Here is a 72089-nt window from a genome sequence, read left to right on the forward strand (position 1 = left end):
GCGGAGTTTTGGCGCTGAAGTGTATGAGAGCATGGTCCTGGGTAGTGTGTGGAGACATGCCTTCGCTTCCTGTAAAGGGAGATATTTGGCAGTCTGCAGGGACGCGGCGGCTTGAATGACCGTCTGGGATGGGTGGTAATTATCTTCCTCCTCCTCCTCCTCCTCCTCCTCCTCCTCCTCCTCCTCCTCCTCCTCCTATAGTTCTTCCTTTTCTTACACCCCAAGTTGCTATCTCTATCTTTCCTTATCGTATTTGGCCTCAGTATCCAATTTCTTCCTCTTCCTCCTTCGTTTCCAAGTCTTCCTTCACTCCCTCCTCTCCTTCATTTTCTTACAGTCCTATAAGTTGCCTTCTTGTTTTTTTTTTCTCTCTTTATATACGCTTTAACAGTCACTCTCCTCCTCCTCCTCCTCCTCCTCCTCCTCCTCCTCCTCCTCCTCAGTTTATCTTGCCTCTCCCACTAATAGTCAGAGTACAATGTAGTTCCCCAAACCGCCTCGTAAGGACCTCAGAGTCTGTTGCTCTTTGAACTTCCTTTGTATTTCTTTGTTTGTTTAAGTAATTTCTGTCCCGCTCCTTCTCAGAAACGACCACATCCGGTTGGTCCCCCTCCTCCTCTTCTCCCTCTAGTCCTTTTGCGATTTCTTTCCCGTTCCTTCGTAGACACAACCACATTGTCCTCCTCCTCCTCCTCCTCCTGAAGAACGCCACGTGGTTTGTTACTGCGCCTACTATACGTACCACAGATATGTCTTTTCATGCACTGGCCTCCTCCTCCTCCTCCTCCTCCTCCTCCTCCTCCTCCTCCTCCTCCTCCTCCTCCTCCTCCTCCTCAAAAGCTACACTGGTCTTCTGCATACTAATGAAGATAAAGGAAGAATATACATAAAACTTTCGATTATAGAATGAAAAGTGTGTGTGTGTGTGTGTGTCGAGAGAGAGAGAGAGAGAGAGAGAGAGAGAGAGAGAGAGAGAGAGAGAGAGAGAGAGAGAGAGAGAGAGAGCATATGTTTGTGCTCAAAGTGGGTGAGAGTACAAGCGCAGACACACACACACACACACACACACACACACACACACACACACACACACACACACACACACACACACACACACACACACACACCTGTTGTTATTTAAGTAATGATAAAAAATAATACGTAGAGAAGATGAACAGCTGTAGATATGAGAGAGAGAGAGAGAGAGAGAGAGAGAGAGAGAGAGAGAGAGAGAGAGAGAGAGAGAGAGAGAGAGAGAGAGAGACTTTAAGAGAAAAATGTATTGAAAAGATGAGTAAATTTAAGAACCTTACATAAGATTATATTTCATGTCTCCTTTCTTTGCTAATATTCTTCCTCCTTTCCTTCATTCTTTCTTTCTTTCTCCTTCCCTTTCTTTCCTTACCTTTCCTTTCCTTCTCTTCCTTTTTTTCCTTGCTTCCTTTTCTTCCCTTCCCTTCCCTTCCCTTCCCTTCCCTTCCCTTCCCTTCCTTTCCTTTCCTTTAATTTCTTTCCCTTTCTTCTTCCCTTTCTTCTTTCCTTTCCTTTCCTTTCCTTTAATTTCTTTCCCCTCCCCTGCCCTCCCCTCTCCTCCCCTTCCCTTCCCTTCCCTTCCCTTCCCTTCCCCTCCCCTTCCCCTCCTTCCTTCCTTCGTTCCCATCCACCCTCCACTCTCTCTCTCTCTCTCTCTCTCTCTCTCTCTCTCTCTCTCTCTCTCTCTCTCTCTCTCTCTCTCTCTCTCTCTCTCTCTCTCTCTCTCTCTCTCTCTCTCCCCCGCCTTCCTTCCCTCCTTTCTTATCACTATTATATAAAACTAAGACTGGAGACGTTTACCAAGCAATACTTTATCGATGCAAACCAGTCGCGTCTCTCTCTCTCTCTCTCTCTCTCTCTCTCTCTCTCTCTCTCTCTCTCTCTCTCTCTCTCTCTCTCACACACACAGGGGGGGAGGAGGCGGAAGATGGTAGTGGAGGTGGTCTGAGGCGCCAAGTCGGTCGCTGTGTCAAGGTTATCACCGGTCTGACTGACTGATTTGGTGGCTGATTGGCTGACTGGCTGACTGGCTGACTGGCTGACTGGCAACTCGATATACAAACTTCTTAGCGTATGATCGACAGTTGGTTGAAATTGTTTACTTTTGAAATTGTTTACTTTATTTATTCTGATGTTGACTGAGTGACTGGCAGATCGAATGGACTGATTTAGGTTAGGTTAGGTTAGGTTAGGTTAGGTTAGGTTAGGTTGACTGAAGGACTGACTCACAAGGGAACAAACTGATTGGCTAATTGACTGGTGTTTGATTGACTGGCTTTTAATGGACCTGTTGTTAAAAGAAATGATTAAATGTCTGACTGACTGACTGACTGAGTGAATGAGGAAATGACTGACTGAATGAAAGGCCGATAGACTGACTGGAATTCCTGCACACAAGACAGACTGACCTTTCAATAGCAACGAGAGAGAGAGAGAGAGAGAGAGAGAGAGAGAGAGAGAGAGAGAGAGAGAGAGAGAGAGAGAGAGAGAGAGAGAGAGAGATGAATACAACAATGCAAGCTCCTAACAATAGACTATTAATATGGACTGAAGAACGACGTACAATCTCTCTCTCTCTCTCTCTCTCTCTCTCTCTCTCTCTCTCTCTCTCTCTCTCTCTCTCTCTCTCTCTCTCTCTCTCTCTCTCTCTCTAAGCTGAAGCCTGGCAAATGCAGGAAGTAATGTCCTAATCTCCTTCCTCCTCCTCCTCCTCCTCCTCCTCCTCCTCCTCCTCCTCCTCCTCCTCCTCCACGGAATAGACGAACAAATAACTTAACTGTGGTGGTGGTGGTGGTGGTGGTGGTGGTGGTGGTGGTGGAGACGGTGAGGGTGGGGTCGTGGAAGAGTTAAGGCCAGGTAAAGGTTTGCTGATGTGGAGGAAGAGCAGGAAAAGCGAGAGGCAGGGAGTGGATGTGAGTAAGCAGTACATGTCATTTGCTCCAGATACTGACGTTACTACTGCTGGTGCTGGTGTTACTACTACTACTACTACTGCTACTGCTACTACTACTACTACTACTACTACTACGACTGCTGCTCCTGTACTGCGTTTGATGCTTCTAATGCTACTATAGTTGTAGCTAATATTACAACGATAACTGCCACCACCACCACCACCACCACCACCACCACCACCCACCTCCTCCTTAAATTGTAGCCGGGTCAGCAGAAACACAACGATCAACTGCTCTGAGTAATGACGTGCTGAGAGAGAGAGAGAGAGAGAGAGAGAGAGAGAGAGAGAGAGAGAGAGAGAGAGAGAGTGTGTGTGTGTGTGTGTGTGTGTGTGGCAGAGGCGAGACACGCTTGGTGGGCAAAATTTAAACCTGTGACAGCCGTGTTTTAGAATGCCAGGTGAGTCAAAGCTAGGGTGGTGCTGCTTTAGTTACCTCGTGATTAATTTAGAGGGTCTTTATCCTTTATTTTATTTTTTTCCCCTTTTTTTCCCTCCTTTTACATTTTTTTCTTAAGTTTTCATTTTTTTTCAGTGTTTAAAATATGAATTCAAACTGTACATGAAGAAGGAGAATGTTTTTTGTAGGCTCATGAATGCCCCGATTGATATAATATAAATTTAAAAGTGAATTTGGAAAACGGGGAGGCTATTTATTGGCTTGTAACTGCCCTAAGAGATGTACTTGTTGTTTTATTATTATTATTATTATTATTATTATTATTATTATTCATGTTTCGTTTTTTTCCTAATTTCTGTCCTTGTTTCTTTTTTTTCATTGTTATTCTCGCTTTATTTTTCTTTCTTGGTGCTTTTTATCATTCTTCACTTTTTTTCTTCTTTTTCATTGTTTTTTCATTGTTGTTGTTGTTGTTGTTGTTGTTGTTGTTGTATTGTAATACTGTTCTTTAATTTCCCTCTTTTTATCTTCGTTGTTCGTATGTGAATGATTTTCCATTTTAGAGAGAGAGAGAGAGAGAGAGAGAGAGAGAGAGAGAGAGAGAGAGAGAGAGAGAGAGAGAGAGAGAGAGAGAGAGAGCACTATTCGGGGAAGAGGAAGAGGGACAGCTGGACATCATCCCTTTGAACAACCTAATCAGCCTTCATTAAGCCTCCACGTTTGCTGAATCTGACAGGATGTGGCGTCAGTGGTGGTGTGATGCTGGCAGAGAGAGAGAGAGAGAGAGAGAGAGAGAGAGAGAGAGAGAGAGAGAGAGAGAGAGAGAGAGAGAGAGAGAGAGAAAAGATACAAGTCCAGGAATATTTATACTAATGGTTTCAGTTTGACGACCAAGGTCTTAAGATTCCAATTAACTGACACCAAATTTTCAACTTCTCAGACAACCAACCATTTCGTGATGTACTGAAGTATTTAGATCTTGATGGCTCGCATGGTAGCTATTAACTTACTTCCGCCCGCATCTCGACTACATTCAAAAGGTTTTAATCGAAGCTACACGTGTTTTTAAGGTGTTTTTTTATTGATTTTAATGACATATTTACAAGCTTTCTACGTTATTAATAGGAGTAACAGTCTTGAGAACCAGGCTGATCATCTCTGGCCTCTGGAAGTAGTCGTGGTGAGAGAGCAGAGCGTTTCAGAATATCAGTCTGTTGTGGCGTTTGGTAGGGAAGGCTGGGAGAATGTTGCTTTGGAAGTTACGGTGCTAGGTATGCTTACGGGAGTGTTGGTAGAGAGATTTGAATGAAGTAGCGTAAGGGATGTAAGAAGGGTGGTATAATTAAATTCTTTTGGTTTATTACTCAGGGTAGGACGACAAGTAACGTGTTAACGGTTAATAAAAGCTCCAATAGAGAGAAATATGAGAAGAAATTTGTGTGAAATCGAACTGTAAATGAGTAGTGAAGAATGAGGTTGTTAGTGCTGAGTCAGTATGGAGCTTTGAAAGATTAAATTGATTACTGGATAAGGATGGTGGGTGGATATGTGTATGTAGATATTTCTTATAAAGGCCCGTACACTTGTCTTACTTGCTTCTTGCTAATTCCCTCAATTATTTATTTATTTACTTATTAGTTTGTTTATTTGTTTATCTACTTACTTATTTGCTTATCTGTTCATTAATTTATTTGTTTAGTTATCATTTTCACAAGCGTTACCTCCTACCGCCCTAAAAAAAAAAAAAAAAAAAAGACGCCGTAATCTGTTATCGAACTCTTAACTTTACTGAAGAGCGAGGCACCACTGTGTGAGCTGAGGGCGGCGCAGTGATGGAGCGGCGCCTCGTAATGCCACACGGACACCCCACGGCGGACTCAGGCTGGTCAGAACATCGCTATAGAGGACAAAAAACAGATCTTAGGACGTCCTTGCGTGTCTGTTTCCGATCTATCTCCTCTTGTTGTTGCTACGTAACGCTGAGAGAGAGAGAGAGAGAGAGAGAGAGAGAGAGAGAGAGAGAGAGAGAGAGAGAGAGAGAGAGAGAGAGAGAGAGAGAGTTGGGGGGGCACCATATGCTGAAGTAACTCTGCGTCGCATCTCCACTACTTTCAAAAAAGCTCTACTTCAAGGTACGCCGGCTTTTGTGGGTGTTTTTACAGTTCTAGTGACCGATGAACAAGATTCCTACTTTATTAACAGGAGAAGCATTCGTGAGAACCCGGCTATTCATTCGTGGTGAGAGAGTATAGCGCTTTTTTGTTAATTCGAGGAAGAAAACCACATTGGCGGCTTCAGGTTAGGGAGAATGAGAAACGCATGGATACCTTAACTCCGTGTGTGGAGGAGGTGCGGCTGTGTTATTCGCTATAATTACTGATGTCTTTTTCTTATTTGATTTCTCCGTCTTATTTTTCTATTTATTCGTGTGTAACTCAGTGGCATTCATATCGGTCTTATTGCTATGGGGAGTGCCGAAGTATAGACTTGGCGCCGTCAGACCGTTAGGGGACAGTGCCAAGGGCCGCATGTGGTGGTGTAGTCGGACGCCTGATGGTGGTGTGGTGGATGTGGGTGTGTGTGTGTGTGTGTGTGTGTGTGTGTGTGTGTGTGTGTGTGTGTGTGTGTGTGTGTGTGTGTGTGTGTGAAGGAAGAATAAATTTAAGTAGTAGTGGTGGTAATAATAGTAGTAGTAATTGTTGTTGTTGTAGCAGAAATACGTAGCATTTATTGTTGTTGTATTGTTTTTGTAGTTTTTATCGTTGCTATTATTATTATTATTATTATAGTAGTAGTAGTAGTAGTAGTAGTAGTAGTAGTAGTAGTAGTAGTAGTCGTAATATTAATAACAACAACAACAACAACAACAACAACAATAATAATAATAATAATAATAATAATAATAATAATAATAATAATGATTAATATTCTCTTCACTGACAAAACAACAAAATTAACTGAATTACTTATAAATAGCTCCTTTGACATTTCTCTCTCTCTCTCTCTCTCTCTCTCTCTCTCTCTCTCTCTCTCTCTCTCTCTCTCTCTCTCTCTCTCTCTCTCTCTCTCTCTCTCTCTCTCTCTCTCTCTCTCTCTCTCTCTCTCTCTCTCTCTCTCTCTCTCTCTCTCTCTCTCTCTCTCTCTCTCCTCCTTCAAGACACTGCCACCACCAATCACATGCAGTACAGCTGACACCTTCCCCTCGCAGCCTCCTCCCCGCCACTGTCTGCCCCACATTTTCCACGTGGCCAGAGACGTAATTTTTTTTCACTCACTTTTTTCTCTCATTTTTTTTGCCCAGTTAGGCTAGGTCAGGTTATATTGGGCTGAATGTAGGCCGGATGGGGACAATTTGGGCCCTGCTCCCTCTCACCCTGCAGGCACGGTTCATAGGGTAGATTTAGAGAATGGAGAGGATTTAAACTAAGGTGTTGTGGTTTTTCTACTAAGGACCGTACTCTGAAACTCTTCTGCGCCACACCGCTACTTTCGGAGGCTGTAGTTGAAGTGACACTGGTTTTGAAGGGTGTTTTTACGGTTCCAGTGACAGATGAACAAGATTTCTACGTTATCAACAAGAGAAACACTTTTGAGAATCCAGCTGATCATCTCTGTGAATTTTTTAAAATAGTCGTGGTGAGAAAGTGGTTCCAAATACAGGCATAGCTCGGGAGATTTGTTAATATGTACGAAGCCGGTGACACACACACACACACACACACACACACACACACACACACACACACACACACACACACACACACACACACACACACACACACACACACACACACACACACACACACACACACACACACACACTTCAGTTAAGTCATGTAGGCTGATGAAAATGTTAGATTGCATTGTGTAAGTTAAGTTAGGTCGAGTTAGGTCAGGTATACGCTAGGTAGGTTGGCGTAGGTCTGGTTGAGTTAGTTGAGGTGTAGGGCATGTTAGGGTAGGTTAGGTCAAGTAGGTTTACAGTATATAAGGTTTAGTTAGTTTGAGTGCAAGCCGGGTTAGGTTAGGTTTAGAGCATGTAAGATTTAGTTTATTTAGATGTAAGCCAAGTTAGGTTAGGTAAGGTTAGGTTAGTCTGGGTTTAGAACATGTTAGGTTTAGTTAGTTTAGATGTAAGGTAGGTTAGGTTAGTTTTGGTTTAGAACATGTTAAGTTAGTTCACGTGTAAGCTAGGTTAGGTTAGGTTAGGTTGAATTACTAGTATACTAGATGAAGTTAGGTAAAGTGTATGCTAGACTATAACAGGTAAGGTTAGGTAAGTGCGAAGGCAAACACAGGAAGAACAAGCAGTAATGGATCTGTTGACTCCACACTTAGAGGCTGCATGCAGGCTAGAGCAAGTGTCCTGTCTGGCATCTGTGGAGCCATTATGTGTGTGTGTGTGTGTGTGTGTGTGTGTGTGTGTGTGTGTGTGTGTGTGTGTGTGTGTGTGTGTGTGTGTGAAGAAAAGTCTACGGTTGATAACTCCGCGTCTTGCACATTAATTGATTGGTGTTTTGGTGTTATGGCGCTGCAGCATCAGGGTCATAAGGCGCTCTTCGCTTCTCGTATATATATATTTTGAAACGCTTTGCTCTCTCATAGCGAACATTTCTAAAGGGAGAGATAGCTACTCAAGTCCTCATGGCTGTTCTTCACATTGATGATGTAGAATATTTATTAAGCATTCACCAGAATCATGAAAATGCCCTTGATAATTCTGAGGATTTCCTATAGTGCTTGTAAAACTGTCGCTAGAATCAAGAAAACACCTTGAAAACTTCGAAAAAAAATTTCATAAGAACTTATTAATGAAACTCTCACCTCAATAAGGAACACATGAAAATTCCAGTACGTAACTTCCGTCAGCGTCTGTTAAATTATCGCCGTATAATCATGAAAACACCTTTGAAATCCTCAATAGCTTTTACTGACTCCTGTTAATTAAAGTTACAAGGGTTTATATCGTTTTTATGGTTCTAGAGACAGATTAACAAGATTTCTACATTATTAACACCAGAAACACTCTTGCTAACCTGGCTGGTCGTCAGTCAGCCTTTTTCTTGCCCTTTGCTGGAGCCTTTCTCATAAAGATATAATGAAATGGCCAACAGAATGCAAGTTTTCACGTACAGGTGATAAGAAAGACGAAAAGTAAATGTAGGATAAGATTAACAATACTATTTTCGGTAACACTGAGTATTATAACTGCCTGCGTTCATAAGCTTTTTGTCTTCAGTGTTACTTTAATGATAACCTCAGTGGACCACCTGTCGCTTCTCTTCTCTGGTACTTGATAAACACCACACCACCAACAGATGTTATAGTGGTACTAGTAGTAGTAGTAGTAGTAGTAGTAGTAGTAGTAGTAGTAGTAGTATAATTCATCAAAAAAACAACAACAATGACAAGGACAATAGTGAATGCAGTAATAACCCGGCTGATCCCCACTGACTGACAGCTCACCACCCTGTCCCTCCCTCACCCTTCACCTCGCATCGCACCACCTCCCCACAACGTGCGTCAAGCTTCTATAATTACACCCACCATTACCTTGCCCCTTCACGCACGCTCCCCATTGGCCCAGCGCTACACACCTCGCCATCCCGGCACTGTGATTGGCTCTCGTTGCTGGAGGGCGGCCAGGAGGGAGAACCTTATCGCGTCACAGGGAAGATGGACAGCTCCGGTGGCCTCGCCGGGAAATAGCACCTGTAGCGGCGTCCTCCTTCAGGGTCAGGCTCCTGCAGGTGGTAGTGGTGGTGGTGTTTTGGGGGTAGTTGTTGAGGGGAGTGCACATGCAGTGTGGGTGGTGGTGGTGATGAGTTACAGGGTGCGGATGTGGGTGCTGGTGTGAAGGTGGTGGTGGGGGTTGTGGTGTGTTATGCAGTGGGAGAGGTGGTGAGGTGTGTGACTGAAGGTGGTGAAAGTGGTAACGGTGGTGGTGATGAGACAAGCAATGTTATGCAGTAGTAGTTGCGGTGAGGTGTGTGGCTGGAGGTGATGGTGACTGTGATGAGGTGTGGTGAGGGTGGTAATGAGGGTGGTGGTGGTGATGGGAGTTAATGGGTGTTACGCAATGGCAGTGGCGGTGGTGGTGGTGGTTGGAGTGTCTAGCCTAAGTTTACACCAGGTCAGTCAACGGAATGGCAATAAAAACAAGCACGACTTTTTGCTCGTACTGACAATATTACATAACACCGCGAACACTGCCAAATATAACACAGGAATATAGTTGTCCTTTATACTACTCTGAGCATAGATGTACGTTTAGATGTCAGCATACCTAGGACCGAGAAGCTTCCTAACCAATGCCTGGCTCTGTAATTCCTCTTTCCTATGACTTGAACTCTTTGGGGAGGGAGGTTCCAAGTCCCTTATCCTTTAATTTTTGACGATCGTTTCTGACCTTTGGGGATTGTCGCCTTAGTGGGCCTTTTTTTTTTTTTTTTCTAAGTGTTTGTTACCCTAGACTGGTGCCCCTCTTGCATAAAAAAGAAGAGAAACTCAGCAGTCAAGTCTCACAGTCCAGGCATCAATCCAGCAAAAGTTCCATAACCTCAGCACGTGTTTGTCAAATTTTGCCTCGTGTCACGCCACCTGAACCATTTCGCTGCTCCCTGACACTTCTCAATTCTGGCCTCCTCATAGTTTTGGATATTCTTTTTGGACAGTGATTCTCTTTTGGGACTTATCTTCAGAGGGCCTCTCTTTCTTTCTCTCTCTCTCTCTCTCTCTCTCTCTCTCTCTCTCTCTCTCTCTCTCTCTCTCTCTCTCTCTCTCTCTCTCTCTCTCTCTCTCTCTCTCTCTCTCTCTCTCTCTCTCTCTCTCTCTCTCTCTCTCTCTCTCTCTCTCTCTCCTGTCATGTGTGTAGCTGCCATCCATAAATTTGTACTTTTTACCCTGTACTAATAGAATAATAACTAGTGATGTCAGAAAGTCCACTGAATTTCATGTTGATAAATTGAATATAAGAATGTGGACTAATGGGCTGCTTTCTATTGAGAGTTCCGCAGAGGCCAAGAATGAACTGTGGTGTGTCATGTGGAGATAATTTATGATATACTGTTATTTATTTGTTTTCAGATACATTTTTTTCTTTCCTTCTTTCTTTTTCTTTCTTTTTCTTTTTTAGTAGAATTTGACGTCATTACTTTGGGCAACCTGGCATCTGGAAACCATTAAATGTAACAGAACCCGCAGCGAAGTACCAGAGGGCGTCAGTCTAAATTTTCATGCTTCCTGTGCGTGAAAATTTTTATAAGGGGGAGATGAACAGTTAGGGATGTAGTGCCCTGTAGCAGTGCGTGGGCGGAGCGGCGGAAGTGTGAGGGGCATTTAGCTGCGGGGTCTGAGATTACCTTTATCTTTTCTTTTCCATTATTTTGTTTTATTTTGTTTTTCCTCCCAGTTTAGAATTGTATAAATCGATATGGACCTTATATGCTAATGCGCCTTATGCTCACGTGCCTTATATAACGGAAAAGACGGTACTTTTAATTTTTTCTTTAGTTTTTCCGCCCAGATTGGAACTGCCTAAATTCTCACACACCATATGCTCATACACCTTATGTTCACGCGCCTTACATGACGGAAAACACTGTACTTTAAATATGAAAACAACACAGCCCTTGCTACGGAATATTAAACTGCCCTGCTCCTTCCAAACGCGTCACTCTACTCTTGCTCAAGCGGCAGTAATGAAGGCCGTGGAAGAATTTGGCCTTGGAAAAATTTACTAGAAACAAGTACGAGTTGACAAAGCCGTCCCTGTTCTTGAGGCGCCTTTGAATATCAGTCACGCGCAACACACCGGAGTTTCGCTGTCTGCGGCATTACAATACGCGACCTTGGGTACACACATACTGTAGTCTTCAGTGTTGTGGCGGTGATGATTTGCCTGTGAGAGAAATAATTGGCTTTGGTGGGACGTGTGTAGCAGGGAGCCGACCCACACTGATTTTTTTTTTTTTTAGTTTCATTATTTTTTAGGTTTCAATTATTTTCATTTGTTACCTTATTTAGTTTGGTTACTTATTTCTATATTTATCATCTATATTGTTTTACTACCGCAATAGATACGGTACTCTAGAATGCACGAGACACAAACAGTACGTGCGATGTTCACTACATTAGGTACTTACAGGGATGTAGCCTATGCGTGTGATCAGTTCCCTTTGGCAATGCAGCGCACAGAATCTAAATTTCCTTCAACATAAATAAATAGATAATCATGTAAATTTCTTCTAACAAATATGAAAAATGGAATGTTTATGTCCTCGTATTGGAAGACCACACCTGACCACAACCTTTTTCTCTCTCTCTCCCTGCAGGCAGCTCCCATCTCACGCCACGGGAAATTACACGCCTGAGATCTGAAAAGTAAGTACAGTTTTTAACCTTACACTTGTTCACACTGTATTCCCAACTGTATCATAACACCACTATTATATTTAAGTCCTGGTTTGAATTTTTGCTATAGTTTTTTTTTTTTTTTTTTTTTTTTGGGGGGGGTCTTCTGTCACGGGACGCAGCCATAACACAAATATCAGTATTCGCAAACGTTTTATCGTCATAACTTCGATTACGTTCCAAGTCTCTTGTGGAAGTTCTCCAGTTTTAAAGTGTTTTTATTATTCTAGGTATAGTTTAACCCTTTCACTGCTACCTGACACGTCTTTCTTTAATCACAAAGCACTCAGAGATACCTTTTCTTGTTGTACCACCACCTGCAAACATTTTACTGAGTAGAAATTGCAAAATCTATTCTTTTTGTGCCTTTTCTTTCTTGTCTACAGTTATAAGGAGTCTATATATTGCTGTTAGTACTGTATGTGCCGTGTATCGCAGTGAATGGGTTAACATCATCAGTAGGAGAAAACATCATGAGAACCCGTTTAATTACTTCTGTAGCCTTTGAAAATAATCCTTATGAGAGTCCAGCAGTGTTAGTGATACAGGCCTTCACGAGACACTGGTATACCGGAACTCTGCGTCACAAGGAATAAGAAGAGAAACGTGCATTAAAGATTTATCGTAGTTATTACCATTATTCTCTCTCTCTCTCTCTCTCTCTCTCTCTCTCTCTCTCTCTCTCTCTCTCTCTCTCTCTCTCTCTCTCTCTCTCTCTCTCTCTCTCTCTCTCTCTCTCTCTCTCACATTGTATTTTCTTTACTTTTCTTTTCTCTTCTTCTGCTGCTTCACCTCCTCCTCCTCCTCCTCCTCCTCCTCCTCCTCCTATACACGCCATGGTTCAGACATATTTTTGTACATGTGTTTATATTATTTTATTTTACTTTATTTTTTTGTTTAATTTCTACCCAGACTCGTGTACTCGATGCCTCAGCTCACGAGGTTCACATTCACTGCGCACGAGGCGGAGTGAGATAGAGGTTCATGAAGCTTCGAGTCATTTTGTACTGGAATGCGCCGTTAGTTTCAGTTATGAGTCATTATTGCAGTAATATTGCACGTGGCTTCCTTCATTTGAATATATGCACAGTTTCTTCTCATTCCTGTGGTGTTTTCAGAATTGTTATATTCATTCTTTCTTTCATTAATTCTTTCATTCATTTGTTTTTTTATATATTTTTTTTCATTATTCTGTACGTTCATATATTATTTCATTCTTTCTTTTGCTCGTTCGTTCGTTCATTCAATCTTTCTTCCTTCCTTTCTTTCATTTATTCTTTCATTTACTCGTTTCTTTGACGTAGTTTATGTCAGCATTATAATGATGCAGTAAAGAAAGACAGGTAAAAAAAAATAGATTCTCGTAATAAAAGAATTTTCTCAATTTATGTGTTGATGCGCCGCTACATTAGAAAAATAAAACAATTAAAAAAAAGGAAAACAAAAGCTGGAGTGAAAGGAAATTAGATATACTAATTACGAAATAAAAAGTATGAAGCGAAAATAGAAAAAGAGAGAGAGAGAGAGAGAGAGAGAGAGAGAGAGAGAGAGAGAGAGAGAGAGAGAGTGTGTGTGTGTGTGTGTGTGTTCATTATATTCTTGAATACCTGAGTGTTCCGCATGTGGTTCCTGCATCTTTCGTCACCGCCTGGCTGAGAACACCTGCACAGAGCATTACCTGGGACAGCTGCGTCAAAGATAGTGGAATAGAGAGAGAGAGAGAGAGAGAGAGAGAGAGAGAGAGAGAGAGAGAGAGAGAGAGAGAGAGAGAGAGAGAATACTGCATATCGTTTCAGTGCAAACAACACACTCTGTATAACATTACCAAGTGACTTAAAGAATAACAAGACAAACCTGTATTGCGAGAGGGAAAAAAAAAATAATACGTAGTGAAAATACACGGGAAGAGATTTCTACATTGTTAAAAGGAGAAAAACTTGAGAGCCCGGCTGATCATCTCTGTGGCTGTTGAAAATACTTGTGGTGAGAGAGTGGAGTTTGCTGTCGTTTCAGTATGCGAGCCATGATCATTATCCAAAAGACTTAACGTAATATGACAAAAAATATATTTCTCGCACGAACCAAGCCTAACAATACGCTAACCAATCAAACCTGTATACTTCGCATAAGTCGGCAGTGTACAGGTATCGTATAAACAATTACTCGTATATGTAGGTACTCATTGTATATAATTGCTCATATATCAATAATTCATCACTAGTGTATTGTATTTATGAGGGTCTGTCTTCTTTTATGCATTGTAGCTATAACGTGTCATTAGCATTGTTGTTGTTGTTGTTGTTAGTACTAGTAGTAGTAGTACCACCACCACCACCACCACCACCACCACCACCACCACCACCAGTAGTAATTCAAGATCTGCATGCAAGGATAATCTTACACATACAAAACTCAAGCAGACAGCGGGAATTTTTAGGACTTAAAAGTTCATGTATATTTCCCCTTAATTCGATATATGTAAGCAAAAAAAAAAAAAATAAAATAAAAGAATAAATAAATAAATAAATAAAAATAATAATAATAATGATAATAATAATAATAATAATAATAATAATAATATATATGTATAGGGAAAACAAAAAACTATGGATACAAATACACTAGAATGATAAAACGATAGGACTAAATAATGGAAACTTGCGTCGCATCTCCACTACATTCCAAAGGCTTTTCAACAGTTGAAGGCTGACGATTTTTTCTTTGGTTCTAGTTTTCTTGGTTCTAGTGACAGATTAACAGGATTCATACATTGTAATTAACAGAAGAAACAGTATTGAGGAACCCGACTAATCATCTGTGTGACCTTTGAAAATAGTCGTAGTGAGAGAGCAAAGTGTTTCGGATTAAGGGCCATAGCCTACCCAAACCCAGCACCATGATACTCGTACGTGGCTTCCTTACCACCACCACCACCACCTTCCCGCTCCCTCAGCACGCGGCAGGAATCAGCTGGTGGAAGGCAAAGAGAAGTGTGGGCTGGCTCTTCTTAGCAGCTGATAAACACAGACTTTTTATCGGGGTACATCCTCTGTGTGCGTGTGTGTGTGTTGCGTGATGTTCTGCGGTGGTGGTAGTGGTGGTGGTGGTGGCGGTGATAACAGTGGTAGTTGTTGTTGTTGCAGAAGTAGTAGTAGTTGGAGTGTAAGTTGTTCTAGTTTTTGTTCTTGTCGTCGTCAGATCAGCAGTGGTAGTTATACTTGTCGTTTTCAGTCGTAATGGTTCAGGTATTAATATAAGTGGGAGTAATAGTACTAGTAGTAGTAATTGTTGCAGCAGTAGTGTTTTGTTGTTATAGTAGTGTCAAGAATGGACAATATATTTATTTTTTCTATTTTTCCTCATCCATACCTTCATAAAGACAACAACAACATCAAAAAGACTACCACCACCACCACCACACATCCCCTCCCCAAAAAAATGAAATAAACAAATAAATAAGTAAATGAAAATTAAGCAAAAAAAATAAATAAATAAATAAATGAAAATAGAAAAAATAAAAAAACATAGATACCAAGACAGCACCAACTTAAAAAAACAAAACCAACTCACTGTGGTCGAGATTCTGACATCCTTCTAGCATGCATCTCCACTACATTCAACAGGCTCTAGTATATGTTAATTAAGTATATGTAGTAGTAGTATATGTCATTAAGTTTAAGTTTCTGTGATTCTGGTGACATTTTAACAAGATTACATTATAAACCGGAGAAACACTCGTGAGAACCCGTTTAATCATTTATGTGGCCTTGGAAAAATAATGGCGATGTGAGAGCAGTGTTTCTGAATACACGCCTTTCTTTAGTGCATTGTTTTCGAGAGGCGGAGAGTGGTAGCAAGAGTGAAGTGGTTATTGGGATTCACTGTTATCATCAGCACAGGTGTTAAAAATTGGTACGTGTGTGTGTGTGTGTGTGAGTGTACTGCCACGCCACAAGAGGAACCACCAGCGTGTGTGTTGAATCACCTTTGCACGCTAAGAAAAGACTGTTGCGTAGGGGATGTGATGAGATGCCAAGTTAGAAGTATTACTACCACGCTGTTGCTCCTAACGACACCTCTCTCTCTCTCTCTCTCTCTCTCTCTCTCTCTCTCTCTCTCTCTCTCTCTCTCTCTCTCTCTCTCTCTCTCTCTCTCTCTCTAGTTGTTGTGGTGGGTGTAGTAGGGAAGGGGTCTTATGGTGGAGGGAGGGAGTGGTGGGGGGCGTGCTATATATATGCAAACTGTCTACCCACCTACTTTCTGTGATATTTTATTCTCCTCCTCCTCCTCCTCCTCCTCCTCCTCCTCCTCCTCCTCCTCCTCCTCCTCCTCCTCCTCTTCAGTGACAACCGGTTATATCCAACATATGTCCAGTTTCTTACGCACAATGTCACCACCACCACCACCACCACTACCATTACTGCCTCTGTCACTGTCGCCACCACCTCCCCACCCACTGCCTTCCCTCGCCCACCCTTGCCCACCGCCACCATCACCATCACCGCTAACCTTCCTTTTGAGAGTAACCAGACAGTCTCAAAACCTAACACACACACACACACACACACACACACACACACACACACACACACACACACACACACACACACACACACACACACACACACACACACACACACACCCCGGCACCTCCACAGTAAGACACACACGACTACACGTCTACATCCAAACAAGTGCGTTGCGTAACTCTCTCTCTCTCTCTCTCTCTCTCTCTCTCTCTCTCTCTCTCTCTCTCTCTCTCTCTCTCTCTCTCTCTCTCTCTCTCTCTCTCTCTCTCTCTCCCATCACCCTTTAAATTAACCTTTTCACAGTTCATGTGCTCGTATGTGTCAAGAAAAATTGTAAATCAGAACATATTCATGAGCTAATAAATAATAGTAATGATAATAGTAATAATAATAATAATAATAATAATAGTAATAATAATAATACAGGTTATATATGTTGTAGAAGGTTATTAACACGCTTTACTTAGCCATGAATACCTGAATAAATCAGGTTTAATGATAAAGAAGCAGTTGAGTAGCGAAGAACGCAACACTTGTGGATGAAGGAAGTGAACCAGACCACAGGTGGAGTGAAAAAATGGACGTAACGAACAGAATGAGATGCAGGTGATTTAAAGGCAGGACACTCACGGCTGACTCAGGCCCTTTTTTATATGTAAGATAGAGTTTGGGTTGAGGCAACGCAAGTTATATATATATATATATATATATATATATATATATATATATATATATATATATATATATATATATATATATATATATATATATATATATATATATATATATATATAAACTGACAATCTAATGCTGATAAACTGACAATCTGATGCTGATAAACTGACAATCTGATGCTGATAAACTGACAATCTGATGCTGATAAAGTGATAAACTGATCCTGATAAACTGACAATCTGATGCTGATAAACTGACAATCTGATGCTGATAAACTGACAATCTGATGCTGATGAATTGATAAACTGATCTTGTTAAACTGACAGACTGATACTGACACTCAATCACTGACATGCATACAGTGGGACAAAGTGATACTGAATCTAGACTACTGCCATTCGACTCGGAAAGGTGCCACTTGATTTAGTGAAGGATAATTTTAATACAAGTGAATATATTTGAACATAAGGAAGTGTTATGCAACGTAAAATAATAATAATAATAATAATAATAAGGGAAAAATGCTACTGAAGGAAAAGAAGTGCTTTCAAACATACAAAAATGTGATCTAATCTGAAGGTAATACGAGTACATACTATTCACCGCATAAAAGTTATATTTATCGTGGAAAATGATGAATTAAACATTGGTATATTAACGAGTGAAAGCAATAAACTTAAGACATATTTTGAGTTCATTCTGATGTAAAAGATTTAATGAACCTATACAGAAGTACTACCTGTATGTATTTCCCAAATCGTACACACCTAGTAATGATACTTAAGACCAGAGAGAGAGAGAGAGAGACGCGGGATAAAGCAGTATTTGATCTTCCTAAACACCTCCGCTGCTACCTTCTTGAGAGGGTGTGAAGAGGAGAACCGATACAGTAATGCTTGTGCAGGACGTAGTTTTCCCTCTCACCACCACGTGCCATGCCAAGTAATACACGTACATGGAGTGGCCGCCGTCCAGCCACGCACAAACCACTGCCGGGTCAGGCCAACCATCAGCGTGCTGCCACGGTGCCGCCACTTTCTTCCATGAGTAACGAAGGGGCGTAGCAAGACAGGACTTTTTTTTTCTAGTTTGTTTATAGGGCATAGGGAGGCGTAGTGCAATTTCTATTATAGTTGTTGTTGATGTTGTTGTTGTTGTTGTTGTTGTTGTTGTTGTTGTTATCGTCGTCACGTACCACTTGGTTTGGAAAAAAAATGCTTAAAGAAAATTATTATTCTCATACGCATTGTCAGTGTTGTTGTTGGTATTACTATTGTTTTTAATGATGATGATAATAATGTAATTGCTTCAGTCCAATTGCAGAGCACGCACAAGTTGGTCTCCACTCACCACTCGCCCACCAGTTTTTTCCGGACCGACAGTTTGCACTCATAAGCGTTTCAGAGTTAAAGAAGACCCACATCTACTCACAACAACGGGCGCCTCTGCTGCCTAATCCGAGAAAAGCTAGAGCACAGGAAAAAATTGCATGAGTGTACTTGAATCATGCAACGTTGATAATACGCCAAAAGAAAGAGTGTTAGTGGGCTCTGCATCTCTCTCTCTCTCTCTCTCTCTCTCTCTCTCTCTCTCTCTCTCTCTCTCTCTCTCTCTCTCTCTCTCTCTCTCTCTCAATGCATAGTACATGAAGCCATGACGGTGCTGAGATTAATCTGTCGAGACGTATGTAATGTTTGTGTATGTTCAGGAATACACACAGACCTTAACAGTGTATCGTCGTATGTTTGGTGGTGAAAGTGTTTGCTCTCACTCTCTGCTCTCTGGTGACACACACGAGCAGGGAAGGAGCGAGGGAGAGGGTGACAGAAAGAGGGCAAGGTCGTAAGAGGAAGGGGAGGAGAAGGAGGAGGAAGAGGCGAAGGGGGAGGAGGAGAAGTGGAGGGACTCGAAGGGACTCTGAAGAGATAAGAAGCAAGGTTGGTGAGAGAGAGAGAGAGAGAGAGAGAGAGAGAGAGAGAGAGAGAGAGAGAGAGAGAGAGAGAGAGAGAGAGAGAGGGGAGGGGGGAACTAAGCTAATGAGATAAAAAAACAAGAGATGATAACTGGCAGAGATAATGTAGCAGGAAATAAAAGATAAATTAGGAGGCAAGAGAGCGGCGAGAGAGTTAATGACAGAATAAAAGACGTTGAAGAGAAAGAAGAGAGAAGAAGAAACGAAGATAACAAGAATAATGGAAAACAACACGAGGAAGAGAACAAGTAAGGAAGAACAAACACGATAATAACACCATTTTTTTCTTTACGAACGAAGAAAAAAAAGAAAAAAATGAAGTTAATGGAAGAGAGAGAGAGAGAGAGAGAGAGAGAGAGAGAGAGAGAGAGAGAGAGAGAGAGAACACTTGCAGCCTTGGCCCTGTACCACTATTCCTTGGCACTTATTTAGACATTTACATAATCCACTTACCCCTCCCCCTTCCCTTCCCACCGTCCCATCAACAACTGCATACTGTCCTTCCTTCTCCCCTTCCTCCCCTTCCCTCCCCTTCCCTCCCCTCTCCCCCCACCGTGACGTGACGCGACGTAACTACAACCTCTCTCTCTCTCTCTCTCTCTCTCTCTCTCTCTCTCTCTCTCTCTCTCTCTCTCTCTCTCTCTCTCTGCGAAAGGAAGATAAAATTTTCTTTCAATAGAGGAAAATTTCTGTGCATTTTAACATTGTAATATACATATTTTTCTGTCTATTTATTTGTATATTTATTTATTTTCACATCCTTATTCACTGTTTCATTTTACTTTTAATCATTCATTCGTACATTCATCTCCCTTTTCGTGTGCTCTTAATTTGTTCTTGAGCACACACAGTGTTGGTCAGAAATGGAGTAAACTTCTGTACGTAAATTTTGCTTCCACTAGGTACTCCTATATTGCATGTTTCCCTCAGTGTGACGTTCTCCCATCAGATGCTGACAGTCTTTCTCCCTACAACACCTGACAAGTGATTGTTTCTTAGCACACCTGAGTTGAGGGACAGACATGAACGCTGAACACGGTGGAAGGGAATGTGGTGTGGCAGAGGAGATGAGATTGAGGTGGACGGGAGTGTGGTGGAGCAGAGGCGATGAGGTGAAGGTTAAGGCAGGAACGCTAGGCACGGTGGAAGGAAGTGTGGTGTATTTGGTGACTAGCAGTGACTGTATACTTCCACTTCTGTATTACATAACTGACCACCACTGTATTTCCACTTCTGTATTACTTGACGAGGCGTGACTGTACCTCCACTCTAGTTTCGTCCATCCACGCGTGTAGTTTCTGACGTCCTTTCCTCCCGCGCACTTATCGCCGCCTCGCAGCTGTCGGTTACTCCTCCGTAATTGCGACTCTTGTTTGTGTGTTGCATGCTCTAGAATTCAAGCGGCCTCTTGGAACCTGTTTAACCCTTTCACTGCTACACGGAACAATTAGCAGCACCAGAAGCAATGCGTGAAGTCTTTATAACCATCTACAAGAAAATTAACGATGAAAAAGAATATATTTTGCATTTTCTTCCCAGTTCAGAGAACAACTAAAGGTATTTCAGAGTGACTGGTAATTAGGGAGAGGGCTAAATATTCCACTGTAGCGCAGAGTTGCATAAAAGTAGAGAATTTTAAGCGAAGGATTTTACTACACACAATACGTAACATAATTGTAAAAGAACAGCTATTTAACTTAATAAAAATAACCTAATGTTAATCACAGAAATACTCCATTGTAGCTCAGCATTATATAAAATTAAAGACTTTTCAAGCGAGGATTTTATTTGGCACTACGTAATTCACCAATTGTTAGAGAGCAGCCTTGGAACTTAATAAATATCATCCAATATGATCCCAACTGAAGAAGTACAGACTATTGGATTCGTGGGGCTGTGACCCTTTCTTCCTTGCTTCTGTGCACGTCTTTGGGGCACATGACGTGTGTGTGCGTGCGTGTGTGTGTGCGTGTGTGTGCGTGGGTTGTGTAGTCACCTCTCGCTTGGCACTCATGTATATGCGACATACATATTTGATTTTTTTCTTTTTTTTTTTCTTTTTTTCTTACTATCCGTCCTGGGTGGAGGGAGCAGTCGGTGGGAAGGAGCCTTCGTCTGTGTTATCCTATTTTACTGCATGTTAGATAGTCAGATAGTCAAACAGGTCTGCTTCCGTTTGTCCTCGTGTGTTTCTCCTCTTCCTCCTCCTCCACACTCCCATCATCTATATTAAGACGTAATATATAGTAACAGAAATAATAATGCGTAGGTACTCGTGCCAACATACTGTCACGAATTCTACGCAGTGGTGTCTGTTATTAATGTGTAACGTCCCTGATGATGCGGCGATACCCGAGATACCGGTGCCTTTGATAACGTGAGGCGTTTGTGTGTTTACAGACTAGGGTGTGTGCGCGCGTTAGTGAATGGGCTCATAGGTCTGTAATTCTGAAACGCTCTGCTCTCACTTCGACTATTTTCAAAGGTGTTTATCCAGATGCTTCTGTAGAAATCTTGTTAATCTGTCACTAGAGCCGCAATAACACCGTCACTGAATGCACGTCTTTTCAACTCAAGCCTTCTGAAAGCAGTGGAGGTGCGACGCAGATGTGTTTCACAATACGGTCTTAGCCTCAAAACGCCTCGATCAGCATATCTCGACTCGTCATGATAGGCTGCAGTGGAAGTTACCAGGCTTGTACGTCAGTGTTTTCATGGTTCTAGGGAAAGTTCAACAAGGGCTTTGCATCATCGGTGAGAAAAAGTGCCCGGAAAATCATCTTGGTGGCCTTTGCAATTTGTCGTGATGGGAACACAAAGCGTGGCAGAACACGGCCAGTGTGACGCACGGCGGGGGTGGCTGACACGAGGAGGACCGACTTGCATGGACTGAATGTGTCTGAGAAGGATGTTATGAGGTCAGATTGAGTAGTATGTTTAGTCACGGTTAGGGGTCCTTATACCGCACTCTCTTCCACGGTGTCAAGAGGTCTCCATCAGCCCCCACCCAGCCCGTGACCTGCTAAGAGCCTATCTGAGCAGAAAATTTAGGACTGTATTCTGAAACACTTCTGCGCCGCACCTCCACTACTTTCAAAAGGCTTTATTTGAAGTTACACTATTTTTTTTAAGGGTGTCTTTATGGTTCTAGTGATAAATAAACAAGATTTCTACATTACTGACGGGAGAAACACTCTTGAGAACCTGGCTAGTCATTGCTGCGGCCTTTGAAAATAGTCGTGATGAGAGAGCAGTGTTTCTGAAGACGGGCCTTAAAGGATTAAAGGAAAACGCAGAGCACATTAGGAGTTACTCGACTTTAAGCTATTGTGTATACTTGTACGTAGTGAGTGAAGGTGTGTCAGACTATGCATTTTTCTTCTTTATTATCATGACACCCTACGTCGCACATCTATTATGGTCTCTCTCTCTCTCTCTCTCTCTCTCTCTCTCTCTCTCTCTCTCTCTCTCTCTCTCTCTCTCTCTCTCTCTCTCTCTCTCTCTCTCTCTCTCTCTCTCTCTCTCTCTCTCCACGTGTGTGCTGCTTGGCATCGTCGCCTTTGTTGCCTCATTGAAATAAACATCCCATCCACTCTCCACCCTCCAGTCGCTCACAGGACATACTGAGGTGCGCACGACTACTCCTCTGCCTTGCCGTGTGAGGGAAGGTGAGGTGGCGAGTGATGCAACTGAGAAAGGAGATATGTAGGAAAGAGTGGAAAATTAATTTGATACGAAGGAAGAAAACTTGAAGAAATAAGAGATCTGCAAAGAGAGGAAATAATAACTGACACGAATACTGGTGCGAAGAAAAATAAAGAGAACTGAATTGAAGGGAAAATGGGTAAGAAAAGAAGGAAACTTTGAGTCAAGACGAAAGAAGGGAAGAGAAAGAGGAAACACAGGAAAACGAAGTCGAGACTGAGGAAGAAAGTATAGTAAAAAGTGGAAAAGGAGGGAGGAAAGAGGAAAGAGAGTAGGAAAATAAGGATAAAAGATGTGAAAAACGGAATAACGAAACGCAAGGAAGGGAGAACAAGGAACAGGGAAAACCGACACTGATGAAGAGAAATTATGAATGGGCGATATGAAGGAATGCTTTTTTTTTAATTGTTTTTAGCTGCTTGGAGTATATGTAATGTTGAAATGGTTACCTGAAATCTCTCTCTCTCTCTCTCTCTCTCTCTCTCTCTCTCTCTCTCTCTCTCTCTCTCTCTCTCTCTCTCTCTCTCTCTCTCTCTCTCTCTCTCTCTCTTCAGTCAGGAGTGCGTATTAACATTTAACGTGTGTATGTGTGTATCTTGATAAGAACAGATGAAGACGAGGATTACATGTACATGACAATAATTCTTAGCTATGGGAAAACGGCGTGGGAAGAAAAGAAAAAAATATCCTTCTTTGTTGTTGGCGTTCTGTGGCAACCAACCAAGACTCCACCGCCATGTCGTGCTGCTGCTTAAAAGTTCACCAGATTACTTCCTTCCTCCCTGTCACTCTTACTTTCCTTATATTTTGCTTCTTCCCTGCCACTTACTTCCACCAGCTGGCTACCATCACCGCCATCCTGCCTCCCGCCTTCTGTCGCGCCTCAGCTTCACCACGCCTCCCGCGCCAGTTGACCTCATTTGTCTGCATGAACCAAGTGGTGCCTGCAGGTGGGCGAGGGTTGGGTGGGGGACTAGGGACGTCTTACTCTCCCCTCCCCCTCCGCCCTCATAGATTATGGAAGGCGTTTTTTTTTAAAGAGTTTCGTTGCGGTTGTTATGTGAGGCCTGGAACACGACGCGACGTGCTGATTGGCTGATTGCCCTCGTTTTTGCCGGGAAATCTGACGCAGCTGGGGTGCTGAGCGGATGTCACACAGCTGAGTTTAGTCCACACTTGCTCGCCTTGTTCCGGTGGCTCGGCCTTGAGCACGGACTCTAAACCATGGTACAATTTGGCTGGTATTCTAAAACGCTTTGCTTTCTCACCACGACTATTTTTAAAGGCCACAGATGATTAGCTGGCTCCTCAAGAGTGTTTTTTTTCCTGTTTATAGCGTAAAAATCCCGTTGGTATCTCACTAGAACTATAAAAACACTCTTAAAAATCCGTGTCACTTCAACTAGAGCCTTTTGAATGTCGTTGAGGTGCGGCACAAAAGGGTTTCTGAATAGGGTCTATTCGCGTGGTGGTACTGGTGTCACGTGACAGACAGGACAGCGGGGCTTTCTTCCGCACTGAACAATGGAACAACAGCCAGCAGAATTATACCAAATTTTATTGTAACATGCTCTCATTCATCGTAATTTTACATACAATTGCGTTTCGCCTGGCGTAACAGTGGCGTGGGGACTGCAGCACAGGACACAGGAATGGCTCTGTGTGGTCCTCAAAGTGACCACAAGTCAACACCTCACTCACGGCGGCGATGTCATGTCAATAATTGTGATTTTAGTGCATAAGACCACATACTGAAACAGTTCTGCGCTGCGCCTCCACTACTTTCAAAAGACTCTAGTTGAAGTTACACGGGTTTTTAAGGATATTGGCTATGGTTTTAGTGACAGATTAACAAGATTTCCACATTATTAACAGGAGAAAGAATTTTTTGTAACCTTTGAAAATAGCCGTGGTGAAAGAGCAGAGCGTTTTTGAACACGGGCCACAGATCTCCCCAGCACGTAATTATTGCCCTAGAGATAAATGTAGCCTTCAGTAAGTAGCTGTCACTGAATCTGGAAGCGTCATGTGGTTAGTAAGACCATCATCATCATCCAAATAACACATAATTATAGCAGGATCTAATCTATCACCCGTAATTTCGTTTCTGCTGAGAAGCGTACAGTGTGCCTGGATGAGTGTGCCGCCCCTGCCACCGTCGCCACCGCTCGCCACACAAGTCTGCGGGAGTGAGTGGACGCGATTCGATCTGTCTGGGCAGCGAGCGCAGATCAGTCTATACATACAAACGAGAGACGTAAACCTTTCCCGCTAACATTCTTCCCTCATTCTTTTCTTATCGTTTAGTGTTCATTATTTACTTATTTATTCATCCACTCATTCATTCATTCATTCAATCATGCATTCATTTATTATCTTTACATTTTACGTCTTGTCATGATTCAGTCTGTTATTATAGTTCTTCGTGACGCTAACTTTGTTATTGATGGTGTTGCCTTTCCCCTGACGCATTCTTATATCAAACACGCACGGCAATAAGCAAAACATACAATGCTGCCTAGTACATATCCTTATAATGGTCCGTATTCTGAAACGCTTTGCTTTCTCACCACGACTATTTTTCAAAGGCCGCAGAGATGATTAACCGGATTCTCAAGACTCCTGTCAGTAATGTAGAAATCTTATTAATCTGTCAATAGAACCGTAAAAACACCATTAAAAAATCGTGGATCTTCAGCAACCAGAGTCTTTTTAAAATAGTGGAGGTGCGGCGCAGAAGTGTTTCAGAATATAGTCCTGTCATGAAATAGATTTAGAAAAGAGATAAGAAAAAATGGTTCTCAAATAGAGTGGTAGATGAACTGAATGGACCCAATTGAGTCATTAGGGAGCTTTAAATGATTAGATGAATTTATGGAGAGGTGGAAATAAGTAGGTTTTTTTTTTCTTCTTACACGTGTATAGGCCTGATGGCATCTTGCAACTTCCTTTGTTTTCTTTTGTTCTCAATATGCCGTCATCTCTCTAGGTCCAATCTCACCAACTCCTAACTCTGCGACGCTGCCTCGTATTCAGAAACGCTTTGCTTTCTCACCACGACTGTTTTCAAAGGCCACAAAGATGTTTAGCCGGATTCTCAAGGCTGTTTTTCCTGTTGATACTGTTGATAGTGTAGAAATATTGTTAATCTAGAGCCCTAGAAACACCCTTGGAAACCCGTATAGCTTCAACTAGAGACCTTTAAAACTAGTCAGGATGCGGACTGAAATGTTTCAAAATATGGACCATAACTTATTCTGCGTCTTTTCCCCAGGTCCATTCTCACCACCACCACCATCTCCACCGACACCACCGACACCACCAGCATGCCGGCCAAGCGCGTGCCCACCAGCGACACCACGGAGGCCCTCACGGCGGAGCTGGAGCCCATGACTCCCAAGGAGGAGAGGCCTCCTGGGGAGGTGGGCGAGGATGAAACGCAAAAGACACAGCTCAAGAAGGAACTCGGCTTGCTGGAGGGCGTGGCCATCATCCTTGGCATCATTGTGGGCTCAGGTGTGTGTGTGTGTGTGTGTGTGTGTGTGTGTGTGTCTACCAAATTGTTTTTGCATTTTCTCATTTTTGCAATCCTTTATATTAATATTGTTTTATTTTTATTCTTGTGTATATTTTTGTTTTGCCTTATTATTATTATTATTATTATTATTGTTATTATTGTTGTTGTTGTTGTTGTTGTTGTTGTTGTTGTTGTTGTTGTTGTTGTTGTTTTCACACGAATCTGTATGGTACAGTAGTCTATTCCAGTGATGTGTATATTCTGGAAAGCTATATATATTATCAGATTTTCTTTTTTTTTTTTAGTTCTCTTGATGATGTAACAAATAATAATGATCATAACACCAGTACCAATACTAATTATCAGAAAATAGCAAAAGTAATACTAACTGTAGCAATGTGTATGTGTGTGTGTGTGTGTGTGTGTGTATGTGTGTGCATAGCAGATGTGAAAATAATGTTAACACAGTAATTATACAATTATCAAAGTCTCTCTCTCTCTCTCTCTCTCTCTCTCTCTCTCTCTCTCTCTCTCTCTCTCTCTCTCTCTCTCTCTCTCTCTCTCTCTCTCTCTCTCTCTCTCTCTCTCTCTCTCTCTCTCTCTCTCTCTCTCTCTCTCTCTCTCTCTCTCTCTCTCTCTCTCTCTCTCTTTCTGCAGGCATCTTCATCTCGCCCAAGGGAGTGCTGAGGGAGACAGGCAGCGTGGGCATGTCGCTGGTGGTGTGGGTGATGTGTGGCCTCATGTCGATGGTGGGTGCGCTATGCTATGCAGAGCTGGGCACATCCATACCAAAATCAGGCGGCGACTATGCGTACATTAATGCTGGCTTTGGCTCCCTCCCTGCCTTCCTTTTCCTCTGGGCTGCCAACCTCATCTTTGTGTAAGTTAAGTTTGTTGTGCAAGTGTGCAAGTGGTGGCCATCATGTCTTTATAAGTGCATAAGGGTTTTGCCATCTTTCTAATATCTTACTTGATCTTAATACTTAGCGCTGTGATAACTTTACGATGAAAACTATAACTTAATGGTCATCTAGAACATTTCACATTCTTTAGTTCACTGTTATATTGTTAAAGCTTTGGCCTTCTCTCTGTAATGTGTTGTTATACTGGTACAGTGCCTGTGTCCCTCTTACTTGATCTTAGTACTTATTAATGCCATGATAACTATGCACACTGTATAACCTTAATGTTCACCTCCCATTCAAGCATCCAAAACTGTACATATTCCTTAGTTCACTGGCATATTGCTAATGCTTTGGTCTTCCTCAGTAGTGTGTGCTGTACTGATGCCTCTGTCCCTCTCCAGGCCCACCACCAATGCCATCATGGCGCTGGCCTTTGCCAAGTATGTGATTCAGCCGTTCTTCCCCAACTGTGACCTGCCAGACGATGCTGTGCGGCTCATTGCAGCACTGTCCATATGTGAGTGATGCTTTGGTCCTGGAGCACACACTCACACACACACACACACACACACACACACACACACACACACACACACACACACACACACACACACACACACACACACACACACACAAAGAGTACAAAGAGTAGTCACTATGATGGTTACAGAGTTGAGTAAGTTGACCTATTAAGAGAGATTAAGAATGCTGGAAATTCCTTGAAAATAGGAGACAGAGAGGGGATTTAATAAACATCTATAGAATGATAAATGGTATGAAAAATATGAACAAAGAATGTTTTATAACTTTAGACACACAGAGTACAAGGGGACACAGCAGGAAATTGAAGAAGTAAGAAGTTGAAGAACTGTTGAAGAGACATCAAGAAGTTTAGTTTTCCTCACAGAAGTGTGAACAAATGGAATGAACTCAGTGAAGATGTTGTCAATGCCATAACTGTCCATGCTTTTAAGACCAAACTGGATAGATGGGATACTATGAGATTACACCCTTCCCATAAACCATAACTGGGTAAACTAGGTAAACACACACACACACACACACACACACACACACACACACACACACACACACACACACACACACACACACACACACACACACACACACACACATTCTTTTATTTATTTACTTATTTTTATTCATTTATTTATTTATTTTTTCATTCATATAATTCCACCATCTTTTCATCTCTAGATATACAGATATTTTTTTACTACACCAAGAAAAATATATACAGTATATACACATTATAGGTTATGGTCCATCAAAAAACACATTAAAAAGGTTTTGACCAGTTCTTATGCTTGTACAAATATTACATCATACAGAGTTTCTTTTGACAGATTTACTATATTATGTATATTATGGTTCTCTATTATAATGAAAGGCATTGTTTATTATTTCTTATTCTGTTTTGAGTTGTGTAGTTTTTTAATATTTGACTGTCACTGTGTCCTCCCCATCCAGGCTTCCTGACAGCGCTGAATTGCTGGAATGTACGAGTCACCACCAAGCTGCAGGATTTCTTCATGGTGACCAAGATTGGTGCATTGCTCATTGTCATCATTGCTGGCATCGTCCACCTTTGCATGGGTGAGTGTTTGAACAAGTGAGCCAGTGAGTGAGTGTGCCTTTAGCAGCGTTGCCTTTCACTGCAATGCCATCAGCCAGTCAGTCAGTCAGGTGTCAGTCTACATTATATTAATTTTTGGGAGTCTTGTATCCCATAGCTATTAAGTATATTTAAAAGACTGATGTTTGCTTTATTTTTTGTAGGGATAGAACAAAATCATATGTGTCTGAGACCTCACATAGCAAGTTTGATTGATCCTGTCGTGAAATTTTGTTAATTGTAATAGCACACCAATCTAATCATTCTTTAGTGCCTTCAGTTATGTGTGTTCATGTTTTCTATGGGTTTCTATTTTAACCCTTGTTTAAGTCTTGTTAGTAAGCCATTTTTATGCATAGAACTTTGCTTTATTGTGCTTTTGTTGATTCTTTACAGCCAAGATGTGATAAAATCCAAGTTCCAGAACACATTAAAAATTCTTAACAGTCTTTCAGAAGTACAAAAAAAATAAAAAAAAAATTAGAAATCTACATTATAATAATCTTCACCTCCACTTTTCAGGCAACACTGGGAACTTCCACAACTCCTTCCAGGGCACCAGCACTGAGCCAGGCGAGATAGCCGTCTCCTTCTACTCAGGCATATTTTCCTATGCTGGATGGAACTACCTCAACTTCATGACGGAGGAACTGAAGAACCCATTTGTGTGAGTACCGTCTCTCCCTCACTTGGCACCACACTGCCACTCACACCAGCTGGTTTGTAGGCCTTGGCTCAAGCTTTACTGTGACAAGACACAAACACAAGGCAAAGCAGGACTGACTGTGAGGTGCTTCCCTTATGGTCCAAGCAGTAAAGACTTGTCCTTTTGGGTTGTCAGATTTGGGTTCAAGCTCTAGTCAGGTTTACCTGGCTCATTTATGATAGATTAATTTCTTGCTGTTTTGTAATGGAGAGCATACTTCTTTGTAGAGTTGTGACAGAATGGTCTATCTTTTTAAGCTTATTATCTGTTTTCTATAAATCGTGATATGTGAATCATCTTTTTTCCATTTTGGACTTGTATATTTTGCAAATGATCTATATGTCTTTGTACCAAATTAACATGCCTCTTAAAGGTATCATGAATGCAAATTACCTTTCTGTTTTTGTATTATTTTGATTTCTTTGTTGGGATGACAAATATTCGTTTCATTGGTTACAGTGTTTTCCTCATAAAGTATTTTTTTTTCCTTCCTTGGATTCTGTATAATTATTTTTATATAAATTTATGTGAAGGAAATAGTAATATCTTGTTCACATTATAGGTTTTCTATATATTACATCTTCACAAGAAATAATTAAGAACAGCTTCACTAGAATATAAGCAACATTGTGAAGGTTATGTCCTGGTTAGTACATAATTAATTTTGAGAAAAACAAGGAGCTCAATGATCGGATATCACCACCAGTCACCACCAGTCCTGTTAACATCACACCCTGCCCACAGTAACCTGCCCCGGGCCATCTACATCTCCCTGCCACTGGTGACGCTGGTCTACGTGATGGCCAATGTTGCCTACCTGGCTGTGCTCTCCCCTGTCGACATGCTGGCCTCTGATGCCATTGCTGTTGTGAGTACACCATTGACAGCTTCCATGAGTAATTTGCATTGTGTTGTTGATGGCACCATGTGACTGTTGTGGCACAAGTGATAGAGAAGTTAGATCATTCAGTAATTACTTTTATAGAGAACATAATTATAGCAGACATTGCTCAGACTTCTCTAGTGTTCTGAGTCCATTCTTTAAACTTTACAATTATATGTAATAGCTTAAATATTTTGGTTCTCCTATTAGCATACCACAGTGCATTTATGTTAGAGGAAAAGACAATAATTAGGAATTATCATTAATATTAAGTTTGGCTTATTTAGCAGCTGCAGACTTCAAGCATTATATAATATGAAAATTACCTACCTTTCTAAATTTTTTCCCCATTATTTTTTAATCATTTTATCACACACTATCCAAGCTAATGGTCAGTGTTACAGAACATAACCTTAGTTGTTGTTGTTGCCTTGATGACAGACCTTTGCTGACCGTCTAATGGGGCAGCGGCAGCTGGGTGATGCCCTTGCTGGTGGCCCTCTCAGCCTTTGGTGGTCTCTCAGTGCACATCATGACTTCCTCCAGGTGGGTGTTGCTCCCACTAGCCTTTCAGATCTATTTTCATCTGTTCGCCACCTGATTTTGTGTTTGTTGATATAGTATATATACAATTTTCCCCAGCTGATGCATTACTCTTCCTGACCACCTGCTCTTAGATAGGGAAAACTAGTTAGATCCCACTACATCCACACATCTCAGGCTATCTATCTCTATACCAGGCTTGTTTTATCCTTCAGGGTAGATAGGCAAGGCAAGGCATCAACATCAGGGTCTAGAGTAAATTTAACTGCTCTTCCTCTCATACACTTGACTCATCATAACCACAAATGCATACTACTTCACTTCAGGATTGTCTAGCTCTTTTTGACTGAGGAATTTAGGCTTTCTTAATTTAAAACTCAATTAAGAAAACTAAGAGAACTTGTAAAAGAAGCCATCAGGCCTACATGTGGCAGTCCATGCATGGAACATACTGACATATCTATTTCTATCTTTCATTGTCATCCATCAGTTATAAGAAACATAAGAAAATTCTCTCTCTCTCTCTCTCTCTCTCTCTCTCTCTCTCTCTCTCTCTCTCTCTCTCTCTCTCTCTCTCTCTCTCTCTCTCTCTCTCTCTCTCTCTCTCTCTCTCTCTCTCTCTCTCTCTCTCTCTCTCTCTCTCTCTCTCTCTCTCTCTCTCTCTCTCTCATACTTAGACTCACATCTGGTGTTATACTCCTGCGTTCAGGTTTTCTGGTCATATATGAATAGCTGTAGTGTTTGGTGAAAATACCACTGTGCTATATTAAGAGATTTCCTGTTTCAGTTATAACCACCAATGATGATGGAGTTCAATTCTAAAGTTATCTTATTTATTTTAACAGAGAATCCACTTTATTCAAGAATTTAGATATACTTGATTGACAGGCTGTGATATACTTGTTGACAGGCTGTGCTTCGTGGGTGCAAGACAAGGCCACTTCCCAGACAACCTTGCTCTCATCAATTGCAAATGCAACACTCCAATGTCTTCTCTCATCTTCCTGGTAAGACATTGTGCAATGCTATGTGTGTGTGTGTGTGTGTGTGTGTGTGTTTATAGGTTTTTTATTATTGTCACTAACAGACTCATTGCTATGGCTTTTATATATTTTAAAACAGTATGTATGACACCTTTCATAATTTCTGTGAGTAGTAGCTTTAGTTCAATTAGTCCTCTACATGTTGCAGTTGTGTTCTTTTGAAGTTGGACAAAAAACAACATAATTTTTTGTGTTATTTCCATTGTTTTTTTTGTCAGTAAAATACTACTACCACTACTACTGTGTGTGTGTGTGTGTGTGTGAGCACGCATCATGGTCCTTATGGTGTCCCCTCAGGATGTGCAGATGTGACAGATGGAAAGAAGTATGGAAGTGAAATGTACTTAACTTCATCAGTCTTTAGTTTCAAGTTTATGTATTTGTATGAAAAGTGATTGATGAGTTTTCCTAGAGTTATTAATAGATTTACATACACACACAGTGGCGCCTCGTCAATAGGGACTGCGAGACTGCAGCCTCTCCCCCCCCCAGTGGATTTCTAGGATTCACGAAAATAATGTTAATTTATTTATGTTTGACTATCATTCATATGGAAACACCAATTCTCATATGTTTATATGAAGAAAAAAAATACTGCAAAACAATGAGGAAGTACGGAAATTATTTACTATTTAATGATACGAAAGCGGGGAGAAATAGGGTGGAGGCTTCCCGGGCGGAATCGCGAGTGTGGAGTGCTGCCTGACAAGTTAACGTCAGTGTGTAGCGTATATGGGTGGTGTTAGTACGCTTCTGTTTCAACTCCCAGCCTGACAGACTTTTTTTTTTTTTGTTTTGTGTGTAACCACGCCTACACAGTGGCTGCCAAGGCTTACCCATGAGTTAAACCTTTAGTTGGTAATGAGGAAGGCGTGGGGCTCTAGCAGTGGACACCAGAAGGCAGCAGTGGGTGAAAACAAGCAAAATAAAGAAAAGTTTGGCTGTGAGAAGGTGCTAGACAGCCAGCCATAGTGACGAGGAGGCAGGAAGATAGGTCACCACCACCACCATCACCACCACAGGGAAGTAAGGTCAGGAAGTGTTAGAATAAATTTAGGTAACTTAACGTAAGTTTTTAATGAATAACTGAACAATCCACGGTTTTAACTCATTTTAACGCATCTCATCTAACCTCTAGCACAATATATTCCTGTGTCAGCCTCGTCTCGTTACTAAAAACCGTAAAATATAACTTAATGAAAATGTAAACAATCTGGGTCGTCTCTATTAATCAGCCATTACCTATCTTATTTGTGGGTGTTTTCAACCAATACTGTCGCAAAGCGGAGCCACATGACCAAACTTTAATATCCGCTCGTTAGATATACCTGCATTTACTTAGTTTAAGTTTGGCAAGGGTTTAAATGAGTGAGAAGGGTTGGTCGTCCCCTCCACTGGCCCCCCACCGCCATCTTGGATAAGGCTCCCTAGCCCCCTCCGGTTCCAATGTTTTTTTTTTATTTCCTAAGTATTTTATTTCGGCTTGTAGCTAAGATTTTATGATTTGTAAAAATATTTTGTTGTTTTTTAAGTTATTTGAGCGCGTGTGTTGCGTGAAAAGTGGTGATTTTGGCGTTGTTTTTGTGTAAATAAGAGGGCCGTTTTCGGCGTTATTTTTTACGGTCCCAAAACTAAATTTTTTATTTCAGTCTGTACTAGGTTCTTATTGGTTTTAAAAAATAGTTGGTGTTTTTTTTAGTGTGTTGCCGTCCCGCTCAGTGAAATGCGTGCACCGTACACTTGTTTTTATTCATGTTCAAGTTCCAATAATATTGATTTTTTTTTTTCGGTAGATTTTTTATTTGTGCTTGTAGCTCACTTTAAATGGTTTTAAAAAATAGTTCAGATTTTTTAAAGTATTTTCTGTTATGTTTAAGCCAGAATGGGTGGACATTTGAACGATTTTAAATGGGGTGAAGGTTCCAACAGTTTCCAGATACTTCTTTTTAAATATCTTTAATACTACTGCGTTTTGAAATGTGTTGTTATTTTTGGCATTACTTAAAATGTGTGGCAAGTCTGAATTTATAAAGCATTCCTGTCTAGCTTCGTTTTTTAGAAGGGTCATTTTCAAAATGAAATACGTACGTACGTAAATAACGTTCCCTGTGACGTCATCAACCCCCAGCCGTGACGTCACAAGCCCCCCCAGCCGTGGCGTTATCAGAGTGGTACCTTCCCTAACTCCCTTCCAGTCCCTCCCAGTAAATATTCAGTGTTTTATTTTTCAAGGTGTGTGTGTGTGTGTGTGTGTGTGTGTGTGTGTGTGTGTGTGTGTGTGTGTGTTACCTTATTTTTCGTTGTACAGATGGTGATACAGTGTGTGTTGCTTTGTCTTTCGTTGTACAGATTGTTATGCAGTGTGTGTGTGTGTGTTGCCTTATCTTTCGTTGTACAGATGGTGATGCAGTGTGTGTGTGTGTGTGTGTGTGTGTGTGTGTGTGTGTGTGTGTGTTGCCTTGTCTTTCGTTGTACATGTGATTATTCAGTGTGTGTGTGTGTGGGTTGTCTTGTCTTTCGTTGTATTTATGCAGTGTGTGTGTGTGTGTGTGTGTGTGTGTGTGTGTGTGTGTGTTGCCTTGTTTTTCGTTGTACATATGCATATGCAGTGTGTGTGTGTGTGTGTGTGTGTGTGTGTGTGTGTGTGTGTGTGTGTGTGTGTGTGTGTGTTGCCTTGTCTTTCGTTGTACATATGCATATGCAGTGTGTGTGTGTGTGTGTGTGTGTGTGTGTGTGTGTGTGTGTGTGTGTGTGTGTGTGTGTGTGTGTGTGTGTGTTGCCTTGTCTTTCGTTGTACATATGCTCTCTCTCTCTCTCTCTCTCTCTCTCTCTCTCTCTCTCTCTCTCTCTCTCTCTCTCTCTCTCTCTCTCTCTCTCTCTCTCTCTCTCTCTCTCTCTCTCTCTCTCTCTATATATATATATATATATATATATATATATATATATATATATATATATATATATATATATAACCTAAATTCTGCTGTATTTGGAAAGTGGCAGTTTTGCATAATATTTGGAATAATTACATATGTACGATAACTTTACCAGAAGTACAATAATTTCAACCTGTGTAGTACGATAATATGACCAAAACAATCTGAAAACGCTGGTGTGGACTGCGTCCAGCGCAGTCGTTGTTGCTCGGTGAGTGTTCTTGTGTCGGTCTTATTTTCGATCGTGTTTTTCAATTTGTCAGGGATGATTTTAAAATATTATTGATCTGTGATGGCTTGTGCTCAATCTTGATTATCATAGATGGTGTAAAATCACAGAAACATCGTATAAAATAGTATTTTTTTTCTTTTCCCAGGTAGGCCTAGCTGTATTTTGCAAAATGGCACAAAAAGCAAGGACGGTTTCTGCATTGAAAGAACTCAATTTTTCAATTTTCAATTTATTGATCTGTTTGCACAAAACAGGAACAGGAGAATGGACTTCCTTTTCAAATAGCCTAAGCCACCACTAAGGAAGTCAAGCATTTACTGTTAGGATAAGACCTAAAGAATTAAATAATTATCTATCTATCTTTATAATCTATCAATCAATGGTATGTTAAACAATAACAATAAAAGCATTTAAGATTTTATTTGTCTGAATGTGAGACAGCCCCCCCATCAGTAGCAGTCACGAGCCGCCACTGTACACACACACACACACACACACACACACACACACACACACACACAGTTTTTATATATTATTCAGTCAGACAGAACACATCCTCACAAATGAAGAAAATAGATTTAGGTTGGAATGTTTAGTTAGCTTGGTACATCTAAAAGTGAATATTTGTCTAAACGCAGTTTGTCTATTATTTTGTTGTAATCACCTCCTGTATCAGAACAAAAGCATGTGGGACTAGTTCAAAGAACCTGATGCCACAGCCCCTCATGATGAGATCTGGCACAACTGCCTGTAATGCCCCTTCCTGCTCTCCTTCACTCAGTCATTAACAGTTTGTCTTACTGAATGAGAGGTTGACAAGGCATTCCATTTTAACCACAGCTTGGAATATTCACAAAGACTCACCTCCACCTCCTCTCCTTCCTCTTCCAGGGCCTGTTGTCACTGGTCTACCTCTCCACCACAGACATCTACCGCCTCATTGACTACGCCAGCTTTGTAGAGAGTTCATTCATCCTGTGCAGTATCGCCAGTCTGCTGTACATGCGCTGGAAATACCCTGACATGGAGCGGCCCATCAAGGTGAGCACCAGACAGCAGTGGTGGCTGTGATTATGATCTGCCTGTGGTTTATATATATATATATATATATATATATATATATATATATATATATATATATATATATATATATATATATATATATATATATATATATATATATATATATATATATATATATATATTTATTTATTTATTTATTTATTCATTCATTTATTGTTATTTGTTTATTTATTTATTTGTTTTGTGTGTGTGTGTGTGTGTGTGTGTGTGTGTGTGTGTGTGTGTGTGTGTGTGTGTGTGTGTGTGTGTTTTCTCACAACTCGATATGGGAATGGGATTATGATGATGATTCAGCCTTAGAAAATGGAGCAATGGAAGATGGAATAGCAGGATAAGAAAAAAAGACTGAAAGAAGAGAAGCAGGAGAAAAATAGGGCTAGCAGGAGAAGAATAGGATGTTACTTGGGAACAACAGGAATTGATCTGAAAGGAGATGTGAAAACCCCACACTGGTGGATTACCAGTTTCAGGAATCATGGCCTGCTGTGTGAGTGCTGGGCCAGGGAATCAATTCCCAACAACTTGGTCTTATGGCTGCCTTTACAGGAAAACCTGTTTCATTAAGTCTGTTCACTGAAAGCTGAACTAGGCAAGCTGTGTCACCCTAGGTGAATTAGTGAGAAATAAAGAAAATGTATCAATAAATGCATCGCCAACATGAGTTAGGCACCACTGCTGCCACACAACCACCACATCAATACATACTACCTCCTCAGAGCTTATTTATAGTTGAAATGTATAATTATCATGATGATCTGTTGAACAACAGACAAACCACTTCACTCTGAGAAGGCTGTGTGCATTGTTGAGGTACACATTACCTCATCTGTTGCAAAAACTTTTGTTGTGACCCTTTTTTGTAGGAGTTATTAGGAACACATGTTATAGATACATAATGTGGTAGTAGCGGAAAGAGGACATAGTTGTCACAGAAATTATACTAAATATATAGACAAATGGCATGCTGATAATTAGAACAGGACACAGATGCCACAAGACTACAATGCCTCCCTCTCTGTGCAGGTGAACATCATCGTTCCCATTGCCTTCCTGCTGGTGTGTGGCTTCCTGGTGTTCCTGCCGCTGTATGTACGGCCATATGAGGTGGGCATGGGCCTGCTCATCACTGGCTCTGGGGTGCCCGCCTACTTCCTCTTTGTGTACTGGGAGAACAAGCCAAAAATTGTCAGAACAGCACTTGGTGAGTGGTCTGTTTATGGTTGTCCTTTTGTTCATGGGCTGTTAGACCAGTGTGCCCCAAAATAATAGCAAGACAATGCTGAGTTGTATGAATGAGCCCTTACTTGTGGAGGGGCACTGAAAGACTAGGGCTTTCTTTTCCATCTTTCTTGAATATTTCTTGATAATGTGAGTAATATTTACTGTTTGCCTTATTTTCCTTGGCAAGAAAATAAATGATGAAAAGTATGGTTTACCACCTCCTTACATTAAACTATTTCAATGCCATCTATTCACTCACCAACAACTGGAGCAAGGCATATACATCCATACTTTCATTCATATAGTAATGTAATAACATTCTCAGTATTTTTTTACATCTTAGCCTCAAGCTTTTTAAATTTATGTGCATCTATCTCTATACTAAGCAGACATTCTCACAAAAAGTACAGAGAATTAAACTATCCGTTCCCTCACACAGCATCACCTGACCTGGTGTCCACACATCCAAAACTGACATTGTCCTGTGTCCTTCCAACAGACCAACTCACTGTTTGGACACAGTTGCTCTTCGTATCTGTGAAAACTGAGTGAGGAGTGACTGACTGCACCTCCTCTACCATTACTACCATCACTGCTGCTGCTACTGCTGCTGCTGCTGCCCTACCACAGCTGCCAAGAAACGCACTTGTGTGTGTGTGTGTGTGTGTGTGTGTGTGTGTGTGTGTGTGTGTGTGTGTCATTATATCATACAGCCTTCACATATTTTATCCACTCGGTTATGGTTCTGTGCATCATGGCAAATCACACTGCTGGTAGACAATGGATATCTGAAATGTTCCCTACTTTAATCCCCTCTGAACTGCTGTTACTGCTGCTGCTGCTGGATCCTTGGTGATCTGTTTGTATTTTTGCTCAAGTGGTGTGTGTGTGTGTGTGTGTGTGTGTGTGTGTGTGTGTGTGTGTGTGTGTGTGTGTGTGTGTGTGTGTGTGCTGATGGACCTTGGGGGGGCAGCTGGGTGGTGTGAACTGTGTTGTCAGTGATGACAACACACACACACACATGTGGCAAAAGCAACACAGCAGCAGATTTGTCAGCCTGGATATGCTCTTTGTAATCTGTGATACTTTTCAGAAGGGGAATATTGAAGGTTTTATACATTATTAGTTATTGTATTTTGGTCATAGGCTGATTTTGCACCACTTTAGCTTATAATTTTAAATTGGTTCTGAACCCAAGAAATACTTGAAGGTGCAATTTTCAGATAAATTGAGTAGTATTCCAATTGTACATAGAGATAACAGAAAGTAAGTGAGAGTATTACATATCTGTTTTAGGTATTTTGATTTTTAGGTTTTCACCAAGAGGGTTGTTAGTCCTGGTCTTTGCTTACTGCCTGTCTGGACCTCACATTGGTGATGGGAAGCCTCAAGCGTGTGACTGTCTGGCAGCTGTGTGGGCCATTCTGGATGAGTATGTGCTGGATGGATGTTAACTGGCACCACATGAGCTTATTTGTTGGCAGATCCAGATGTTGGGAGTACCACAGTTGCTGAGACAATGAGGCAGTCCTGTTAGGGAAGTTTAGTGACTGAACACTGAAGGTTGACCAAACTCCTCTTGGGCTACAGCTATCATTGTACTCGTAGCTCAATGGGTAAAGAGTTGTGTACCTTGAATGTCTTGATGGGAATTCTAGTGTTATTCCCCTTATGCCTTGCTCAGCAGGTGTCTGTGAGACCTGTGGACGGTGGTGTTATCACAGTCAAAAATGTTTTATTGTCCCACACTTTTTCCCATTGTCTTTAACATTTTCCCTTCGTATTAAGTCCAATAATCCACAGACTCTCCTCACAAATATAACAGGTGACAGATGCTAAGGAGGTCACAGGACTTAAGATTGAGGGAAATGGTAAACACTGGGAGTGAGTGTGGCAAATTACATGACCTCTGACCAGACTAGACCAACAGGATAAATGAACATGGCATAACTCCAGGCTGTGCTGTGTGGAGGCAGTCCTGGGGTGAGGTGACAGCTGGTGTGACACTCATAGTCACTGGAGCAGCCAAGAAGCCTCACGACAATTATAAATTAATTAGCTTTGGCACAAGCCTTTGTTATCAACTAGGCTTGCCTCCTTCACAATGCTCCTGTCTTCCCCTCTGGTGGTCAGCCACTGCCTGCACCTCTGCCTTGTAGGGAATTTACCTCCTGCTCATGAGTGACACAATGAAGAAAAGGAAATAAATCTACATCTTTTCATCTCTGCATGGGACAAATGAGGGCTGTGTGTGTGTGTGTGTGTGTGTGTGTGTGTGTGTGTGTGTGTGTGTGTATTTCATAATTTATCTTATTTTTTTCCGGGCATTTATGGTGCTGAAAGACAAGAAAATTCATGCATACTTTACGATCACTCATTATTAATCTTTTTATTTTATTATCCTTTTCATTATCATCAAGACCATGCTGGGCTTTAATTAATGTGTGTGTGTGTGTGTTTGTGTGTAATTATAGATATGTAGTTGTATTCATGTCCGGTGGCAAATCAGATATATTTTGCTCATTGGTGAGAGAGAGAGAGAGAGAGAGAGAGAGAGAGAGAGAGAGAGAGAGAGAGTAGTTTTGGCCCAACAGTGGGTAATGATGATGTGTAAAGCATATTTTTCTAGGAGCAAATGAGGCAATGTGTCCGCCAGGCATCAACATGTCACTTCATTGTTACCATGTTTTTAAGAATGAAATAAATGTGCCTTTTTTACAGCTAGCTTGTTTGATTGTCATCAAGTGTGTGTGTGTGTGTGTGTGTGTGTCATGCCAATCTTTCTGGACTCTAGCCGTACCAGCTATTCTCTCTGTAGAGTTTAGAGATCATGATTATGGTTTAAATCCAAGGAAGCTACAGACTTGAGCTTCCTTGAGATGAGTAAGTTGAGACCTGTCACGCAACACGTTCCATTGGCTCACAGCTGAGAGGATGAGGATTCGACTCCCGGGCCGAGAGGAGAGGAGCTGTGGGATTTGTCTCCCTCCTTGCTGGAGTGCAGACCCCTACTAAGATACCTCTATTCATGGGGGATCCATCTAAAGTTGTGATCCAAGGCATTCTGTGTAGCATGGCGCAGTGTGACCTACCAGGGATCCATGGTTTGGTGGAGGTCAAGAATTCTACATATCGTATACATTCCTTGGTTGAGGTGGTTCCTCGTGAACATGGCGGGTATCGTGAATCATTATTTCTGCTGTTTCTGTCGTATGAGTTAAAATATTTGTGAATATCTGCCCTTTCTACTTTCTCTCACCACTATTCTCTTCACTTCCCAAATGCCTAAATGCAGGATTTAACCAGTATTCACAATCTTTTAATCCTTTCTATGTTAAACTCTGGAACTCCCTGCTTGGTTCTGTATTCTGCCCTTCCTACGATCAGAATCCCTTCAAGGGGGAAGAGTCAAACATTTTTCAAATTTTGGATTATCCGTTCTGTCCTTTTTCTTTAGTACCTAGCACCCCGGTGGTCCCTTTCTTATGAAATTTTTGCAGCCCCTGGCCAGTGCCACTTCTACATAAAGAATACATAGATAAATCGCTAAACTTTTAATTTTGGAGAGGAAGAGCCTGAGTTAGTCCCTGACTTAATACACAGCAGAGGAGGAGAGTGACTGCTTGAACTATTGAACTATATTATACAACTTTTTTTTTTTACTATTCTTTCTTTTTGCTATATTTGAGGAACTAGACCTTGTAAAATATTGTTTTATCTAAAGTCATTTGTGTTGCGTTTTGTATTTCTGTGAGTTTGGCACACTGCTTTGGTTACGATATGATAAATGTGCGTGTTTGACATCAAGACTTTGCCTGTATTTATAACATATGTTCTTGTTATCTATCTAAAATCTCTGTTTTGTGTATTTTTATAGGTGTAATTAATACTATTTACTTTTTATTACATTTCACCTGGGGACGAATCACCCTAGAACCGGTAGTAGTAGTAGTAGTAGTAGTAGTAGTAGTAGTAGTAGTAGTAGTAGTAGTGATGGTGTTAGTGATGGTAATATTGATAATAGTAGTAGTAGTAGTAGTAGTAGTGATGGTGGTGGTGATGGTAATATTGATAATAGTAGTAGTAGTAATAGTAGTAGTGATGGTGGTGGTGATGGTAATATTGATAATAGTAGTAGTAGTCGTAGTAGTAGTAGTAGTAGTAGTAGTAGTAGTAGTGATGGTGGTGGTGGTGGTGGTAGTAATATTGATAATAATAGTAAAGTAGTGTAGTAGTAGTAGTAGTAGTAGTAGTAGTAGTAATGGTGGTGATGATGGTGTTAGTAATATCGGTAGTAGTAGTAGTAGTAGCAGTAGTAGTAGCAGCAGCAACAGCATATGTTTGTTAATGAAATCGGCAGCGATAAGGTCATCTCCCCCATCCTAACAAAATAGTACAACGGTAATCGGCAATAAATCACCAATGAACTTTCACATTACAATAGCCTGTAACATGGAGTCATAAATATTCCTCATATCACATCATTAAGTCGTTAACAATAACAAAAACTTCACTATTGTATAATATACAATTATATATAACACAAAAATTAAACGAACATCCCCCGTAACATTTCATAAACCACAATACAAAAATAACAAGCATGAGTGCCCAGTTCTCTTGCATTGCTTTTATTTATTTATTTATTTTTTCTGTGGTGTTATTTATCCCCAACCTATGTTCGTGCGCCCCTATGCACTGTTTTGTAACCAACCTTTCTTTAATAAACTGTCAAACTGTGACTGGTGTACAGGCACAGTACAAAGTTTTTGGTACAGGTCAGAGTACGTTTCAGAAAAGATGGGATTGCTATTTTTGCTGTTCGAACTTTCTTAGGTTTCGAGACGTGAGCTCGAGGCGATGAAGGGTCGAGCCTGAGGGACTTCCCATTTTTCAGTGTGTGTGTGTGTCGTGGTGGCGAGGAGCGGTGGTATAGCTTCCTTTGGCTCCTCCTCCTCCTTTCTTTTCCCTCTATAGTCTTTTTAACGCTTGTCCTCGTGTCCCTCTTCCTCCTCGTTGCTTTTCCATCGTTATCGTTATCATCATCCTCGCTCTCTCCGCCGGCCTTGTGCTCCTCACCTTACATCTGCAGATGGGGCTCACCCTCCTCTTCCTTTTTCTGCTGCTTCAACGCTTCTCGATTTTAGTTTTCTTTCTCCTCGTTCTTATCTTTTATCTTGTCCTCCACCACTCCTCTCCATACGGACACACACACGCCACAATGTCACTGTCGATCCGGTGTCATTGCAACGTCTTGTTCAGGTGAGTTTCAAGCCTTGTATTATTAAACAATGGAAGTTTGCTTATCTCGTTGCAAGTGTGTGTGTGTTTTTGTGTGTGTGTGTGTGTGTGTGTGTGTGTGTGTGTGTGTGTGTGTGTGAGAGAGTTTTCATGATGTTTATAGATAAGTTTGATAATTTTTTTTTCATATTTCCAAGTTGGATGTAGTTCTTAAACAGTTTTTATGTAGTTTTCATGATTTTTATGGGTAAGTTTTGTTTTCATATTTCAAAGATACACGTATATCTATTTTATTTTTAAAAATGCTGGTAATGGTACTCAGACTCTTTACGTCCCTCCAACCGCACCAGTTTGCTTGTTTTCTCCCTCGCTTCTCCACTCGTTCGCATTTTCTCTCCCTCCCTCACTGCTTCCTTGTTCTCTTCCTCCATCCTTCGCTCGTTCCTCGTTCTGCACCCTCCCACTCCTTTATGTACTTCTCTGTCTTCCCTCTTGCCTCTTCTCAAGTTAATTTGTTCCTGCATCAGTAGTGAGATTTTAAAATATTTGGTTGTATTCCCAGTATCACGTGAACATTGATAATTTTTCCAATAGGTTTACAATTATTACCCTTCATCATCTTTCCATCCTGCCCCCTGCCACCTTCCCTGCCTCCACCCGTGCCTCCTTCCTCAGACTCTACCCCCTGCTGTCCTCTGTTACTTCTTGCTTCTTTCCTCTCTCCTCCTTCCTCCTCCTCCACTGTTCTTTCTTTGCCTGTCAGTTCGTTTCTTCCAGCATTCCACCGTTTTCCTTCTCCCTCCCTCCGCTCTAAACGTCAAGATGATAAATTTCGTTCTCTTGTTCGTTTGCCGTCTCTTGTCTACCACTTCTCTCTCTCCTTCCCTCCCTCCCTCTTCAGAGATTTATTTCCTTCACTGGTGGATGGAGAGTTGTGCATCGTGGGAGGAGGAGAGGGTGAGGAGGGGAGTAAGGGAATGTTAGTTATATGTACTGGGCTTCATTATCGCCTCTTCTCGTGGTAATTTGGTGGTATTAGCTGGTATTACTACTACTACTACTACTACTACTACTTATTATTATTATTATTATTATTATTATTATTATTATTATTATTATTATAGGATACAAGCTCTTCAAGGGTCATTCGGTCCCTCGTATCCCCCTGATTGATGTGTTTCCTCCTTTACTCGTTAACTAGTTACTTCCTTTTCTCCACGCCTCCATCCCCATCCTCCTCTTCTCCTTCCCTACTTTCTCTCCTCGTCCCTCCACCTCCTCGTTTCCCTTCCTCCTTCCCTCCTAGAATTGCCTCCCAACTATTTCGGAGTCAATCGTAAATCGTCCTTCTGGTGATTCATGGTTTAAAATATTATAATTTACGTGATACTTGTTAATGTTAAAAGTTCCTTGAATATGTTCGGCAATGTCCGCGACGTGCGTCTCGCTGATGTATTTTTCATCATCCTCTTCGCGCTTCCAACTTCTGCCCTGAATGTTTCTCTTTCCCTTTCCCTCTTTTCTTTCTTTAACTAACCCTCTGTTATGATCTGTTATGATCAGTAGTACTGGGAATAGTGTACAGACCACCGACCAGTACAAAGGAAATTAGCACCTCACTGTGGCAGGAAATAAATAGAGCAGGCAGGTAGAGTCAGGTATGTGTGGTAGATTTTAATTTTAGGAATATCGACTGGAGCCTCATGGTGGGTAACAAGGAAGCAGAGGAATTTCTTAAAGGTAATTCAGGATGATTTTTTTAAAACCGTCGTAGATAGAACCCACAAGGGGGAATAATAATCTAGATTTAATTCTTATTAACAGGGAGGAAGCAGTCACGCAGGTATATATATATATATATATATATATATATATATATATATATATATATATATATATATATATATATATATATATATATATAATAAACGGGATAAGAATAATATATTTTACAGTTTCTAGCCAGTATAATGTTTGTAGAAATAGAATAAATGTCTCAAAGTGGTTAAGAATTAAGAAAAAATATCCAAAATAGCAGATGTTAAGCTCTTTCTTGCAATGTTTCAATACGTGGCTCCGAAGCTTCGAGATCCGTTATTGCATTTTAAGAGAGAGTAATGTTTTAGTCCAAGAATGCTAGACTCTATCTTAAGCCTCCTTGGTTCAGTCAGTCAGTCAGTCAATGAAGGCAGTCGGTCAATGGGTTGATCAGTCTATGAATCAAACAATCAAAAATAAAAATCATCTTTAATTAAAAATATACAATACACAACAATAATAACAATAATTAGCTTTAAGTCATAAAATGTCTCCAGTGTCTAAAGGCGGTGGGTGGGAACTATTTATTTCTTTATCTATCTATCTGGACAGTGCAAGGTAAGAATAGAATATCAAATCAAATCAAAATGCTACTAAATAAATGCACAACTTTTGACTCTTGTATATCGCTTACTAAAACAACTTCATCGTACGCACGGAGAACATTATCGTACAGCAATCATTGCTACCACTCTCTCTCTCTCTCCTAGTTTCCGTGTCAAAATGCTATCTTGTAGGTATATAATTTCTCTAGTTTTAACACATGAACTTTCTGGCAAAACTCCTCACTTTTCACAATGATTCTCTTACGGTGTTTTAATGTTAAAAGTTCATCTAATCTCTTCTGTATAAAGAAAAATAAGTTACCTCAGTTCTAAAGCTCAGTAAAGCAAACTCTGACAACTACGATATTGTTCTCTCAACTCATCACTTACAAAAATCGTCTCTCCTCACGTCTTTCAATGCTAAATGTTCACTCTTGTCACTCCAACACACACAATCTCTCCTCGATAAAGAAAGGTACCTCGATTCTAAGGCTCAGTAATGCAAAATCTGACAATCACCAAAGTTTTACCCACGACTCACTCGCTTCTGAAAAAAAAAAACTCCTTTTGTCTGTTTTTAAAAAGTTCATAGTCTAGTAAAGCAATATGATCTCTCCTTAATTAATATAAACAATAAATCCTAAGTTCTAAGGAAAACAAAAATTCTACCCTGTAATCCATAAACTTTCATCCCAGTTACTCTTGAAGTATTGTTTGAAGCGTTTCTACTAAATACTTCGGTTTGTTTGTCATTCGTCTCATTAATACACTTTCAAATAAACATCTACATATATTTTCCTCCTTTATTCCTGTTTATTTATTTATTTTTTTTCTGTTCCTTCTCCCACTTTTCTCCATTCTTGTATCAATTATCTGCTCTTCTTCCAATCTTCATCTTTTCTCCTTCCCTTTTCTTCTTCCTTCCTGCTAATGTCCATCTCTATTGTTCGTATTACCACTTTTGTTTGTTTCCTCTTCCCTTTTCATTATTCTGTCTAGTTTCGTCTCTACCACACTAATCTCCATCCATTCTTCTTTTCCTTCCCTTTTCCCCTTTTCTCATTCCTATCACTCCTCCTGCAGCCGTGTGTCTATCTATCACCAATCCCTACACTTAATTCTCAGTTCCGTCCACCCATCACTTCCTTCCCATTCCCAGTAATACATATCCAAGAATTCCCGTCTGCTGAAAAAAAAAAAAAATAGCAATTCTTTACACACACAATTAGAAAAACGTATTTATTTCCCTACCAAAAACAAATGAATTAGTTATTTATATATATTCTCACCTGTTTCGGATACAACCAGAATAGCAAGTCTCTCTCTCTCTCTCTCTCTCTCTCTCTCTCTCTCTCTCTCTCTCTCTCTCTCTCTCTATACTTCATTTCATCACTAGAGTTCGAAGCCTCATAAGTTTCGAAGCAGTGAAGCCTCCACAGAACACCTCTGATCAATGAACCTTCCGAACCTTCGAGTCTCGTCCTGCCGAGTTTCGAGTCATTTTAAAGTTCACTATAATATTTTTCACTTTTTTTCTTTCACAATTTCACGATAATGTTTCTTCTACGGAGACGCTCTTGTTTCACCATTTCACATTAATATTTTTCACTATTTTTATCAGTTTTTTTTTTTTACTTTTCACACCATATCACCGCATAATTTTCTTTTTACTTTAGATTACTTTACTTTTTTTTCGACAATCTTATTATATAGTATTCATTTTTTATTGCAGTATTTCTTCTCTTCTTTTCTTTTCTTCACAGTCACTAGATAGATATATGTTATGTTTTTTTTTTTTTTTGTGATGATGGTAGTGATGATGACAGCAGGAATGATAATGACAGTAATTATTCTAACTTATCAATTACTTTTCTCTCCTTTCCTTCTCTCATTTTCCTTCTTTCTAACGTATAATAGATCTGGAGTGTGTGTGTGTGTGTGTGTGTGTGTGTGTGTGTGTGTGTGTGTACGACTATTATGAGAAGCCTTGTTTCTCCGCCTGTGTGAGAAAGTACTGGTGGTGGCAGATGTAGTAGTAGTAGTAGTAGTAGTAGTAGTAGTAGTAGTAGTAGTTGATGTTAGTGTTTATGGTGGTGAGTGAGTGTGCCACTGTACTTTCTAAATAGTGGTGAGGTGTTGTGCATAGTGCCAATGGTGGTGGTGGTGGTGGTGGCGGCGGCGGCGACGGTGGCGCATCACAGGTGAGTGTTCTCGTGCTCCTCCTCTGGATCAGGTTTCTCACACCTGAAAGCACCAACACATTGTACCACATGCATATTATTATTATTATTATTATTATTATTATTATTATTATTATTATCATCATCATTATCAATCCCAAAAAAATCAACCCTTTCATACCAATCATCTTATTTACCACACCATTTCCTAATCTACTACATTAACATTTCAGTATTCACCTTACATAATTATCTACTCAACCATCACCACTATCATCCCTATCATCACTTCTCTCCTGAATGCTGGATGGCGTGACGTCGTGAGAGTTATAGTCATGGCAGTGGTGGCGGTGGTGGTGTCACTTACTGCACATTCCTGTAGAGGTGTCTGAGGGTGTCTGGCAGGCAGGTGGGGGTCTTAGGCAGCAGCAGGGTGAGCAGGCCCGCCACGAAGGTCACGATGGCCCATAGCCCGATCTCCGCGAACACGTCAAGATAGGAGCCCGTCCAGATCTGCCGAGGAGGGAGGCTGTATTAGTCCCCCATTGAGTCCCATTCTTCTGTAGTTCAGCGCTTTCTTTGACAGACTGCAGCGCTACACAACACTTAACAGCTTCAAAATTATATTCGTACAGGCACATGAAGGCATGAACAGGTACAGGGATATTCATTAAGGTGCACAGGTACACACACAGAGGCACAGGTACACGCACATGTACACAGGTTCACACATAGGTCCACGTCAGTCATTAAGGTGCACAGGTACACATACAGGTGAAGAGGTACTCACACAGGTGCACAGATACAAACACCCACACACACACACACACACACACACACTTACAAAGGCGCTCACGACATCGAAGTAAGGGAATATCTGCCCCAGCGTAGCCATGGAGTAGGTGGCGCCCAGCACGAAGCCCCGGGAGTGCGTGGGCGTGAGACGGATCACCCCCATGGTCAGCCACACGCCCGCCAGCACCACGCACCCGTGACCCAGGCCCGAGATGAACACGTAGGCGCCGCAGCTGTTCAGGATCCCGGCTGTGAGGGAGGTGGGGAGGGGATGGAGTGCAGAGGTTAGAATAGTGAGGGAGGTGGGGAGGATAGTGGAGGATTGCAAGTTAGGAGGGTGGTGAGAGATTGCAAGTTAGGAGGGACTTCATGCATAATGACATATAACCTTAAAGTTCCCTCCTAACTCTGCACTCACCTCGTAACTAAATCCATTCCAATCATCTAACACCCTGCCTGAAAATCAATCTCTATTCCCTTTAAGATTATAGTCTGAACCCATCACTTCTTGTTCTAAATACCCCTTGCCTATGCGTCTAGTAATTATGCCACTCCCGGTACTTTTTGTCGTCTTCCTAACATGCCATGAGGAGCTTGTCTAAATCAGCTTTGTTACATTCCTTATACTACTGAAATGAATGTAAGACTAATGAGATAAATGAAAATACATCAGCGCTGTTATATCCTTCTGATGTTATAAGACGAGTGTAAATGTAAACTCGAATGTAGAATTTATGTGAAAATAATACACCAGCCTTGTTATATCCCTTACACAACTTTATGAAACTCGAATGCAAAACTCATGCGAAAAAAAAAAAATAATATATGAGCTTCGTTATGTTCCTTATGCCACTTTATGATATGTGAGTAAATGTAAACACGAATGCAAAACTTGTGTGATAAATAATACACCAGCCTTGTTTTGTCCCTTATGCCACTCCATGAAATGTATGCAAATGTAAACTCGAATGCACAACTGTGAGAAAGGCAATACCACATCAGCTTCGTTACATCCTTACTAAAATTAATGTACATGATGAAAAAATAGATAAATAAATAAATGAATGCAAGAATAAACAGGAAAACAACACATAACAACAGGAACAGTTCACCAGCCTTCTCAGATCCCTCACACCACGCTATGACACTAATACAAATGTCAACCAAATGCCAAATGCCAAATGCCAGACCAATGAGAGAGAAAAAAAACAAAACAAACAATAGATTAAAAAAAAAAACACCAGACCACTATACTAATCGAATGCAAGACTTGTGAAAAAAAGCTAGGTTAAGATTTGTAAGGTTATATCAGATGATGTTCAGAAATTTAGCTTAGGCAAGGATAAGAGGAACGGCAGCGACTCACTTTTGTGGAGGACGCGCGTGAGCAGCAGCGCTATGGACAGTGCCGACATGAGCCCAACCAGCACCCACTTCACGCCACGTCGAGTCACCGTTAGCCCCATCACCAGCAGGAATATGAACTCGAACGCCGCAAACGTCACCTGGCGGTCCTCGTAGCTGTAGAGGGGGCAGTGGAGGGGCTTGTGAGAGTGACGCAAGTACAAGTAAAGCAACAAGACCACAGACAATGAAGTAGTAGCAAGGGTAGTAGTCTTAAAAGTTTTGTTCTCTATTTTGTCACGTCTATCTTCTAAGGCCACAAGAATGATTAGGCGAGTTCTCAAGGATGTATTTTTTCCCCACTGATGATACAGGATGATTGTTAAAGTATCATTAGAAGCATAAAAAAATAAAAATAAAAAAACATTAAAAACCCCCAGAATTTTTATTAGAGCCTGTTAAAAGTAAAAGAGAGAAAACGACTTAATGGGAATAAGGACCACATGATGAAACACTTCCGCGCCGCACCTCCACTACATTCAAAGGCCTCTAGTTGAAGTTACACGGATTTTTAAGGGTGTCCTTTTTTTATGGTTCAAATGACAGATTAACAAGATGTCTACATTATCAACAGGAGGCACACTCGTGAGAACCAGGCTAACCATTTCTGCGGCCTTTGAAAATAGTCGTGGTGAGAGAGACAGAGAGAGAAATTAACCCTTCTCTCTCTCTCTCTCTCTCTCTCTCTCTCTCACACACACACACACACCACGTTTGAAAATGTCTGAATATGCAAAAATAACGTAAGGATTTGTAAACTAAACCAATCTCTCTCTCTCTCTCTCTCTCTCTCTCTCTCTCTCTCCTCACCTCATGAAGGGCACGGCGTCAAAGAGGTGGCGGGCACTGGCGGCACACCCGTAGGCCAAGCCGCACAGCATGAACACGAGGGCGGAGAGCAGCAGGCGCCCGGATCTCACCAGGGGCACCACACTCTCCCTCAGGGCGTGGCCGCGGCACCCGTAGTGGTCCATGGACTCCTTGTGCTGCAGGGGAGGAGGCGGGGCATTGAGGGGCACGGAAATCACTGAACTGACATAAACTTACATCAGATGTCCTTTACAAATCGTACCTGAATATGATCTGAACTAATGACTTAACTTCACCTAATGATTATAACTTAACAAAACCTGTCTTAACCTAATCTGATCTACTTAAGCTCATCTAATATAACCTAGCATAACTTATTTTAACAAACTTGGTCTAAACGAGAAATAACGGGTTCAAGATTGAAAAGTTTAGGTTCAAGAAAGAGATAGGAAGGAACTGGTTTTCAAATAGAGTGGTAGATGATTGGAACGCACACAGTAATCAGGTTGTTAGTGCTGAGTCATTAGGGAGCTTTAAAAGAAGATTAGACAAAGTTACGGATGGGGATGATAGGTGGAAATAGGCAGGTATGTTTCACACAGGGACTGCCACGTGTAGGCCTGGTGGCATCTTGCAGCTTCCCTTATTTGCTTATGTTCTTATGCACACAACAGTAACGTTTACAACACACATTAGGATTATATTGTGACTCCCTCCCTCCCTCCCAGCACACCCAGATTCTATTAAACATCCGTTTGTCAGAGAGTTTCGGCTCGACAGGCAATTGTTATACATGATACGTAACATGTAATAATATAATAAAAATATTTACTTTCACACACACACACACACACACACACACACACGTGAAAAAGCAAAAGAAACAGTATAATAAAGGACTGTTATTTCTCCCAATAAGAAACCATCGTGATCCAGAAAGGAAGGAAGGAAGGAAGGAAGGAAGGAAGGAAGGAGAGAGAGAGAGAGAGAGAGAGAGAGAGAGAGAGAGAGAGAGAGAGAGAGAGAGAGAGAGAGAGAGAGAGAGAGAGAGAGAGAGAGAGAGAGAGAGATTGCTTTCACTAACCTCCTCATACAGGGTGGCCAGCTTCTGCTTCATGGTGGGGTCGAAGGTCATGTGGTGTGACCGCTTGAGGATGAGCGTGGCGTCGTGAGGGCGACCGCGACAAACCGCCCACCGCGCACTCTCCGGCAAGGCCCTGTGGAGGCGTGAGGCGTGAGGGACAGACGCACACGAGGAGGCAAATTAGAAGGATGTTCACTGATTTACTGCAATTTCGGCGCTGCAGTAACGAGGCCACGTGGCGCCACATATCAAAGAGGTAAAAGCAAATTGTTTGAAAGTTTGAAATACAAAGCAATTAAGATGTGAAATACAAGACGTTCTGTACTCTCTCGTAAGGACTTTCTTGAAGCTCCAGAGATGATCAGGCAGGTTATGAAGCACGATTTTCCCATTGATGACGTGAAATGCTTATTCCACCTCTACTGCAATGATGGAAATACTTCTGAAAACCACAGTAACTTTCACTATACTCGCAGCTTGCTGAAGTTACTGCAGACAAGATGAAGAAACGTCTGAGAATACTGGTGAAACTGAAGGAACAAATAAACAGTGATAGATGGGGTGGTGGTGGTGGTGGTGGAGTTGGTGGTGGTGATAGTTGGTGTTGGTGGTGGTGGTGGTGGTGGTGGTGGTGGTCCAGCAACAGCACTCACATGATGAAGGGCACGAAGACCAGGGCGGGCAGGCTGCGTGCCATCTGGCGGTACACCTCGCCGTCAACGAAGTGGTGGACGAGAGGCGCCCCTGCCCCGATGCCCACCGCGTGACCCAGCACCACCAGGCACACGGACCGCACGCACTCCCCCTGCGTGCTGCCCTCCGCGGCTGGGGAGGCAGGGGGCACATTAGGAGGAGGACGAGGAGGAGGAGGAAAAAAAAGTCGACGGATTCATTACCGTTTTTGTGCCGCAAACAGTGAGGTCATAGGGCACCACACATCCATGAGTAGAGAACAGTATAAAGAAAAACAAATATGGCACCACACATCGAAAAATTGAAAACAGTACAAAAAAAAAAAAAAGTAAAAACATGTTTAAGATTTGACGTGCAAGATATTTATGATAAAAAAAAAAAAAAAACATCATGAGGGAGGATGAGAGAAAGGTTTGAGACGTGTGCTTATCCGCTGGCGTTGTGGGGGTGGGGGGGGACACTGAGGTGCCAATCCCAAAAGGTCAAAAGTATCATTCAAAATTGGAGGATAAATGTCTTGAAACTGTGTGAAGGAGCGGCGCCACTCACCCAGCAGCAGCAGCGCCAGGGTGACGGCCTGTGCGGCGGCCCCCTCCAGCGTGACGCACAGCACCACGGCCTCTTCGTTGGGAGAGAAGGAGCGGGAGAAGGCCACCACGAAGTACAGTCCCATCCAGGCCACGACGGAGCGGCGGCGGCCCAGCACGTCCATGCAGAGGCCCGCCACCAGCACCACCATCACCCGCATACCCGCCAGCACCGCCCCGGGGAACGAGAACGGCTGCCACTTGCGCTCTGCACATGCCAGCACCTGCAGGACACGTCACGCCCACCTCAGCCTCCCCGCAATACTTTGGGAAGCAACACAACGTCCTGACTAAAAGCGGCGTCACACACGGCAAATTCTCCCATCATGTTGGCCGTTTTCGTTGGCGATATCGCGAATCCATCAAGACTGGCGACACAGGGACTGGACCGTTGTGTTGACGCCTCGTCGTTCCAGCAGCAACAGACCCCTCCAGCCAGGATCTCTTCAGCCACTTCACTATGAATCGCAAGGATACCGAGGTACTGCAAGACTGCTGCTGCACTGCACACAATGAAGCATGTGCTACGACTGCAGAGGGGCCAGAAGAAGCAGCGGGTGCGTCCATGCTTAGAAAGATACTCGCTCAGTACTGGCTCATTTCATTTGTGGCGAGCTTGCACACTCCAGCAAAACCTACCGCGGGACTCCATCACGACGCGTTGTTTATCTCGCCAGCTGCTGTTGTCAAATAAGCGCCATAAATAACATCACACTCGAGACAATCACATCACAGTCACATAATCGCACATCTATTTTTTTTTTCTTCTAGTGTTGTAGTTAACAGTTTGTCTCATAAAGTACAATAGTTCAGATCCATTTTACATTTACAGCTTGTAACACGACAATCACTTCACTCCAGACGCTCCCAGCACGTCCGGCAACACAACCGTTTTCCATCCTTCCCGACATCCAATATCCTGTTGCGCTTTGTTTTGCCCGGCAGCCAACAAAAAACGGCCAACGTGTTGGGAGAAATTTGCCGTGTGTGAAGCCGCCTCAACGCCTCAAAGCTGTAAAGTCCTTCCCCGGAGCCGCCGCGACACTCACGCCCACTGCCTTGTCGATGAAAGCATTAAAGTTGTAAATTTGTTAACAAGGTTAGATAATTGAAGACCAAACAAGATTCGAAATCGTCGCAATCTACCTACAACCGAGGCACTTCACCATAGAGCCAAACCAACGCAATACAATACAGCGACACAACACGTGCTCCTGACACCTGTCCGCTCGCCACACTGTGGACTGCATTCTGAAACACTTCTGCGCCGCAAATCCACTACTTTCAAAGGCTCTAACTGAAGTTACATGTGTTTTTTATTTATTTATTTATTTTTCCGGTTCTACTGATAAGTTAATAAGATTTCTAAATTATGAACAGGAGAAACACCCATGAGAACCCGGCTAATCATTTCTATGGCCTTGGAAAATTGTGGCGAGCGAGCGGAGCATTCCTGAATACCGGCCACTGTCACACCACACCAGGGGGACAAGCGTTCCAGATAGACAGAAATACAAACATAAAACCCCATGAACTGAAACACATTGGAATTTCATCAGGACTCCTTTAAAACGGAATAGAGGTGACTAAATCTGGTCCTGATGGCGGTTTATCCTTATTGATAGTACAGAACCCTTGCTAAACTATTGCCAGAACTCGTGAAAACCCCAATGACTTCCACTACAGTCAGCTGAGAGGCGGCCGAGACGAGACGCCGTAATGGCAACCCTGCGGCGGGGCTTCGAAGGGCAAGCAAAACGTAACCCAAGGAAAGGCAATGGAGGTGATGACAGTACGTGGCTCCCTCATGAACCACCACTTATGAGTCTCCAGGTTGAGTCTCGCACATCCACGCCTCCTCGTCACTGCTTGGGGGGAGTGACGCTACCCCTGTGATGTTGACTGACTGACTGACTGACTGAGTTAATGGGTAGCAAAACCAAGGTCATAAAGCGCAGTACTGCAAGAGAGAGAGAGAGAGAGAGAGAGAGAGAGAGAGAGAGAGAGAGAGAGAGAGAGAGAGAGAGAGAGAGAGGGAGGGAGGACGGGGATAGAGGGGCGGCCTTACCAGTCTGTCGTCATCCGTAGGCGTGCTCGGCATCAGCTCCTCACCCATACACCTGAAGGGGCGGGAGTGCCTCATTAGTGACGGTGATGGCAACACAAACACACACACACACACACACATACACACATACACACACATACACACATACACACACACACACACACACACACACACACACTTTATTCTGGTATCTCTCTCTCTCTCTCTCTCTCTCTCTCTCTCTCTCTCTCTCTCTCTCTCTCTCTCTCTCTCTCTCTCTCTCTCTCTGTTTAAACTTACGAAGAGAGAAGGAAGAAAGGAACACAAAGAAGAGATAGAGAGGAAAGAAAGAAACGAACAAAAAAAAATAATGAATAAAAATAGAAACAAAGAAGGCTAAGGTGGAGGAAAGAAAGGAGGGAAAAAGAAGAAGAAGAAGAAGCAAGACAGGAAGAGACGCGGTAGCGGAGGGAGAAAAAGATGAAGGAAGTACAGTTGAGGAGGAAGGAAGGGGGAGGAGGAGGGAAGGGAAGGCGTTATCTGCGAATGATAAAGAGGAAGTGAGGAAGAGGGGGAAGACGAAGATGTTAAAGCAAATAGATGAAATGTATATGATGTAGAAAAGATACTACTACTACTACTACTACTACTACTGCTACTACTACGAGGAGGAGGAGGAAGAGGAAAAAGAAGAGGAGGAGGAGGAGGAGGAGGAATACAAAGGAAAAAAAAAAATAGACAACATCCCTTCTGGGTCTAACGAGGCTGTCTGCGTGACTATAAGACAACCACAGATTCTACGCGTTCGAAATAAATGGAGGAGGAGAAAAAGGGGGGAGCAGGAGGAGGAGGAAGAGAAACCAAAAAAAAGGAGAAAAAAGGAGACAGGGATGTGATGACGAAGACGAAAAGAAGGACGAAACAGCAGCAAATGAAGAAAAATAAAGAAAAAGGAAGACAAACTTAATACGAAAGACACAGAACAGAAAAAAAAGGCCAAGAACAAGTATTAGCAAGACAGGAACCAGAGCGAGGGAGAGCACAGCACCGCCTCACCCACTATCCCTTCGTCGGAACTTCCTGCGGGACAACCAGTACTCACCATTCGTTGCCTACGTCGTTGGGGCTGTAGGCGTGCCAGCAGCTGTACAGGGGCACCGGCAGCATCATGAACACCTCAGGGGAGCCCAAGCCCAGCACAGCCAAGCCTGAAGGAGGGAACACGCCGTCAGGAGGATTTGTACTAAGAGACGCAATGCAAAACTGACCCAAGGAGTATTCAGAAACGCTTTGCTCTCTACCATGACTGCATTTCAAAGCCCACACAGATGATTAGCCGGGCTTTTAAGAGTGTTTCTCCTGTTAATGATGTAGAAATCTTGTTAATCTGCCACTAGAACCATAAAAACATCCTTAAAAATCCCGTGTCGCTTCATCTAGAGCCTTCATTTTGTGTGTAAGAGGGGAACTGGCCAAGGGGCAACAAAAAGTTCGAAAAAAAAGGCCCCCTTGAGTACCAGTTCCCAAAGCAAGATCGAAAAAAATCATCAACAATTGGAGAACAAGTGTCTTGAAACCTCCCTCTTGACAGCAGTGGCGGTGCGGTCAGAGGGGTTTAAAATGTGGTCCCATGTTGCAACGTTCACTGAATTTCATGGCTATACATCGAATGGATATTGATACATGGACTCTGGGCTATTTGGGGACTGGTAGCTTCAGTACGCCTTTTCTCCGTCCTTTTTGTTGCTCTAGGCCAGATTTACTCTTACATAAAATAAAACGTACATTCGCATTTACTGGTTCCTTTCCCCTCCTTGTAGCCAGAGTCACACCCACTTAGTACTGGCCGCTCGCTCTAACTAGGGAGAGTATTGCAAGGGGAAGAGGGAGAGAGGAGTCCCGGTGTTGGAGGGGAAGGAGGAGGGGGTGGCTTGTTTGGGTGAGCGCCCATTACTGACTGAGTTCGGCCACAAAGGAGGAAGGAACTAGTAGGTGTGAATGTATATATATGTGAAGCATCCAGATGATCAGTGAAGCGGTTTGGTCATGTAGTGTGAAGCAGGGATGAGGGATTTATAAACCTTTTCAACACAACAGCACCCACTTCTTTATGTTCTGTGTCGTGAGAAGACTGTATGGAGTTAACCCTTTCACTGCAACAAGGAACAATGCAACAACTCACAGCCTTGACCAATGTGTGAAATATTTATAAGTACGTAAAAGAAAGAAAGAAGAGGATAAGAAAAAATGTGTCTTGCAAATTCAGCCCGTATAATGTTTGGATGTGTGAGTAGAAGAAGCGTCTCAGAGTGGTTGGTGACGGAGGGAAGATGTGGCAAATAGCATTGGAATAGCAAATAGCTGTGGAAGGGTTCAGGGTCACACTCCTCGCCATCAAAGGGTTACAAATCATCTAGTTAGTCACCCAACACAACTGCATCTTACGTCACTCCATCATGACTGACTAAATGATGGGATGAAGTGATGATGTGCTTGTAATATTAATAACCCTTTTCCTCCCATGGCTCTTTTGGTAACATTCAGAACAGTATAAAATTGTAGTTTTGGATGGGCATTTTTTGGACAGATAGAGTAACGAGTGAATAAAAGATTAATTTTGTATTTCCTAGACTACAGGAATATCTAACATGCTTCAAGACAAAGGCTGGGAGTCACAGAGCAGGATGCAGGGGACACAAACAACTGGAGGAGACTCGTACATGGCGCCAACCCTCGACTTTTCAGAAACAGCGAAAGGAGAAGTACAAAAATAAGTTTGAGGAAAAGTTTTAAGGAATTATGAGAAAAGAATGAAAGGGTTAAGTGGGTGAACCCTTTGAATGGTAATGTCCGACTGACAAAGACTCATAAATGGACAGTTTGAAATGTACTCGTATTGACAACAGTTTACATTATTATGAAGAACATTTTAATTTATATATATACACACACACACAGCAGGTCTATTAGAATCAGTACAAAGGAAAATTATTAAAAGGATACAGGGGATGAGGGGGCATTCCTTACGACACGAGACTGAAGCAGTTAAATTTACATATTAACATTCCTTAGAGAGGCGTAGGTTAAGAGGGGACCTGATAGAAGCCTTTGAGTGGTATGGAGGATATGACAAGGGTGACGTAGCAAAGGTCTCAGGGTTTAAGCTTGAGAAAGTTGTATTAAAAAAAAAAAGGAAGGAAATGGTTCTGGAATAGAGTGGTAGATGCAAGGAATGGACTCCGTAATCAGGTTGTTAGTCCAGAGTCATTGGGGAGTTTTAAAAGATTAGACAAATTTATGGATGGGAATAACAGGTGGAAGTACCAAGATATGCATCGTACAGGGACTGCCACGTGTACCTCTGATGCCTTCTTGCAGCTTCCCTGATTTTCCTACGCTCATATGTTGTTCATATGTTCTCTTCTACAACTGTTATCTTGTACATCACCTCCACACACCTGCCTGCACTTGTCCTCTTCCACACACAACTGTTCTCTATTTCACCCACACCTGCGCTCCCCTACTACCTCTTCTACACCTGTTCTCTTCTGCAGTACCTCCTCCACACACCTGCTTAAATATCTTGTCCTCCACTTCCTGCTTTTACTTCTTATTCCTTCCCTTCTCTGCCATTCCTCCTCGTTACCTACTTCCTGATTACGAGGTCTTAGAGGGAGGGAGGGAGAGAGGGATGAGAGAAGAGGAGGAAGTGATGGAGACCAGGTAAAGGAGGTGATAGAAGATGAAGGAAGAAAATGAAGAGAGTGAAGAAAAGGAAAGCCGAGGAAGCGAATACGAAAAAAAAAAATAATAAAAGGTCAAAGATGAAAAGAAGAATGAGAACAACAACAAGATAAAGAAAAGGAAAACAACAACAACAACAACAACAACAACAACAACAACAACAACAACAACAACGACAACAACAACAGTAGAAAACAAGAGACGAAGAATAAACAAGATGAAAACGAAGACGAAGAAGAGAAGAAGAAGAAGAAGAAGAAGAAGAAGAAGAAGAAGAAGAAGAAGAAGAAGAAGAAGAAGAAGAAGAAGAAGAAGAAGAAGAAGAAGAAAGAAGAAGAAGAAGAAGAAGAATGCAGGAACACAGCATTACAGAACTAAGCATGTCTTCCGCTACTCTTGTTAATGCCCCTGCTGTGTGTCAAGTTCAGGAGAGAGAGAGAGCGAGAGAGAGAGAGAGAGCGAGAGAGAGAGAGAGAGAGAGAGAGAGAGAAGAGAGAGAGAGAGAGAGAGAGAGAGAGAGAGAGAGAGAGAGAGAGAGAGAGAGAGAGAGAGAGAGAGAGAGAATGCTGTTTGTTTTCAAGACTTGGCATTACAACGAGGAAGGTTATGCATTTATCATGTGATGGTAGTGGGTTTTTGGTGACGTCTCTCTCTCTCTCTCTCTCTCTCTCTCTCTCTCTCTCTCTGCACTGCCAAAGGAGGAAAATAAACACGAGAATCTGCCTACTCGCCTCTGTGGTCTTTGAAAATAGTGTCGAGAGAGAGAGAGAGAGAGAGAGAGAGAGAGAGAGAGAGAGAGAGAGAGAGAGAGAGAGAGAGAGAGAGAGAGAGAGAGAGAGAGAGAGAGAAAGCGTTTGAAAATACGATAGAAAGAAAAAGGCGTAATCTAAAGTTGTTCTGGTGGAAGATAAAAAGGGCTTTGTGTGGTACAGTGCTGTGTGTATGGTGCAGGTACAGCGCTGAAGATACATGAGAGGACCTGGCTATGTGTTGTATCAGTATATGATGTAAGTATTAAAAAAATAGCAAGAGTCAAAATAAGAAAACTTTGTGGTCACGAGGGATGAATGTTGCTTCAGTGTACATCGTCGTCAGCATACGTACATGCGTTGCGCTTCAGGAATACTTGGATGATATTGAAGAACGGTTCGCGTTTGCGTTTTCATCTGAACACTAGTTTGGGTTAGACTTAGATTCGTTCACTTCATAAATTTCACTGCTGGTCCGTTCATTGTGCAGATCGCGGCTTGAGGAATCATAATATTTTGCCGAGAAATGAAGTGCCTGAAAATTGCTGGGCTAAGATTATGTTCATTATACCCGAATAACTATCACTATTAATAATATACACAGGATACAATGAGACTAGCGCTAAATATGTTTTTTTTTTATTCTGAACAACAAAATAATACAAGCTACGTGTATGTATACCATTAACGGTGATAAGAATTCATAAAGCGTACGGTTTCTGAAGGACAGGATGCCAAAGTACGATAACACAACCTTCAGTCCCAGTGACCGCGACTGTAGTAACTAAAGAAAACCAAACATAGGAAGAGGAGGACGAGGAGCAGGGAACCATGATACCAACGTAAAAAAGCAAACTAATAATGCAGTACAGAAGAAGAGCAAACAGGAAGGAGTTACCGAGTGTGAAGAGCAGCTGGACCGTGACGCTGGGGTGAGGGTTGCCCAAGTACGCCAGCACCCCGTCCAGGCCCCGCGGCGAGCTCATGGTGGCGGCTGAAGGACACGCTGAAGAAGGCGATGACGGAGGTATTGAAGATGTTGAAGGTGGTGAGTAGAGTTACAAGTGGCGTCTGTGTCCCCTCTCCGATGCCCTCAGGAGCCTCGTGCAGTAGTATCTGTAGGAGAAGAAGGAATGTTAGCGTTTATGTTGCGAGAGAGAGAGAGAGAGAGAGAGAGAGAGAGAGAGAGAGAGAGAGAGAGAGAGAGAGAGAGAGAGAGAGAGAGAGAGAGAGAGAGCGTATTCTGTTTCATGAGTTTTCTTTCTCATCGTATGCTATAGGTATCTGAAGCAACCATGTGTGTGTGTGTGTGTGTGTGTGTGTGTGTGTGTGTGTGTGTGTGTGTGTGTGTGTGTGTGTGTGTGTGTGTGTGTGTGTGTGTGTGTGTGTGTGTGTGTGTGTGTGTGTGTGTGTGTGTGTGTGTGTGTGAGGTTGTTATGAAGGGAATGTTTTTTAATTTTTACTGTATATTATTTTTCTTTATCCTTTTTTTGTTTCATTCTCACAGACCTTTTTCTTCTTACTACAGCTGCCAACATTCCACGTTCACATTTTTTCTGATGGATTCGAGAAACACGTGGCGCGACCTCCTTCTTCTCCCCTCCCCTTCCTCCTTTTGTTTCTCTTCCCCCTCATTCATTTCTTACATGTGGCAAAGATAAAATCTCTAAAAACTGATAGTAGTAGTAGTAGTAGTAGTAGTAGTAGTAGTAGTGGTAATGATAATGATAATAATAATAATAATAATAATAATAATAATAATAATAATAATAATAATAATAATAATAATAATGATAATAATAATGTCGAGGAGTCCCCTAGGCAGTATTACCCTGTTCCTCTTACATCTTTCATGCATCACCGCCTTGGTAACAGAGAGAGAGAGAGAGAGAGAGAGAGAGAGAGAGAGAGAGAGAGAGAGAGAGAGAGAGAGAGAGAGAGAGAGAGAGAGAGAGAGAGAGAGAGAGAGAATGTACTACACAAAAAAAAACATGAGCGTCCACATTTTTATCATTAGGCTCACTGAACACGCATCATCCATAATACATAAGATAAAATAGTATTTCTTTTCTGTACAATATTCAACAAGTACGGTATCCATTTATTATCGTACATGTGTTTTAAACTACCGTATAATTCTGTTCAAAATTTTTCGTTATAAACATGTACGTTTTCCTTCTATACGTTCAACAAGTTAAGTATTTTCAAACCATGACCATCGTACACTTGTTCTAAACTATTGTACTTTAGTTTAGTTTCACCATAAACATGTAGCAAGTTTTCTCTCTGTACATTAAACAGGTTAAGTATTTCCAAACCGTCACCATCGTACACCGTGTCCTAAACTATCGTACTTACATTTACTTGAATATCTCCTAATCTGTAGCAACTGTTTATCATTATCATCATTAGGGTAGGGTCTATAAATATGACACATAAATATGTAACTCCTTTTTGTCCGATATTTCAAACTTCTCGGAGTCCTAAATATTTTCTTAAACCCTCTTCGAATATTTTGAAGGTTCATATCAGAAATATTTACAATCCTTCATCTGACAAATGTTCTCGTAAAAATACTGTATCGTGTACCTCAACATATTATAGACACTCCCTTACGTTTCTCGAGAACACGAACTTACACGAAGACAGAAGAAAAAAAAAGTAAAAAATGAAGAAAACCTACTTCAGGCGGAAATTATTAGGACGAAAATCACTAAGACAAACACAGGATGGAAGAAAAAGAGGTCGTGGAAAGGAGGAAGAGATGATGATGATGATGATGATGAAGACAGAAAGAATGATGATGTAGGCGATGCTGTGACAAAAGAAGAGAAGAAGAAGAAGAAGAAGAAGAAGCAGAAGTGCAATTAGTAACAGAACTAAAATTACAGGAAAGGACGCAAATAAAGTAAAAATAGTAGTAGCAGTAGTAGTAGTAGTAGTAGTAGTAGTAGTAGTAGCAGTAGTAGCAGTAGCAATAGTAGTAGTAGTACCACCACGAGCAGCAGCTGTGACAAAAAAAAAAAAAAAACCAAGTCAAAACAAATCGATCTGTCCTTATACACTCCTTGCATTCATCCTTCCTTATTAGTGCACGAGGCGTTCTAAGCAAGACCCACAGAGCGTACTGGAACAGCGGGCGGCCAGTAACAGCATCCCCCAAGACAGCAGCAGGCAGGACGGCAGCAGTGACCCCGCCTCTTCCCCCCACGAGGGTACCAAGATGAAAGAAAACGAGAACACGAGAACACAACGGCCGCTCATCACACATCCAACTTATCACATTTTTTTTTATTTTATTTATTTTTTTTCATTTCTTTACGTTAAAATTCGGTGAAGATTCGAAATTTGATGCGCAGTGAAGCGTTGAAAATTTTTTTTAATTAGAGAGAAGAGAGAGAGAGAGAGAGAGAGAGAGAGAGAGAGAGAGAGAGAGAGAGAGAGAGAGAGAGAGAGAGAGAGAGAGAGAGATGAGAACCGGTATTTTGCTGTAAAGGCCGGGTTATACTACATACACACACACACACACACACACACACACTCCTCCACCACTGCCATCACACACACACACACACACACACATACTAGTACATGTCTCTCCTCGTCTCATCCCTTCCTCTTATCACTGCCCGGAAGCACACACACACACACCACACACACACACACACACACGTTACAACAAGCCTCCAAGCAGCCCGGCAGGAGGTGAAGATACTGACCTACTCCTTCCTCGCCGACGCCCTACAAAGGCCCGCCTGCCCCGCGTCGTGAGTGGAAGAGAAAGCCGAGGCGTGTGGAGGCAGTGGAGGAAGACAGCAAAAACCAGGAGGAAATGGGAGAAACTGTGCTAATGAGAGAGAGAGAGAGAGAGAGAAGAGAGAGAGAGAGAGAGAGAGAGAGAGAGAGGAGAGAGAGAGAGAGAAGAGAGAGAGAGAGAGAGAGACAATGTGTCATGTCCCGTTAGGTCAAGTGAAAGGAGTTGAGTAATCTTATTAAGTGTTGGGAAGAAAATTACGTTGTTAACTACGTGGTCCTTGTAAAGCAGGACGTCCTCTCTCTCTCTCTCGTCTCACTCTCTCTTCTCCTCTCTCTCTCTCTCTCTCTCTCTCTGCTGACACTATCTGGCCCTCGCATTGGAGTCCCTAGGCGCTTGGAATACGAAACGTCACACCACTACACACACACAAACACACATACAAACACACGTACACAAAACTAACGTACACACAAAATTCAATATGAACATATGCTTCTCTACGTCCCGGGGATTGGAACAGAGAATTATGAGTGACGTTTATTACCTGTCGAGGCTGTGAGGTGTGGGCGGCGCTCCAGGTGTGACAGGACGGTGATTGTAACCCTTTAGATCTCGGCCCACTCTACACCTCCCTGCCTCACCTTCACCTTGCCACCTGCCGGCCTGTGCTCACCGGGATGGGCTACAGCAGCTCTCCTTCATGGTGTTGCCTTCCTTCACTCCTTCCCTCCCTCGCAACTCGCAACACTCGGTCCCGCACGTCGACCAGAACCGAGAGACGCACACACTACACACACGACGACACATCCGATTTCTATCACGTTTTCTTCCTCTCCAAGCGTGTGTCACTTGGTGGGGAGTGTGAGGCGGTGATGAGTTGGCGATGAGCAAGTGATGAGTGCCTCGTTAGGACATGAGCATGACACCAGCACTTAAACATGAGCACTCTGGGGAGGGCCGGAGGGTGGCGCTGTGATGGAGGCAAGGAGCAGCGCACAACCCACCCTTCCTCGCTGCTAACACTCGGTACCTCGACCCCTGCAGTTGCCACTTAGCCTCATTTCAACATTCCGCTTTTAATTCCTCCCATACAGAACTCTAGCTAGACGGGATACATCAAAACACTCTCTGGCCTTCTCCTGTCAACTCCTCCTGCGAGTACTGAAAGCGTGAAGGGCGTGGGGGCGATAAAACACCGCCAGGAGACAGTACTCACTCATTGGGGTTACTTCCTACACATCGAGTTGCAACTTCCGCCACTGACAGACGGAGGGCGGGAGGCGGGCGGCATGTGAGGGGACGTCTGTTCAGGGAATGGGGCTCACGCTGTATCCTGACGGGGTGCACTGCTGGGCGGAACACAACGAGCTCTGAAACCTTCCACAGAACTAAACAAACACGCCAGCACTTCGCTTCCTAATGCTTGGTAACCCACATACACTCATACACTCACACATACAGCCTGCTGCAGTTGCCAGATACCTCTTTCTCCTCCCTACTACCGTTTATTTCACCCTCCCTCCTCCCCCTACTGGCCATATGTCATCCTCCCCGGTCTGGGTCACATCACTGCTGCCTCGCTAAGCTCCCGTCACAACTCACAACTCGTCCCCTTCCTCTTAACTCGCAGGAGTCGCAGGAGGGAAAGAGAGCGAGTGGAGTTGTAGAGCGTTATGGGATTATGGGAAACTATTGCAATTACGAGTTTTTCTCCACTTGCTGCGTCTTATGTACAAAGTGACGTGTTTTGTTGCCTAAGGGAATGTATACCAAAAAAAAAAAGGTAAATAAAAGAAGATAAAATGTCATTGGTTGTGTTTTTCTTTGTGCGTTTTTGTTTTGTTTTTATTGAGCTGAGAGAGAGAGAGAGAGAGAGAGAGAGAGAGAGAGAGAGAGAGAGAGAGAGAGAGAGAGAGAGAGAGAGAGAGAGAGAGAGAGAGACACTTGGGACACTAGTTTCTTATTGCGATATCCTACACACACGCAGCTTCAAGGACGAGGAGGGGCGAGTCACAGCAGAGAAATACACAAGGCGCTGTGGTGCTGCCGTTGTTAATTGCCATACACACACACACACACACACACACACACATACACACACAAACACACAGCAATTATTATCTTCAGTACTCCAGAAGAAAGGAAAAAAAAAACTATTTTACAGTGTTTATCCCTTATGATGATGATGATGATGATGATAGAGAGAGAGAGAGAGAGAGAGAGAGAGAGAGAGAGAGAGAGAGGAGAGAGAGAGAGATGAGAAGAGAGAGAGAGAGAGAGAGAATCATGCTCTGCTTGTTATGTGAAGGAGGATTAAGAAAAAAAAACATATGCAGATGGACAATGAAAGCTAATACGCAGAAGTGTGTGTGTGTGTGTGTGTGTGTGTGTGTGTATGTTTGCAGCATTACCAATACACCCACAAATTCACGCCACACAGCCACTACCCTTTCAAACCATTTAAAGAAATATGTAGTTTGCCAATGAAGGAGTTCTTACGGAAAGCTTTGTCACGTTTTTATAACAGTCACCTTTAAACAGCAGTACCACACATGCACACCTACACACTGACACACAGACACTACAAGAAACTCCGTATAAAAACTAATAATAATGCGCTCTTCTGTCATAACCACAGAAAGATTGATTACGTTTCTGATCACCACTCGCCCTCCGTGACTCCTGCTCTTGAAACCCCCCATGGTACTAAACCCTTATCTTAAAACACTCCGGGGTCTCATAATGTCATCTTTCAAAGGTCAGAGATTCTTATGGGAGTTTTTGCCGTTGGTGTTACAGAGTTCTTGTTTAACTATCACTGTATTCATGAAAGTTCGTCCTGAAATCCGCCAGCAGCTTCCACAATAGCCTGGTAATACTAGTCGAGATAAGAGGTTTGGTTGAGAAAATGGTACTGAGAGTTTGGTTGGGAGGGCTGCTCCTGTGTTGAAGTGAATGGGATACTGCATGAAGTTGTGATGGTGTGTTGGTGATGGTGATGGTGATGGTGATGGCTGCGGGGGTGTTGATAATGAGAGAAAAGTGAGATTTAGGGACCATTCTGAAACACTCATAAGAACTATTACCCAAGGCCACAGAGACGATTAGTTAAGTTTTCCAATGTATTTTTTCCCGAGATTGTGATGATGTGATGGTGGTGGTTGTAGTTAGTAAGGATGAGAGAACAGTGGTCTCTGGAGGGCTCTATTCTGAAACACTCCTCTCTAAACTTATTTTGCGAAGGTCACAAGAGAGAGAGTCGAGTCCTCATGACTGTCTATTTCTCGAGATTGTGATGATGTAATGGTGATGGTTGCAGTTGTTAATAATGAGAGTAATGAGATCTAGGGACTATATTCTGAAACACTCTTCGCTCTCACCATCATTACTTTCCAAGGCCACAAAAATGATCAGTCGAGTTCTCATGAGTGTTTTTTTTTTTCCCATTGCTGATGTAGAATCTTTGTTAAACTGTCGCTAGCATCATGAGAACTCCCTTGAAGACTCTCAGAAGCTCTACTGTAGCGTGATGAAGGAGATAAGGAGATGTTTGGGAATACTAATGGTGGTGGTGGTGGTGGTGATGGTGGTGGTGGTGGAAAAATGACAATAAGGCCAACTAACTGAATGGTATATCACGTTAATTAAAGCTATTTTCATCATTGTAGTCTTAATTGGGGTCTCTCTCTCTCTCTCTCTCTCTCTCTCTCTCTCTCTCCTCTCTCTCTCTCTCTCTCTCTCTCTCTCCTCTCTCTCTCTCTCTCTCTCTCTCTCTCATTATCCCCCATTCTCCTTTCATCATCATTGCTTTGATTTCTCTTTTCCTTATCTCCGACTCTCTCTCTCTCTCTCTCTCTCTCTCTCTCTCTCTCTCTCTCTCTCTCTCTCTCTCAAGTGGCGCGCACCTCCCCCTCCCTCCTCCCTCTACACACACACACACACACACACACACACACACACACACACACACACGTATAACAGTCCCGTTCTCTGTGTCCCTTAATAGATGAATTCAGCCAAGACAGTATGGCCTCTCTCTCTCTCTCTCTCTCTCTCTCTCTCTCTCTCTCTCTCTCTCTCTCTCTCTCTCTCTCTCTCTCTCTCTCTCTCTCTCTCTCTCTCTCTCTCTCTCTCTCTCTCTCTCGCAACAAAAACAAAAAAGAGGGAAGGAATGTATCAGTACTCCAGTTTCACGTGATCCAGCTCTCCGTTAGGCAAGAGAGAAAGAAAATATCTGACACACTTCAATTCCCGAGGCTTTGGTGGGTGTATGAGGCAACGATAAAAGCCGGAAGGAAAATAAAGATACTTGCCGGTGCGTTCCCTGTGTTATTTATATCGAGAATCCTGCTTCCCACAACCACTCCGTCCAGGAAACATTAAAATCCTTGAACTGTTTTTTTTTCTTACGGATGAAGGGGAACTGATTGACTCTTTCACTCCGGCATGCCACAATTCACACCACTAAAGGCACTGTATAGAGTCTTAGAGTCCTCACTGAAACCTACAGAGAAAGGAAAAGGCATCAAAAGAATAGATTTTTTGATGCATGGCCGATAATATGTTTAGAGGAGGCTGTGTGTGGTTAGGTTAAGTTTAGTGGCAATAGAAATTAAATATCCCGGTGTTATATGACCGTCAAGGAACCAGTGAAAGAGTTAGAGAGAGAGAGAGAGATGAGAGAGAGAGAGAGAGAGAGAGAGAGAGAGAGAGAGAGAGAGAGAGAGAGAGAGAGAGGTCTGCTCAATTTCCTGTGTCTTGAATATCTATGGAAAGTCATTATTTATAGAACTCTTATAATTAATCTCTCACTCAATACTTCCTCCAATGTAGATATTTCCAGCAGGCCAGAGGGTCGTGAACTAAAAAGGAAAAAAAAAAGTAATGGGAGAGAAAAAAAACAAAAAAAAACTAACTTTCTTACGTGTTGAAGGTTCAGGGAAAGTCATTATTAACCTAACTCTCATAATTATTAATCTCTCATCCTGTGGCAATACGTTTATGAAAACAGATATTTTTAGCAGGCCAGATGGTCGTGCACTCTGCCTGATACGCTTATCTTGTCAGCACTTCAGGGATAACGACGCTTCAGTATTTCTAGAGTGTACGTAGCGAATGAGTTTATGAGTTACTGTTGATGCTTGTTTAGTTATACCGTGCTAAATGTTTATACTTGGCGGAGCATGAGTGAGTTTGGGTTAGGTTAGTTGTGTTATGTTGCTGCCTACCTACATCTTTAGTAAATCTTATTTATGGTAAGTTGTATGGTGAGTCTTTCTTCACTATTTGTTTTCCAGTGTTTCCGTGCTTGTGTTTTGTTTGGGTGGTGGTGTTGGTGTTATGTGGTGAGAGTGACTGGGTAATGCTGGTGGTGTTGTGTCCAGAGTGTGTTTAGGTAATGTTGATGCTGTGTCCAGTGTTTAATTTAGATAACATTTCAGTTCGTCCCTCTTTTTTTTATATTTTATTTTATTAATTATTCATTTTTTTTTTGTAAGAGGTGGTCTGCAACGAGGGGCAACAACAGACACCACCCCTCATCCCTCATCTCCCCTCTTCCCCCCCCCAAAAAAAAGGGCCAGTTGGGGTGCCAGTCCCAAAGACCACACACTCTTCAATACTATAAGAAGCGTCTCGGAACCCTCCTGTTGACAGACCTTTAAGCACAGGCAGGAGGAAACACAGGAGCCTCGTGTAGTGTTATCGTGTCCAGGGTTAACTTGACTGACCTTGGGCGCGTCGAGGGGAGCGCAGGGGCGAGGGACGAGCGGTTCAAGACCAGGGAAGGGATGACGGATGGGCACAGGGCGGCGGGACACATATGGCTCACAGTCACAAGAAGCAACTCTGCTCTGACTTGTGGTAATGACGCCTCTTGTTCCCAGTGTACGAGGCTGCATCGAGGACACACCGTTCGTATCTGGGGTGTTCGCTGATTTTTTTTTCTTTTTTCTTTTCTTTTTTTTTTTACGTCTTCGTTGTGAGGAATATTCATGAAACAAGCGTGCCTGTGTCGCTTAGTAAGCTTAGTCCTGGTGGTCACGTGGCGGACTCGTGACTGCCAGCTAAGCCCTCCCGGAGACAGCTTATGCAAATAGTTCGTTCCAAGGGCAAGACTCACACTTTTCTCATCTCAGGGCAAGAACCCCACACTGTTCCTCCACACCTCAGGGCAAGACCCACACTGTTCCTCCACACCTCAGGGCAAGACCCACACTGTTCCTCCACACCTCACGGCAAGACGCACACTGTTCCTCCACACCTCAGGGCAAGACCCACACTGTTCCTCCACACCTCACGGCAAGACCCACACTGTTCCTCCACACCTCAGGGCAAGACCCCACACTGTCCCCACCTCACACTGGCCACACATCACACTCAGGGAGGCCAGTGGCTGCTTGGTTTGGTTCTTAGCGAGACGCGAACTTCATCAAGCCAAGAAACAAGCAAGAACGTGACCTCTGCGCTTTAGAGTCATGTGTGTGTGTGTGTGTGTGTGTGTGTGTGTGTGCGCGCTCATGTCTACAGCCTCAAAGACGCAAAATAAACAATACTTAAGAGCTGCTTCATCATCAACACACCCCCAAGAGGTCCTTCCTCCTAAAACACTCACAGCGCTGGGCACACACACACACACACACACACACGGAAGCGAGTCTTTTAAAAACCCAACGCCACACTCAAGATGAAGAAAACGGATTCATTATAAGATTTTCCAACACATTCAAATGCCACGAATATTACAATAATTTTCCCATCGACGTTAACGATAAGTGAGAGAAATAAAATAAAATTATATTGATTTACAAGCTGACAATGTTTCCATCAGTGCAGAATTCCTCCGTCAGATGGCAGTGTACTCGCTTGGTAAGTCCATAAATTAGCCAGTAGAGGGCAGAGGCGACAGTGCCAGTCACAACAGTCGCTCATAGAGGGCAGTGTGATCTCTCAGTAAGTACTTGGCTTTGCTGACAGAGGGCAAAGCTTCCTATCCAGATTGCCACTTTCACTCCTAGATGGCATGATAACTCTCTCTCTCTCTCTCTCTCTCTCTCTCTCTCTCTCTCTCTCTCTCTCTCCAATATAATTACACTTGCTAATGTCAATGTTTCTTGTATTAGATTTAAATTGTGCCTGAAAAAATCTTGGCTTGGAAAAGGCTAGCTACGGCTCATCATTATTATCTCTATTATTTGAATTGCATGTTGGTGTCTATGAATCTCTCTCTCTCTCTCTCTCTCTCTCTCTCTCTCTCTCTCTCCTCTCTCTCTCTCTCTCTCTCTCTCTCTCTCTCTCTCTCTCTCTCTCTCTCTCAGACTCCACGACCTTGAGTATCGTGCCTTTTGTACATCGGGTTGTAATCATGTAATTAAAGCCTCGTCACCCAACAACATGCGTGGCGGGGAGAGGGATGCCTTGCGCCGCCGCGATGCTGAAACGCTCTGCTCTCTCACCAGGACTGTTTTCAAAGGCCACAGAGATGAAATGCCGCGTTCCCAAGACTGATTCTACTGTCAGTAATATAGAAATGATGTTAACTTGTCACTTGAACCGCAAAAATACCTTTAAAACCCGTGTTACTTCAACTCCTAGAGCTTTTTGGATGTGGATGTGGTGGTGGTGGTGGTGCGGCGCAGGAGTGTTTCAGAATGTGGTCATGAGAGAAACAAGCTGGCGGAGGATTACTGAACGTACTTGCTGGTAAAAAAAATGATAGATAGATAGATAGGTAAGTAAATAAGTAAATAAGTAAACTGAGTAAACATAACAAAAATGGGTAAATAAAATAATGAAATAATATGTTAATAAAAAAAATAGAGGAATCTGAGTACAGTGGGAAAATTGATATTACGAAACTTCTCTCTCTCTCTCTCTCTCTCTCTCTCTCTCTCTCTCTCTCTCTCTCTCTCTCTCTCTCTCTAACACCGCCAAGACAAAAGCCCCACCCGCCGGTCACACACACACACACACACACACACACACAGACACACACACACACGGGCTGCAGTGGCGGCCAGACCCAATACTTGTGGGGGCCGCGGGCGAAGGAGCTGGGGACCCCACCCCCACTACACACACACACACACACACACACACACACACACACACACACACACACACACACACATCCTGCTCCTTACTCGCTCATTGACGGGGGAGGGAAGGCACAGGGCCATCCCGACTCCCACGCCTCTCAACACTTGCATAAACTGTTGTGATGGGCAATGGGTGCAGGGCGGGGCTATGTGTGTGTGTGTGTGTGTGTGTGTGTGTGTGTGTGTGTGTGTGTGTGTGTGTGTGTGTGTGTGTGTGTGCGCGGGTTTATCGTCAATGTCAATGTCGCTAACCTTGACTTTGTCGCACACACACACACACACACACACACACACACACACATATACACACACGTTCCATATTCTGAAACACCTCTGCGCCGCACCTCCACTGCTTTCAAAAGGCTCTAGGTGAAGCTACACGGGTCTTAAGGATGATTTTACGGTTTCTACATTCGTACCACGAGAACACACTCCTGAGAACTGGCTAATCATCTCTGTGGCCTTTGAAAACAGTCGTGGCAAGAGATCAAAGCATTCCTGAAGGGGCAACCTGTCTAACTCTTCCCTTGCACACACAAACACACACGCTGTCCTCCCTCCCACATCCTTCCCTATCTCCCCATATACAGTGTTTACGGCCGGGGCAGAGGCGGGGGAGGAGTGACAGGCGCAATAAGGAAATACTGGAGCCGCGTGGGAGTAAGACTGCTGCTCGTGGTTGGGTGATGTGGGTGAGTGTGTGGGAGACAGAGCACGGTTCGCCACGCCTCGTATTGGTGCCGCTATCTCGTTCCTGCGTTAAGGAAAGGAAGACGTGGTGGTGGTGGTGGTGGTGGTGGTGATTAGAAGTAGAAGAAAAGGATGAAGAAGCTGATGATGATGAAGAAGAAGAAGAAGAAGAAGAAGAAGAAGAAGAAGAAGAAGAAGAAGAAGAAGAAAGAAAGAAAGAAAAAAAATAATTAGAAAGAAAAGGAGTAGAAAACAATAATAATAATAATAATAGTAATAATAATAATAATAATAATGAGAAGAAGAAGAAAAGAAGAAAAAAAGAAGAGAAAAAAGAAAGAAAGAAGGAAAGAAACAAACAATAACAAGAACAACAATAAAAAGAAGAAACTGAATAACACAGGTGAGGAAGGTGAGCGGGAAAAGAACACTGTGATGCAAGTTATATGTACGAAAAACACTGTT

The 72089-nt window shown here is 42.4% G+C and overlaps 1 protein-coding gene and 1 pseudogene across 8 annotated transcripts; one reads left to right on the forward strand and one right to left on the reverse strand.

Moving 5' to 3' along the window:
- The first annotated feature begins 3365 nt into the window (after positions 1-3365).
- Positions 3366-40104, forward strand: LOC135093213 (Y+L amino acid transporter 2-like; annotated as a pseudogene). Its single transcript, XR_010263258.1, has 13 exons — positions 3366-3387; positions 11720-11768; positions 25954-26195; positions 26854-27076; positions 27503-27618; positions 28593-28718; positions 29260-29404; positions 30188-30311; positions 30768-30872; positions 31780-31876; positions 35972-36121; positions 37187-37364; positions 37884-40104. The product of XR_010263258.1 is annotated as a Y+L amino acid transporter 2-like (transcript).
- Positions 40105-44858: 4754 nt separating this feature from the next.
- On the reverse strand, positions 44859-69289 carry LOC135093321 (organic cation transporter protein-like). Of its 7 annotated transcripts, none has more exons than XR_010263308.1 (13): positions 63383-64223; positions 59980-60197; positions 55691-55796; positions 54610-54661; positions 52504-52765; positions 51915-52086; positions 51262-51394; positions 50178-50353; positions 49330-49484; positions 48013-48212; positions 47536-47681; positions 46369-47232; positions 44859-46334 (listed from the first exon to the last, which is right to left on the reverse strand). XR_010263308.1 is itself a non-coding variant. In XM_063992494.1 (12 exons), the coding sequence occupies exons 2-12, from the start codon at positions 60065-60067 to the stop codon at positions 47184-47186; spliced, it is 1539 nt and encodes a 512-aa protein (XP_063848564.1). In that variant the 5' UTR covers positions 60068-60197; positions 68568-69289; the 3' UTR covers positions 44859-47183. The 7 variants fall into 7 exon arrangements, 5 of the variants coding, with proteins under 5 accessions (XP_063848564.1, XP_063848563.1, XP_063848566.1 ...); XR_010263307.1 differs by having other exon boundaries at positions 44859-46338; XM_063992494.1 differs by lacking the exon at positions 63383-64223 and adding an exon at positions 68568-69289 and having other exon boundaries at positions 44859-47232.
- Between the last annotated feature and the right edge of the window lie 2800 nt (positions 69290-72089).

Source organism: Scylla paramamosain, chromosome 42 (genome assembly GCF_035594125.1).
Source record: "Scylla paramamosain isolate STU-SP2022 chromosome 42, ASM3559412v1, whole genome shotgun sequence".
NCBI classification, from domain to species: Eukaryota; Metazoa; Arthropoda; class Malacostraca; order Decapoda; family Portunidae; genus Scylla; species Scylla paramamosain.

Excerpts from the sequence above, each read along its gene's own strand:
- LOC135093321 (XM_063992494.1), bottom strand. The coding sequence starts at position 60,067 with ATGAGCTCGCCGCGGGGCCTGGACGGGGTGCTGGCGTACTTGGGCAAC. Across the intron at positions 50,354-51,261 it reads TGGCCACCCTGTATGAGGAG|CACAAGGAGTCCATGGACCA; the intron begins GTTAGTGAAAGC and ends CCTCCCCTGCAG. Across the intron at positions 48,213-49,329 it reads CACGCGCGTCCTCCACAAAA|CCGGGATCCTGAACAGCTGC; the intron begins GTGAGTCGCTGC and ends CCTCCCTCACAG.